The sequence below is a fragment of the Pinus tabuliformis genome, chromosome 5_1 (assembly GCF_031772625.1).
Source record: "Pinus tabuliformis cultivar Carrire ecotype Pingquan chromosome 5_1, CPIR1, whole genome shotgun sequence".
Taxonomy (NCBI): domain Eukaryota; kingdom Viridiplantae; phylum Streptophyta; class Pinopsida; order Pinales; family Pinaceae; genus Pinus; species Pinus tabuliformis.
Genome location: NC_142305.1, coordinates 131,493,786 through 131,565,874, shown reverse-complemented (window position 1 = coordinate 131,565,874; position 72,089 = coordinate 131,493,786). Strand labels below are relative to the sequence as shown.

At 37.6% G+C, this 72,089-nt stretch overlaps 1 pseudogene; it reads right to left on the bottom strand.

The window, feature by feature from the left end:
• Positions 1 to 35,203: 35,203 nt before the first annotated feature.
• On the bottom strand, positions 35,204 to 52,411 carry LOC149163780 (L-ascorbate oxidase-like; annotated as a pseudogene).
• Between the last annotated feature and the right edge of the window lie 19,678 nt (positions 52,412 to 72,089).

Genomic DNA, 72,089 nt, shown 5'->3' with positions numbered 1-72,089 from the left:
CATCATAACACCTCATCCAGTGGGAGGTCATTCATACTTTTTGTCACTCACTATGCAAAAGGGAAATGTTATGAACTTTTATTTTATCCTTTCAGCATCTAATTGATGCTTGAAAGTAGTTTTCCTATATCGACTATTGTGCAAGAGTGTTATAAGGCTCATCTATATTACCAATTCCATGTTTATAATTAAGGCCGCCATATTGAGAGCCATGTGGCACAGTGTACCTCTCATACCTCTCATTTTAATAATTTTAAAGAGGAAGAAGTTGATTTCCATATTACCAATTTCATGTTTGTAATTAATGCCACCATATTGACAACCATGTGGCACATTATACTTCTCATTTTAATCATTTTAAGGAGGAAGAAATAGCCTATTTCAATAACAATTCACTTTTGTTCTAATAATCTAATCATATTTCACCTTGTACTTAGATGATAAAACTTTATAATTGTTAAAAATCCCTCAACCAAATTGAAGTACTACAATACTCCCTAAAAGCAAATGCAACAATAAACATTTACCAACTTGCCTCCACAAAAGTGAGCAACTCCACCACAAACAATTTCATTTTAAGGCAATTATAAAACTCCAAAGTAGCATCATAAACATAAACATGTATTTCTTACATTCCTTAATATGATTAGGGTTAGGGTTCTTTTTGTGATTCTTAGTAGGCTTAGGCGCAATCTTAGCATCCAAGAGGCGAGTAATTGGTGTGAGTATGGTTTTCTTGTCACTTCTAATCCCATTTTCTCGAACCTGGTTATGTGTTTCTGTTCGGTAAGTTTAATGGTTATTTTTAAAATGTGGATTTTGGAAAGCCTTGAGGCATTATGGATTGGTTCCGAAAAAAATATCATGAAATGCGAAGCCGTTCCTTTACGGTCTGCTAGTCTCTCCATGCTTTACAAAAATTTTCTCTCTTATGTTTTTGTGTTTCTGTGTTTCTGCTTTACAATTTTTTTTATCTCTTATGTTTTTATATTTCTTAGTTATGTGACCTCTGTAGGTTGTTATCTCTGTAATTTCAAACTATCATGCATATCTCCATTATGAGATTTCATTCCATATTAATAATCTTACTATGAGATTTCATTTCGTATTAATAATCTCCTTAAGCATTCTTGGCAAGAAGCTTTGCTAATAGAGAAGTTGGGTTGGGCCGGCCAGTTGCTGGGTTTATTTGATAGTATCTTCCTTCACTTACTACATCTCATTTTGTGGCCTTGGGCCCGCAAGTCCCTTCCGGGTTTATTTGATAGTATCTTACCTCACTTTGGGCGGAATTTAAATTAATTATATTTTAAATTAGTAGATAAAATATATTTTAATTTATTAGTGAAAATGACTTATATTTTAATATTAACTTTATCAATCATGAATATTAAATTTTCTTTATCTATGGCTTTAAATTTTGACTTTTTCACTCAAATCTAATTATAGGTAAAATCATGATGGCATGATCTAATTGAACAAAAATTAAAATGGATCTGAACATATTTTAATAAAGCAAAAAGAAAATAGGAATGATATATATTTTTGTAACTTTGGCATGATTACATCTTCATCATGTCCAATATATCATCCCTATCAGGTACAAGGCCCCAAGGACTAAATACAACTAAAATATATTAAAAGAATTAAATAATATGAATAATTTAATTTAATGCAAAAAGTATATTCATATAATTATAAATTATATAATTATTTTTAATATTTTTTACATTTATATTTATTTTTTTGTGTTGAGAGGTACTCTTCACTCTAGTATGGAAGAGATATGTAACCATTTTACTTAGATAAATGGAAATAAAATAAAATGATATGTGTGTGTGAAAGAAACAAATCTAGATTCATCTTAAATTTTGATCTATCACGCACTGAAAGGAATCAACTCTCTCGAGGTGCAAAGCTTTTTTCAAGTTTTGCATTTAAAAAAAAAAGGTTTTCACCTTGAGAGATTTGATCCCTCTTGGTGCTTGATAGATCCAGAGTTAAAAATAGATCTAAATTGATAAATATGTTATTTAAATAAAGAGAAAAATAATTAAACACAAAAATAATTTTTAAAGTTTATCCATGTGATCTCCTACAAGGAAAGTCTTTTTAACAACTAGAATAAACCAATTGATCTAACTCTCAACCCTATTTTATTTTTTATATTAAATATTTAAACATTAAAAATAAATATAAACGTTTAATATATATATATATATATATATATATATATATATATATATATATGGTGGTGGTGGTGGTTAACCTCCATTTACACCAAACTTTGGTCTGTAGGACCTAAAGAAACGAATTATTTAGTTTGATTTAAGATTTTATTCTTATGCTCAAAAAGCTTGGAGAGAAGCCTCTCGAGCTCACTGTAATTTTGACATCCTAAAAGGCAAGGAAGGTCAGTATTGCAACAAAGATTTTATTATTTTATTCTTATGCTCAAAAAGCTTGGAGAGAAGCCTCTCGAGCTCACTGTAATTTTGACATCCTAAAAGGCAAGGAAGGTCAGTATTGCAACAAAGATTTTGAAACTGAGATCTAATGTGGTTGTACGCTGGGCAATCTAAGAGGAAGTGATTTTCATCCTCGATGTTCGTATTCTCACAGAGATGGCAGAACCTTTCCATCCATGGTGTTTTAGAGATGGCGGAACCTTTCCATCCATGGTGTTTTAGGAACTGCCCAACTACCCGTTTCACTATGGAACTCATGAGAGTTCGTTCTAATCTTGGCTATATTAGTTTTGTGCTTTGAGCTAGTTAAAATAGAGAGATACTTTTGATCTTCTAGGGTGGGCTTGATGACCTCCTTATAATATCTTAATTTTCTTTTAGTTGCTAAATCTTTCTCACACCACATTTTTTCTTTGAACTTATAAGTAATATATATAGATAGATTATCAAATCAATAATAATTAGTGAAATACAAATAATAGCTATTTCCTTAATTCTAAAATAAAGTCAATTAAACTAAGTATGGGGGATTTACGCAGTGCATTATATTAGATATCATTTTTGGGATTCAACTGCGTTAAGTAAGTCATTCAAACGTATGACCATTTCCATGAGAGGTAGTCGTAACTGACTTACTTAACGCAGTTGAATCCCAAAAATGATATCTAATATAATGCACTGCGTAAATCCCCCATACTTAAATTCAAAAAGAGTCAAGGGATCTCTACTTGAATGGTTCATGAGGCACAATACTTGCTAAGGTTTACAAATGGGGTAGCAAGCTAAGTGGGCTTGATTGTGGGGAAAAACTCCACAGTTAAGCGCGCTTGAGCCAGAGGAGTTCTGGGATGGGTGACCTCCTGGGAAGTCCTGGTTACCGGGTGCAAGCCCCGGAAGTGATGATTGATGCTATGTGATTCGTTCTCCACATTTCACTAGTTTCAATCCCACTTCTTCACCCCTGTGAGCATCACCCGATGCAATGAGTGCTAAGTGAACTATTCAAAAATCATGAGAAATTAGTCAGTTACGACTACCTCTCATGGAAATGGTCATACGTTTGAATGACTTACTTAACGCAGTTGAATCCCAAAAATGATATCTAATATAATGCACTGCGTAAATCCCCCATACTTAAATTCAAAAAGAGTCAAGGGATCTCTACTTGAATGGTTCATGAGGCACAATACTTGCTAAGGTTTTGCAAATGGGGTAGCAAGCTAAGTGGGCTTGATTGTGGGGAAAAACTCCACAGTTAAGCGCGCTTGAGCCAGAGGAGTTCTGGGATGGGTGACCTCCTGGGAAGTCCTGGTTACCGGGTGCAAGCCCCGGAAGTGATGATTGATGCTATGTGATTCGTTCTCCACATTTCACTAGTTTCAATCCCACTTCTTCACCCCTGTGAGCATCACCCGATGCAATGAGTGCTAAGTGAACTATTCAAAAATCATGAGAAATTAGTCAGTTACGACTACCTCTCATGGAAATGGTCATACGTTTGAATGACTTACTTAACGCAGTTGAATCCCAAAAATGATATCAATTAAACTATTTTTTTAATTGTGGGAGAAGTGTAATTGGAAAATATTAACCTAAATCATTGTAACTTAAAATGAGATTTGAAATTTTAAAGGCATTTTGATTGAAAATGATTTATATAAAAAAATTATTATGAATGATTTAATGTAATATTATGATAAGTTTGTATCAAAACATTGTTGTCAAATTATGAATATAGAAGTATAGTAGAAATAATCAAGAAACATAATTGGAAAAATCAAGTTGTGTCTACCCTACTTTACTTTTTTATTTTTTTACATGGATATAGTGTTTATCCTATTTTTTAGGTTGATTATATTATTATGACAATTAATTAATATATTTATAGAGAACTAGAAATTATCAATAATTCTTTGCTTTAGTTTGTATGTTTATGGTTATTAACCAAACAAAAATTATGATCATTAAATTTAAAAGACCATTTAAAGTAATTTCATATATAATCACAATTTTGAGAAAGTAATTTTATAGAAATATCTCATAGTCAATCTTTATCACAAAATCACAACAACTTTGAGAATGAATAGTCGAATTTTATCATAAACTCAAAAAAATTATAACATAAGGAAAAAAATTAAATAAAATTATAACATTGAAAAAGACTAAATGAAAAAAATAAATGAGATTGTTTTTTCAGCTTCAAAACAATTCGAACAATAGAAAAAAAAAATTGACTATAAAATAAAATCCTCTTTAAAATTTTCATGACTTTTATTATCTTTTGAAATTTTGACGACTCTTAATATCCTTTGAAATTTTCATGACTCTTATTATTATTATTATTATTATTATTATTATTATTATTATTTCCAAATCAAAATCACTTACACCCTAGTTAACAGGCCTCTCATATTTTCCTGATAATTTCCAAATCAAAATTACTTACACCCTAGTTAACACGCCTCCCATATTTTCCTGTTGTGCTTACCTGGTGTTCACCAACCCAGACGAAAGGTTTGGAAGCCAAGCCTGCGGGTTGCTCGAGATGCTTTTATGCCACGAGTCGTTTAATAAAATGCTCCGTTCTCCATCGTAGGAGAAGGGTTCTTTCACACCATCGGCGGCAACTGCCACATGAATGGATCCATACAAACCCGCAGACCTTTGCATTCCGTAGTGGCCATGGTAGAAATACGTCCCAGGCTGCCCAACATAATTACACCACACATCATGAATCCCATAACATAAATCAATTTGAATCAACTGTGACACTAGAGGTCATGAATCCCACTGTGATATGAGTAATGAAATTATAAAAGGCATGATGGGACACTGTGTAACTCCTCCCGTTCCATCACTCCATGGTGTTCCGCGCTGTCAACACAAAAAATTGTTAATAAATATGTTTTCATAAAATCATAGAGTAGGTCAATCGTTGATTTAGTATCCATTTTCTATAAAGAAAACACTAATCCAATTATTCACTTAGTATATGGTGCCCAGAAAATTGTGCAGAAAAATGAAAAATCATGGATACCATGCCAGTGAATAACAACATTCTCAGTTTCCATTTGATTAGTGAGTTGAACGTGGATGGTGTCCCCCACCTGGGCCTTGATGGTTGGGCCTGGAAATTGGCCATTGTTGGTAATCACCAATGTCTCATAACAATCAGCAGAGTTCTATTCATATCTCACATTCCATCTATAATCGTGAATTCTTGCTTCTGCGAATGACGGTACCAGCACTAGCGAAAGAAACAAGAGGCACCAAATACACATTCCATGTCGTCCCCAATTCATTTTCTAGTCCACTGCGCTGCAACGAATAATAGGATGATTTTCTAACCTTCATCCTATTATCCAGAAGTTGAAAGATGTCTAATATATAAAGTAGAGGAGAGAAATGATTTTCTAATGTGTAGAGGAGAGTATCAACGAAGAAATATCGCAGAAACTTGCTGGACAGGAAATTTCGTTGAAACATCTCGCAGAAAAGTACCTTTGAGTAAACCTAAGGACGCCAAAGTGATGAAGTGGTTGGGTTCGAAGTATTTTTGTTCATTTTTGGAGTGGAAAACGAATATCGACTTTGGGGAATGGGATAGGGATATCTTGGGAAACATAAAATATCAGTATTCAGAGGCAATCAAATACATCTTGTGATTATATATATATATATATATAATAATGTTGTAAATTTTATATGAGAGGTCTGTATATTGTAAATATTATCAATATTTGCTAACCTGAGTGGAAGGATTTCATTCTTTCGAGTAACTCGAATTGACAAACCCACATATATAACTTATCTCAAAAATCACACAAAATTCACAAGTCATAGTCTTCCACAGAATAACTCAAACAAGTTAGTTGCCATATACTAAGGCGAATAATGCATTAAAAGTACCTTGTTTTCAAACCTGCTTTTCTGTAAGGCGATTGCCGAGACTAGAAATTGAACATTTCATTCTTTTGACTTTACTCAAGACACCAGGCGCCATTTTTGAAAAACCTGTTTTTTCTCACAACACCATCGTCCCCACTATTTATTGTACACCGTTAAAAAATAATAACACCACGGTCCACACTATTTATTTAACATTGTTCCCAAAAAAAAATGTAAAGGTCATTCAACTTTTTATACCATCCGTTGATTGCACTGTGAAGACATGTCTGCGTTTTATTCTTTCAATTGATATATCTATTTATATAATTTTAACTCAATTTTATTTTTATATATATATTTTTTATATGCATTTCTTATTAGGAAAAAAGTTTTATAACTTCTGAAAAAAATTACATATAAATCATTAAATATAAATCATTAAATCGAGCAGATTTGTTGATTTCTATTTCTTATTATAATTAAAAATAAAATAATTTTGTATTCCATTTTTTCTAACAAAATTAAAAAACCATATTTTTAAATATTATTTTAAAATAAACTTACCACTTTTGCTCATATACAAAAGTTATTTTATTTTTTGAATTGTGGTTAAAACAAAAATATATAATAATTATTTGTTTCTTATATGACAAACTAAAAAGAGATAATAAAAACTAAAAGAGGTACTCCATGATTTCCATTTTCTAGCCTTCTCCATGTTCATATATATCAAAAGACCCAACTCACAACTGAAGAGCTTTTTGGAGAGCTCTAGGCTTTCTAATTCTATTCTTTACAAATGTGACTGAAGGAAAGCCATTGAAAAGAAGAGATCAAGGATTTTAATGTGAAAATTAAAACATTTATACAAATGCTTTTTGTCACGCACCTACATGCTTTAACATACACGTAATTTTTTTTTTATATATATATATCTAACGCATACATACTTTGGTTAGCATCTGCACATTATTTAAGTATGGGTTATGTTTTATGGCCACCACCGCTGTGTATACATGCCTAACCCGAGGCATCGTATATGTGACAGGCAATGAATATGTGGCCAGCCATGTTTGACATAACGTTAATTATTCGGCAATTAATACATACCTATGTTTATTTGCTAACTATATGGTATGACACTCTTATGTTTACTCCTCGAGTTTATCGAAGCTGTACTGAGCTCTTCTGTTGGCGCCTCCTGCGCTGGACATCTGGCGAGGGCATTGAATCTTGCCGGACAGACCACGTGAACAGGGCATGGTTACTGTGCTTGGGATCTTTCCGCGCCGGGCTTTTGGGTAAGGTCGCCTCCATCCACGGTGCACATTTGTTAGGTGAGATCAAGGGTTGGAAAGACTCCACGTTTCACCGCTGGCAGTCCTGGTTTATATATGGCGCTCTCCGGATTATTCGAGATTTTCCTCTTGTCATTCCATACTCTCTCGCTCTCTGTTCTTCGCTGCATGGACTTGTTTCACAGCTCCGCGCCACGACCTCCGCGATTCCAGTCACCGGCGCCATCCGGAAGATCTTCAACTTCACAGGCTTCATTATCGAAGCAACCAGGTGCCTTACTCCTCAGCTAAAGATCTGTAGTTATTATTTGATTTTAATGTTTTGCACAGAAGTCTAATTCCTATCGTTGGCATGACAGGTTGCGAGCAAATGGCTTCCGGCTTCTACAGTTTAGAGGAGAGTCAATCCCGTTGAAGCCCGCCGAGTTTTTCCCAGGTATTTATCTGGTTCGAAGGCTTACTTCTCGGTTGGTCCCCCTCTGTCTTGGTTTCAGTTTGCCAGAGGTTTCCTCTGTGCTAGAAAAGAGACCCCAACCTTATTGTTGCTCGGTTGGCCGCAGGTCTTGATGGACCAACGCTCTTAACTGATCAAGAGTTCTGGGACTGTTTTAAGAGTTGGGTCTTTCCTCATCTACGGTGATTTGGGTCCTTACCCGTATTTCTCCGAGGCTGGAGTTTTTATATACAGCTATCTGTATTTTTGTTTGGTTAATCTGTCGTGACTATAGCCATAATTTATGACTGTCTTCAAACCCTGGTTGGGACCAGCGGCTTATTTATTTTTGTACTCATATGGCTCGAGGGCTAATGGTTTACTGTATCTTTCTGTTACAGTTATATAATGACTTGATTTTCTCTTATGGATACGAATGACTTTACCATAATGCAGAGTAGGGTTTGTCTATTACCAGATGTGTAATGTTTTCCTCGTTCTCGGAATCATGCTGGTTAGATTATAGTATGCATGCCAATGGTAATAGTGTAATCTATAGTTCTCTTTCATTTCGCCAATGTTTTGAATGACTTATGTATAGAATCACTCTGCCGTGCCAACATCTGAATTCCATAGATGTATGGCCGACTGGTTAATGTTTTGAATGAATATGAATAGAGTCACTCTGTCGCGTCATCATCTGTTTCCATAGATGCATGGCCGACGGGTTAATGGCTCTTCGTGAATCGAACCCTGAGGTCTGTAATATATATATATGACCATATACATTCGGTTAATCATATAGTTGGAGTTCTGGTTCATTATTGGCAGTCTTTACATTCGCGGCCTCGGTGAATGCATGTTTCCATACTTTCCTTAATGCATACAAATGGTCTCACTGTGTTTTAAGAAATATCGTTTGGTTCTGTTGCATTGTTCTATGCTCGTCTCTGTATGGTTTTACACAGTTGATATTGTATTCTTCAGTTACCCACAGCATGGGTCTTTAATCTTGGACAATATCTCAGCTCTTCTTCGTCACTTGGATTTGCAAGAACCCCATTTGCTACGGCTATGCCGAGTTCGGGTTCAGCGCTGTTTATGCCTTTCTTTATTTGTTAATACCTCTGTTGGCATTTTATTTAGAAGTGTTATGGTTTCTATATGGCCGTCTGCGACCATTAGGGTCTTGATATCATATCGACCCAGGTTATTGGTTGCATGAAGATTTCAGTTTCCATGATTCGGTTTTCTCCAGACTATGTAATCATTTATTTGATAAAGACAGACTTATATTATTAATAGTCCGCTTCATTTGTTTCAAAGGTTCAGCTGTTCTCAGCTCTTGAAGTTTCAACTATTCTGTATACGTTTCTTTCTTCGCACAGAATGTTACAGCTATATTATCCTTTGGCCTTACGAATATACTGATGTTTTCAGTCTTCTGGTTTTTACATCGAGGTTGACTGTACTTTATACAGATACTTCTTAGTTACACAGATACAATGTCTTTAAATCTTGCAACTAAGCTGTCTATAGTTATGCATAGTCATGCTATCTCTTGATTTTACAGCTAGGTTGTCTATCAACATAGTTTACTCTATAAGCTATATATAATTATTGCTCAGATAATCACAGTTGTTCTATCAGTTACTCAGATAACCAGGCATGTGAGGGTTCCGTTACTTACCTGTTCCCCTCTGGTAAGATGAATCTGGAACACTTCTCCTGCCAAATCGCTGTGTATCGCTTGTTTTCCACCCAACCGGGAGACCAGTCCTTTCAGACCCGAGTCTCCCCCCAAGCTTACGCTTACCGGATCACTATCCTTAGTAAGCCAGCACTCTCTGTGCCTGACTATCTGGTCCTTACCAGACTTAGTCCATCCAGGGTTTTTCCTCCCCTTTTCTTCCTCTGCCTGTCACTACAGCCCAGAGTTTCTCAACCAACCTCCCTTTTCCCTGGAAACCCTTCCAGTTGGGAAAGGTGGTTATTTCTAGTTATATTAACTAACCTTTCTTTTCCAATTCCCTTTTTTGGGAAGTCAGATATCTTTATGATTAATTCCTTTAATCATCAATTTAGTGCACATGAAAAATTAACATAATATCCTCAAAAGAAAATAAATTCTTCATATTATTTCAATTCAGTGTTTTACTGCAGTAACTTTTAAATAATTACATTTTTACGGGGTCATCACACTTTTTTAGGGCATAGTCAATAATTAATTTTGAATCTGTGTTGTCTAATTATTATACATTTTGGAGTTTTTGGTTGCAATTTCGCTAATATGTTTTGGTCAAATCTTTGATCTTTGTTATTTAAAATCAATTTTTGACTACAACCCTGAAAACCACTTGACACTTGGATTGTGGAGAGTTCATAACTCAAACATGTGATTCTAACAAATCCGTGTCGGATTCTAATAAATTTGATTAGAATATACTCCCTAAAAACTCCAAAACTAGACTTTTAAATCACCCATTATCTTGGCTTTTTCAATTTCCATCTTCTTAGAGAAATGTAAAAGGGCTCATAGCCCAAGAAACTTTAATATTTGTCCCTCTACCAATATGAAAATAATAACTATGATTTATATAGAACACCATCCAAACCCAACATGCTAGGGATACCCAGACCACACACACATACAAATATATTACTCATTATTTTTAAGATAGTATCATGAACATATATACTTAATAGGAGTTTCTGTAGGAGATAAGAAGAACTTGTTTCAATTTCTTTTAATATAGACAATCTCATTAGTGTGGATTTCATTTAACAAAATGAAAATCACTTGTACAAGCCAAAGGTGAGGATGGATGGGATCTTAAACATATCCATGCCTCTTTCATTGTTTTGGTTGTCAAAAATATTTAGAACCTAAATATTAATGAAACTTTGTGGAAGTGAATAATTGTATAAAAGTATCTTTCTTTATGAACTTAGTTGAATTAATAATAGGGCATATAAAGTTTATTAGGAATGCCCCTAAACAATGGGAACCTCACTTTGGCCTTCCCCGTTATAGGTTTGTTTCTTGTTTGGAGGGTAGGTAGTGGTGGACTTCGTCGTACTGGGGCATATGCCATTGTAGGATGTGGGAATCTCATATTTCTTCATGAAGAGTTCATTCAACATCTTCAAGATATGGTATAGTTAAAATTGCCTCAAATTGTTGATATGGAGTCTACAAATATATGGCACTTGGTATGGAAGATAATGTCAAATGATTTAAGGTTGGAACATGAACACTCCAATTTGTGGGCCAATAGTTTTGAAGAATTAATGAAAGTTCATACGAGGATCACGAGGATGTGGATAATTAGTTTGGCCTATGAACGATACTAAGGGATGTTACATTGCCAAATAGTGTTACATTACTTTTGAGATTTGAAAAGCAACATGAGACTAATTGGTGGTGATATAAAATTTGGAAGGTCAAGGCCTCTAAAATATATATGATTCATATTTGGTTGTCCCTAAAAAACAGAGTATTGAAAAGAGACAAACACAAGTGCTAGTTATTGTGTTCTACGTAATAATAGTGATGTAAACATCACCCACATAACCATTTCCTCTTCTTTCATCCTGTAGGTTTGGAGGATATTAGTAAATGGGTAACACTTAATGATATCTAGAAGAACATTGAATATTGGTGAATTTGTTTTGGTCAAATCTTTATCTTTGTTATTTAAAATCAATTTTTGATTGCAGATATTGATTCAACACCCTGAAAAACCCTACTTGGATTGTGGAGAGTTCACAACTCAAACCTATGATTCCAAAAAATCCCCATCAAATTCTACACAATTTGACGAGAATATATGCTGAAAAAACCTCCAAAACATATAATAGATAGATTATGACTTTTAAATCACCCATTATTTGGGCTTTTTCAATTTCCATCTTCATAGAGAAATGTAAAAGGGCCCATAACACAACAAACTTTAGCATTTGTCCCTCTACCAAGTGAGTATCTTAAATGAAAACAATAACTATGATTTATATAGAACACCATCCAAGCCCATCATGCTAAGGGATCCCTCAGTCACACACATTTATTACTCATTATTTTTAAGATAGTATCATTAACATATATAGTTAATAGGAGTTTCTATAGGAGATAAGGAGAACTTGTTTCAATTTTCTTTAATAGGGAAAATCTCATTAGTGTGGATTTCATCTAACAAAATGAAAAACACTTCTACAAACCAAAGGTGACGATGGATGGGATATTACACATATTCATGCCTTTTTCACTACTTTGGTTGTCAAAATAATTTGGAACCTAACTATTAAGGAGACTTTGTGGAATTGAATCATTGTATAGAAGTATATTTCTTTAAGAACTTACTTGAACTAATAATAACGCATAAAAAGAGTATTATGAATGCCCCTAAATAGTGGGAAACTCACTTTGGCCTTCCCCATTATAGGTAAGTTTCTTGTTTGGAGTGTAGGTAGTGGTGGAATTCGTTGTATTGGGCCATATTCCACTATAGGATGTGGGAATCTCATATTTCTTCATGAAGAGTTCATTCAACATCTTAATGATATGGGATATTTAAAATTGCCTTAAATTGCTAATATGAAGTTTACAAATCTATGGCACTTGGTATGTAAGATAATGTCAAATGATTTGAGGTTGGAATGTGAACACTCCAATTTGTGGGCCAATTCTTTTAAAGAGCTAATGAAATTTCATACAAGGATCAAGAGGATGTGGAGAATTAGGTTGGTCTATGAGTGAGACTAAGGAATGTTACATTGCCACATAATGTTACATTATTTGAGATTTTAAAAGCAACTAAAACTAACTAGCGGAAATCCAAAATTTGGAAGGTCAAGGCCCCTAAAATATATATCATTCACTTTTTGTTGTCTCTAAACCACAGAGTATTGAAAAGAGACAAACGCAAGTGCTAGTTATTGTGTGGAATGTAAAAATAGAGCTGAAAACATCACCTACATATCCATTTCCTCTTCTTTCACCCTATAGGTTTGGAGGATATTAGAAAATGGGTAACTTAATGATATCTAGAACAACATTGAAGATTGTGTACAAATATGGATTCAAAGGAAAAACCTAAAGGAGATGAGGGAAATTCCTTTTGTTGTTCTTTAGGGCATTTGGTTAGCACATAAGTTTTTGCTATATTTTTTTATTTGCATATTTTTCAACCTTTTTTCAACTTCTGGAAAAGGACACTCAAATCAAATTCGTCACCAAGTGGGGGATCTTCATATCAACAATTCAACCCATTGGTGCGTTTATGATGGAGCATGTTGAGGGACTAATAATAATAGTACTTTTGGTTGATTATTATTTTTTGAGGATAACAATTTTTTTAGATTTAAATCTTGTTTAGGAAGTGGAACAATAATTTTATAGAAATTATGGCATTCAGATCTCTACTAATAGTGGCTTTATCAAAAGGTGTAGATATAAGTTTCAAATTTTTGGAGATTTTATGTTAGTGATCAAGTGGGGTGAAGTATGATCAATATATTCAAAATGTGAACCTATAGCCTTTGGAATTACAACATGAGGAAAATAATGGGAAGTTTAACATGATTACATCACTCATATATAGAGAGAACTAAACGTGATCACTCACACATTATCAAAATAGAGTTTATAAATACACCCTAGATATTAGTAGTTGTATATTTAAATGGAGTCTCATCTTATATTAGGCATGATTTATAATTGGGGCTTATTTGAGACTAGCCATTATTTATGATTTATGCCCTGGCTGGCAGTATTTTAGTGATATTTGATTATAGCTAGTTTTTGAAGTCCATTAATTTGAAATTAATGTTTCTATTGCTTGATGATTGTAACTACGACAGTACAAATTTTAGATCATTGGTTGTGTTAGCTTTGCTGAACAAAAAATCAAAAATGGATTCAAAATGCTCTCAAAGGCTGCAAAAATGTTTATAATCATGCCAAAGGATTCATTGATGTTGTTCAAGTTCTCAAATCATGGCTAAAGTCTTCCACCGATCGAAAAAATTGCAAGGGGAAAGCCCTTTGGAGGGCAGGAATACACTATCGAGAGGTAAAAAACACTCCAAGACAGTCAAAAATCAAAAGCGCAGGCATAAGGGACCGAATTAAGCTCAGCCGTTGGATCTGGCCGATCAACGGTCCAAATCGCGTCGGCATATCGCAAGTCGGGGAGGCAGAGGCAAAGACATGATGCATCGCCGATGAGCGATCGTCGATATCGCTATCGGCGTATCGCAATGGAGGACTTACTAAAGGGGCTTTATTATTCACCAATGAGCGATCGCCGATATCGCATCGGCGAGTTGCATTGGAGCATGGCCTTTTGCAAATATGAGCGTTTGCCGATGGGCCAGACCCGACAGCCATACAGCACTCCATTGCATAATATTTCAAATCCGCGCCCGTCGATTTTTCATTGTTTTTATGTATTTTCTTTGTATAAAGAAAATACAAAGGAGGCCTTTTCAATGGTTATGTTTGCGATCCGATAAGCCGGACCCGATGGGACTATAAATGATTTTTATTAAAATTTCAAGTCCACCAAAGCCATTTTTCATGGTTTTGCGGCAGTTTTGCCTGTATTTGCAAATATTAAAAATCAAAGGATGGGCTTGTTTTAATATGAATTGCGACCCAAAAGGCGGACCCGATAGATGAATGAACCATGCCCGAACCTTGTAAAGTCAAAATTGAAGCAATGATGGGCGGGAATGAACAGTTTGGGCAACATTTCACTGTTTTAAAACAGCACAGTCATAATGGAGCCATTTTTAATGGTCAGCTGCTGCAATTAATCTACAGTATGGCCGAGGAGGAAGCAGGACACCGCTTATCTGAGCAGAGCATTCAATGGTTATGGCTCCTTTGGTATTTCACGCCACCTGCTCCAAGGAGGATTGTAGAGCAGTCAGAGAGGTCAAATCCATTTACAGCACAGCCAGATTTGTATCAGCAGCCCCATTTCTGAATGTAAATGTGGTTGGTGGCCATTTATGGGCTCCTCCACGCATGGGTAGCAGAGATATTTTGTAATGTAACACCATATATACCCGGAAAAGAGATGTAATAGATTGATGAGTGTTTGATGAATGAGAGCTTATTGTAGCCTTTTAACTTCTGGAGACTGTTAATACTATGAGACCTGCAGCTTCTGGTCTTGATTTCCATTAATACAAGCTTCTTTTGCTATCACTTGCTCACTTTTCACTTCTTCTATGTTCTAGGCTCTGCCTGCTTTGCATTTTGTAATGTGCTGTGAATATTTGGCATCTGAGGGGCTGTCATCCCACCTCTATGTTAAAATTTAGTAGTTCATTGAAAATTGTTTGCAGGTTGTTGTTGTTCAAATAGCAGAGAGCTGTCATCCTCACTGTCTATTGAATAATAGTCGTGCAAATCCTCTAACTGATTGCAGCTGGCCATCACAGAGCTCTGTGCATCTGCTGGTGCAATCAGTCTTCTCCATCATCACTTTTAGCTTAAACTGTGAGTAGTTGGTGGTTGAAAGCCTTGTAGTTTGGTGATCTTCACCCATGTCCGGGGCAAATCATAATAGGAGTGGTTATCTGGCTTAAAAGTATTTCACATCTTCCATTTATCCATCATCTTATCCAACATAATTGTTGAATTTTTAATGTTCCTGAGCATCACTGATTTACAACCTAGGGGAGTTTCTTGGGGTGATAACAGGTTGTTGCTATGAATGCTTTCAAACTTGATCTATTTGATACTACTCAAACTTTATGTATTATGTGCCTGAACACCTAAAGAATGTATTTTGTATTCTTCTTTGAATGTAAAATGTGATTTAATGTGATTTTTTATGGGTGTATATATATATATATATATATATCCCATAGAAAAAAAAACACACGCACACACACAAATATTTCTAGATGAACTAATGATAATGATATTCTCTCATGAAATATGAGAGATGATGAAGATAATTTTGTAATGAAATTGAACAAGGTGTAATAATATGAAATGAAATTGAAAACTTATTTTTATTTATGAAATTTGTGTTTTTCTAATAATGCTATGTTTTTTTCCTACAAAATATAATCCATATGTTCATATTAGCATAGATGTGTATAAAACATATGTTATTATTATTTCAGTTGTTATGTATGCAAAAGATGAAATTCCCCTTACAAAATCTGCAAAATTTGAGAAAATGCATTGTTCTTGTGCACTATTTTCATCAGAAACTTTAATGTTAAAATTTTACATTTTTTAAACTTATGACAGCCATTGTAACCCTAAATTACAATGTCATGTATTATTTAAGGCTTTAATGACTACCTTGGATGGGGTAGAGAGGGATGTGCTAGGAGGTGGGGGTGGTGCATAGTCATCACTTTATGCAATAGATGAGGGACACATGGATACCACCCTCTCTCATGAAGGCAACATGGGGAGATGTAAGCATTAGTACAATTCACAATGAATGAGATTGCAATGCCTTAAATGTGATGGGATTGGTGGTAAGGAAGGTTATTAACTCAATTTGGTGGTGTGTTGTGATAAGATTGAATGTAGTTATTATACTGTTCAATATGGAATTTTTCTCCTTGGTGTGATTTCATTCCTTTACTTTTGGTTTTGGTGATCATTGCTTTGGTTGCACCTTCATCCTTCTGGAAATATTTTTAGTCAAGTTTTTAAATCATATTTTTACTGGGGGAATGACTAGGCCCTCCTAGCCTAACTCCCTCAAACATTCTCTCTAGAAAAAATTTCCTTCTCTTCCAAAAATGTTGCCATTTAGAAAATTTTCTTTATATATATATATATATATATATATATATAGAGAGAGAGAGAGAGAGAGACAGAGAGAGAGAGACAGAGAGACAGAGACAGAGAGACAGAGAGATAGAGAGAGATAAAAATAAACGTGAAGTTTTTTTATCTATTGGGTTTGATTTCAATAAATATTTTTCCTTCCTTTTAAAATAATGTAAATCTTGGATCAACTTATGACTTTGCAAGATGAAAATAGAGTGAAGATGGATATGTCATCAAAGAACATAGATAAATGTTAATTGAGTGATTCATTTTAAGGTACACATTCATTCATACATTTATGAGGAGATATATCTAAAACAAAACAATAGACAAAAAGTAATGTGATGGTCCATATTGTTAGAGAACTCTAAAATATTTTCATGCATTCTAAGATATTAAGAGAATTAGTGAAAAATCATGAGATTCCTACTACTTGTTTGGAAATTAAAGTTTTAGAACCACAAATGACATGCCCTTCTAGAAATATCTCTCTATGAGAGTCAAAATAATAGTGCATACATCCCTATGAACTAGAGCTAGACCCTTGTGGACCATATGATAAAACATATATGGAATAAATGAGAAAAACTAAAATCAAGGATTGAATTTACAAATATACAAGATAATTCATAAATGTTTATGAGAAATTACCTAGACTAAGTAAAGGGAAATGTTCATAACAAAATAAAGAACACCCATAAAATTGCAAAAGGACAATGTACAAAACAATATGTCACCATATAAATTCACAAATGCAAGATAAAATTCAAGTATTCTTTCAATAAAATCACAATGTGATATGGTTAATAATGTTTGAGATTATTAGATGAATTGTAATTAAACTACATTCAATTTTTACAAGCTAGGGATATTATTTCTTTGTCATGAAAGTTTTCATAAGAATTGAGAAAAAATAATGAATCCTAGATTAATCAAATTGCTCAACATACATAGAATAACCTATTAGAAAGAAATAAGAGTAGAAAATATGAAAGGGGAAGTCAAGCTGGCTGATTCACAAAACTACTTGAAAATCAAGTATCGACTTTAGCAAAAAGCTAGTAGAGAAAAACTTCTTCATTAAAACCAAGGAGCCAAAATATCATATCCTATTCGTCTCTTCTCTTTTGTCTTCTCACTTCAATGTGCTTGGAATCTTTATAATCTTCTCTTTATCTTCACACCTATTTTACAGCTAGTTTTTTCCCTTTTGTTTCAACTAGACAAAGATATATTTTTGGAAATATGTAGTTAAGAATTCATTCTCCATGATGGCTCTTGCTTCAGATATCTCGGAGTTCCATTTTTATAAACTATTTTAAAAAATAATTTGGTGAGAGTTCTAAAATTGGTCTCTTTTGTTACTTTATTTTTTCAAGCTAATATTTATAATTTTGGCCTTAGAGACCACTATCAACATGTTTTTCATTCTTTTACCTTTCCAAAGATCTCTCGTTTGCAAAAAAAAGCACCCATAACTCAAGTTATGACCTTTGAAATTTCAAGATTCAATCATCATTGATGTGCACGAAATGATTCAGCTACCATTAATCTTATCCACATAAATATTTTGTTTTTAATTTATAAATCTACCCTACTCATCCCACATGCATTATGGGAGAATACTATTTTATATGACAACCTGACTCATTTCAGTGGGGAGAAACTTGATGGATGGTCAATAGTAAGTATGATTGTGGGCATCGTAAGGTGTGTCTTTCATGTATTGGAAAAAATCAAAGGGCTCGATGACAATCCAAACTACATGAAGTTATGAAAAACCTCATCATGTATAAGGGTTAACAACATGTTGAAATATATAACTAGGTTCAGTATTCATAATGACATATGTAATCATGATTTTATGTAATTGATGTAAAGAGAAAAATAAAATTATTATTGTTATTCTTAAGGCATGGGTTTCATGCTCAAGGTTATTTGATTTATAGGTCAAGCACCCATTATGTGCTTCTAGGGCTTGTCATTGATTCCTCAATCTATAAGAGCCATTGTCATTGTTGAATTTAGGCTTCCGTGATCCATATCAAGTTTATTGAGAAGAGTTTTCAGCGAAAATCACATCATAATTCATGTGTCAACGCGTTTCGAACCAACAAGTGTGGTTCATCGTCATGAAAAGTTGAATAACCAGATCATGGCTGCAGGTTAAATAGAGATAGAAGATAATTCAATTGCTATATTTGTCCAGAAAACAACTATATTTGACTAGGTAACTGGACTGGACCAAGAAATAGGGACAAGGAAAATTAATTAGTTAATTAATTGATAAGTTAATTTGTTATATTTATTTCCATATTTGATTAAATGTAATCGTTTGTATTTAACTATAATGAGTATAAATCAATAGACCTTTTTTATTATTTAAAACTATATAAACTAAATAAAAAATTGTATTATTATTATTATTATATGAATTAATAAATGTTAAATGGATAACTTAATTAGTTAGTTAAATATTTGACCTAATATTAAATCTAAGGAATCTAATTATATTGAATATGTATCAATTTCTACTCATAAATTGAAGAATTATTGAGAAATTATAGCCCAACTTATGGAAATGAAACATGTACAACACATTGTAACACTAACAGCAGTAGCAATAGCAGTAGCAGCATTAGCAGTAGTACAAGCACGTCAAATGGTTCATGTATAGATGAGTTATGGACCATGTATTTTGACGGATCAAAGACACAGGATGGCTCTGGAGCCGAGTGTGTCTTGATTGACCCAAAGCACAGGAAACATTTGATCTCAAGCCACTTGGAGTTTGAGTGCACAAACAACATTGTTGAATACGAAGCACTCATGTTGGGCTTGCAAAAGGCCATTAGCCTTAATGTTGTTGCACTCAAAGTGGTAGGTGATTCAGAAATTGTGGTATGGAAGGTACGTAACACCATACATTTTTTATCACCTCATCTCAAAAGTTACCAGCAAGAGGTATGGTGACTAATCTCTAACTTCCAAGCATTCAATATCACTATTGTGCCAAGAACGCGTAATGTAGCTGCCAATTCTTTAACAAACACAACTTCTAGGATGTCACCACTTAGGGATAGATTTACTGTTGAAATTTTGTACAAGCCTTATGTCCCTGATAACATAAGTAATCTACGTGTTTTTGACAATGATCAATAGATACTGCACTTCATGACCAACGCTGATGTCTTCAAGGACACAACAATTGACGAAGATGAGAACGAGCAGTCTCTGCAAGTTGGGGCTAATGAGAAGAAAGGAAACCTCATCCCCAAGGGTGTGGTATCTCTAGAAAAGCTCTATGAATTGTAGAACCGCTTTCAGGGGCCAAGGAACAACAAAGCCCACAGTTCCACCATGATGCATGAACAAATAAACTTGGGAACAGAACAAGATCCAAAGTTCGTCAATCTCGGTACGTGTTGCACATAGCAAGAGCAACAAGCCTTTGTCTGCTTGTTCAAAAAGTACCGGGATGTGTTCGCCTAGACATATGATGATCTAAAAATGTACGACATGTGAATAATCCAACGTGTGATTCCAATAAAAGAAGTGGTCAATCCATTTCAGCCAATCTAAGGAAAGTACATCCATCACTTGAACTCCTCATACAGAAAGAGTTGACAAAGATGTTGGATGCACGGATCATATACAAAGTTTGCCATTCCACATGGGTTTCCAACCTTGTTCCTGTACGTAAGTAGTCTTGGGAGATCCTCTTGTGCATTGATTTCCAAAACTTTCACCGTGCCTTAGACAAAGACAATTACCCTGTGCCGTCTATGGAGCATATTTTACAGACAATATTTGGGGCAGAGATGTTTTCCTTACTTAATGGGTTTTAAGGATATAACGAGGTTCTAGTAGCAGAACCTAATCGACTTAAAACTACCTTCCGTACCAAGTGGGGTATGTTCGCATACAGACAAATGCAAATTGGGCTCATGAATGCAGGCGCAACCTTTCAGCAAGCGATGGACATCACCTTCCGTGGAATCATCGGACAAAGCGTAGTGGTGTACCTTGATGACGTGACTATCTTTTCAAGAAAATGGTGAGACCACATAAGCCATCTGAAGAAGATATTCGAGCAATCACGGAAATATGGGATTTACTTGAATCCCAAAAAGAGCATGTTTTTGGTGTCTGAGGGGAACCTCCTTGGGAACATCATTGCCAGAATTGGGATCAAGGTTGCTTCAGAACGGGTCCAGACCATTACACAGATTCCTCACCCAACCAAAAAGAAAGAAATGCAGTCCTTCTTGGGAAAGATAAACTTCCTTCAGAAGTTCATCTCAGTCTATCTACAGATAGTAAAAGCAATGCAATATATGATTAAGAAAGATGCAATCTGCAGCTGGGGCAAGAGGGAAAAGAACGCATTCACTCGTATCAAGCAGGATATAGAAGAAGCACCTGCAATTTATAGCCTATATTTTAACAAATATTTCCTGTTATACACCTTCACCTCCGACAACTCGCTTGCTGCAGTACTCACTTTGAAGGATGAGCTGAACAACGAATGTCCCATCTCCTTCATGAGCACAAGCATGCAGGGACCCGAACTCAACTACCCCACCATTGATAAACAAGCACACATAGTATACAAGACAGTGAAACACTTCAGACCCTACTTCCTGAAGAACCATTGCATAGTCTATGTGCCTCACCCAATAGTTCGCTCACTGCTTGTACAACAAGAGTTGGGTGAACGACGTGCGAACCAGATGACATGCATGCAAGAGTATGATCTTGAAATTAATTCAATTTACACTGTCAAGGGTCATGGTCTCTGCAAACTCACATTTGAGGCAGTTCACGCATAAGAGGAAGAATAAGAGCTCACTAGTTGGGAGCAAGAAATCGAGATGTATGATGTAGAGCGAGAACCACCCACTACATGCAGAAACTCTTGGTATGAATATGTGCGCCAGTACCTTGAGCAAGGCACCATACCCTCCCACTTCTCCATCAAACAGAAGAGGGCACTGTGCCTCAAAGCTTTATCCTATCAGTTGGTGCACGAAGTACTTTATAGAAAGCACAGTAATAGAATCTTGCTCAGGTGCCTGGAGTCACATGAATCAGAGAAGGTCTTGCATGATCTGCATGACAGACCAGCAGGGGTCCACTTCGCGGGAAATATCACCGCGCACAAAGTTATGTGAGCTTGTTTTTACTTGCCCACATTATTCAAGGAGGCACGTGCCTACGCCCGCAAGTTCTCGGTCTGTCTGTGATGCGCCGATAGAACGCGAAGGTTAGCAGCTGTGCTACACCCTGTTGCAGTTACCGAACCATTCCAACAATGGGGCTTGGACATCATTGGGGATATTTTTCCACATTCGTCAAAACAACACCGCTACATCCTAACAGCTACTGATTACTTCACGTGGTGGATAGAAGTAGTTCCGCTCAAGAAATTGAATGACCAGGAAGTCATCAACTGCCTCCAATAAAACATCATCTCATGCTTTGGCATTCCGGTATCACTTGTGTTTTACAATGCAATTTACTTTTCATCTTTAAAGCTTTATAATTTTGCATTGCAGTATGGTATTGTGCTGAAACACTCATCTAACTACTACCCACAGGGAAATAGTCTCGTAGAATCCACAAATAAGAACCTTATCTGCATCATCAAGAATACCATTTACTCTAAACAACGCAACTGGCACTCTGCTTTGACAAATGCCTTATGAGCTGACCGCGTAACACCCAAACCCTATCTGAACGCTTCGCCATACTTCCTGGTTTATGGGAAAGAAGTCATCCTACCATGAAACATATACTTGTGTGCGCTCCAACTGTCCCAAGAATCCGAAGGAAACCTTTATTTGCTAGCTCAGCATAAGATGGATACACTTCACAAGTTGTAGGAAGAAAGGATGAAAGCAAAAGAAAAATGTACACTCCACCAAAACCGTATTAAGAGATGGTTCAATAAGAAGTCTGTAGGGAACACTAACTTTGTTGTTGGTGACTTGGTCTTGAAATGGGACAAATACCATGAAGACAAAGGAAAACAAATGAAGTTCTAGTCCCTGTGGATTGTTCCATACATTGTCCATGATAAGATTTTCCCACACAAGTACCCTCTGCAATCACTTGACAAGAGGATTGACAACCTTCCTGTCAATGACCAAGATCTCAAACACTATTTTCAGTAGGTTGGGGCCGCACCTCATGCAATGTACATAGTTTTTTTACTTCTTATTATCTTTTCACTTTGCTAACTATTTTTGTTTTGTTTTGTTTTGTTTGTTTAGTATCATGCTATTTTTGGTTTTCTAAATAAGTGTTTCCCTCGACTGAGTTCTGGCTTTTGAATGAGTGTGGCTGAGATCCAAAGAGTCTTATGAGACTGCAACACTTGGCCAATCCTATGTTTGTCTTCTCTATGCTCGTTTGGCCGATGAATTCTTGACAAAAAATACGAGTTGTGTGCAAGGGAAGCTTGGGTCCAACCGTGAACATGTGCCCACACTGGGAAAGCCCATGCATGTACTCAACCTTTTTCTCTGTGTGTTCAAGCTCATCCAACTAGTAGAAATGGAGAAGGGAAAAATCGAAATGAGAAAACCTATGTCAGAGGTCTTACATGCTTCTCTGAAGGAACAACATCTTCTACTCTCGATAAGTCGGGATCCCTCTTTTGCCCCAAAAATGAATAAGTTCCTATGCATAGTCCTCTTAAAAAATACAAAGGCGAAAGAAGAGAAAGGCTTCCTGCATAGAGAGGTGAAGCATGCAACTCCACTAGGGTACTGACCAGGCTCGCTGGTAGTAGATCAATGCATGCATTCCTACGTGACTCCATCAGGGTAATGTCCAGGCCTACTGGCAGCGAAGCAACACCAGAGATGACAACTTATACTCTGAAATTTTTTGACTCGCGAGCCAAACTACCCTTCCAGATTTTGAAACATTGTGATTAAGATGAAACTTTTTGTTGTGTTTGAATGAGTTGGTGAAAGGTGAACCATGTATGTCCATAGGGTAAGTGGGGAAGCCAAGGTAACCCGCACAACGATTCAATACTCCCTGAAAGGCGAAGGCCTTGTGCTGTCAATGGACAAAAACAGAGAAGTTGGTATTCAACGAGTGTGTCGCAAAGTATTGTAGCGACTGCAACACCCTCCAAAATTTTGGCCAACACCCAATTTCATATCCTTCCTTTGGTTTTTCCTTGATATTTGCAAGTGCTCAGTCTCATCCCATGAGCTCGTGTTAATTCTTTGCACCCTACTCGCTTGACTATTTACCAAACATCTTTTAGGATGTTGGTCACAATGTCATGCTTGCACCCATGTTCTGGATATGCACAAAGTACGTCTTCATGTGTACAAGTTGTATTCGCTATGTAAGCATCTGTCGCACTCACACACGAAGTTGTATGTAATGTATTGCAAGTTTCGTCGCAGTCGTTCAACAATCTATCACAAGTTTTGCGCTTGTCACCCACACCCGTTGGTCAGTCACACTAAGTGTATGTTGCCTTGATTGTTTGAGGTGTCTTGTCATTGAGTCATGTTGAGCGTGTGTTCGCAAGGTCATGTATGCACAAGTCCACTCATTCACAAACTTAGTCATTTTACTGAAACTCTATCTACCGGGCTACACTCCAATGGTTGGACCTTCATTAAGCTACACTGTGTAGTCTCAACCCTCAGTGGTCATGTACTGCTCCCCAAAATTGCATAGAGCTTGAGGCTGCCCACCAAGCAGTTTGCACTACACAATTTTGGAATCGGCCCGACTCACTGCCACCCAGAACATCACAATTTTTTTTCAACAAGTCATCTCCATCTGCGCTGCCCACAAGCAACTCTATCAAGCCTCCAGCTGGTCAACCGGAGAGTTTGACCAAGCAGTGACCTTGGGATTCACTCCTCTAAGAATTGCATAGAATCTTCCAATCATGTCTGCTTCCACTGACTGAAGAAATTGTGCAGACATAAAGAATAGGCACTCGTTGTCTGTCACTGTACTGTCCTCAAAATTTTTGCAGTTCTGTCAGCCATCCTGCTCCTCCTCCTGAAAACTGCATAGTTTTAATGGTCTATCTCCAAGCTACCCGGCATCCCGCTCAGCCTAGAAACTGTGCAAGGACGTCTTGTAGGCTAGCCTCCCATCTCTGCGTAGTTTTGACCAGCAAGCTCTTGCATCCTGCTTCTAGCCTCCCCTGAGAATCTGTGCAGTTTTCACTTCTAGTGTCCTCCTTGTTGCCTGCACTGTCTCCCTTGAAAAATTACGCAAATATGCCCCCTAGCCGAGCCATATCCCGCAGACACTCACTGGTGATCCGATCTACCCATCTCAGCCTCCCAGTGACCTTTGCACAATTTTCCTTGACAATTCCCGGAGCCCGCATCCCGGCCTGAAATGTGCTCTGCGTAGTTTCAGAGCCTTGTCTCCTCTACCAGTCACCTGCACTCGAAAGCAAAAGATAATGCATCATGGTAGACTAGGATATTTTTGGGTTTAATGTCATCTCGTCATGAGTGATTGCAGATACATGTACATGCATGAGACATGGCGCGACGACGAACGCGATGAACAAGGAGTGCATGCTAGGAGACTTGTTCGCAAACGGATGAACACATGGGGCATTCCAAGTCCAAGTGAAAGAGAGACATGCACGTGCAACATCAAGCAAACACGAAGACCATCCAAGACTCCACACACATTTCCATGCAGAGGTGAATCTATGATACACCAAGATCACATTCATCACTCAGCAGCATTGCAACTTGACATGGACCCCACTAACAACAAGAACATACCATCACTATCGTGCCAAGTCATGTCATGAGTCATCTCGGTCACATCACTACTGTGGGCCATACTGTTGTAGTCAATGTAATGTAACTTGGAAGTCCAAGAGACCCACATGTAAAGTTGAAGAGTGATGTAAGTCAAACAGTCATGAGGGAAGTCGAACAATCACAAGGGTCAGTTTCACCCTTGGCTATATATACCCCTCATTTGTACATGGAAAGGGCTTTTCACCTTGGCTCCTCCCACATAGCCTTGAGAGTCTGTAGCCTTTTCTTTGAGGAGCGAGCAGTGGCTCCAACGCCCCACTATCGGGGTTAGTGATGTATGGTGTACTGATGTGTCTTGGAACTTTCACTTAATTCAGAAGCCTAATAATAGGCCATCATGTTTTCACACATGTATTGTATTCGTTTGTAAGACTATTCTTTGGATGCTTGTAATGCATGTTGCTTTAACTTGTATTAAGGCAGTTGAACTATTTTGGTTGTTCTAATACTTATGCTTTCAAAAATGTGTTGTATAAGTTGTTAACGTTGTCTTTCCCATGTGGACTATTCTGTTGGACACTCGACATAACCATTCTCATAAACTTGTTATAACGACCGTCACACTCATGTGGACTATTCCGCTAGACAGTCGACATAACCATTCTCATAAACTTGTTATAATGACCATCACACTCGTGTGGACTATTCCACTAGGTGTTTCACGTGTTATCCGTTCATTGTGTGTTTGTGATTACCGCATCCATGTGGACTACTCCGCTGGAATCTGCTCTTGTCCTGTTCTGTTGTGTGTCTCTAACATAGTTTAGACTATTCCCTTTCGACTTGAGGCTTACCTGCACCCTCTCCCTCTGCGGTGAAAGGAACCTTGACACAAGTAACACTAAGCACTCACCAAGCACGCGAACCTCGTTGTTCGAAGACAAAGCAAACCACTCTCATGCGGTGACAAGCAAGAGCTAAGGGAAATCTTTAAGACAGTGGAAATCGGGCCATCATACTGGATGGGACTCTCACACCAAACAGTCTGAGATCTAGTTGGAACTTCATTCAAGAGAGATCCCCTGAATGTTGGCGGGTCCAACACCATCAATAGTAGGCTATGATTATATTGTGACCCCTTAGAATCATATATATACAAAGGAGGTATTTTCATTTGTATCATCTAAGAAATACAAGCACGCAAAATAGGTAGAAAGAATATCAATAACAAGAGGAAGAATGTAAATCTAAGTAGCAAGAGGATAGGGAGATGATTTGAATTGAAATGATTTCTCTGAGAGCCGCAAGAGATTCACCACAACCAATGTGTTTGATGTTGAATGCCCATCAATGTAATTTTAATAAATAAATGATACATACATATGTCAGCTCTACGGTAAAAGGATTCTATTCTATAAATATGTTCACATTTCTTTTTTTGAACTATAACAATATGGGAAAAATGTGTTGACATTATTTTTTTAATTTTCATAATATAAAGAAAAATATTAATAAAAAATTATAACAATAACTACAAATATAACTTATTATAAAAAAAATCACCTTTCACTTATAAAAATCTAAAATAATTTTTATTTCAAATTTGAGAAATAATTTTTTATTTTAATTTTAATTTTCATTGAAAATAATTTCAAACCTTTTTGTAATGCCTTGAAATATAATAAATACTTCAAATTTTTAAACCGTAACTCTAAGATATTATGATTATTATTATATTATTAATAGTGTAATATTTTTAAGTAGAATCCTAACTTACAAAATTTTGAGCTTAGAGTTTCATTGTACAGTCCAGTATGAGGATAATGTGTAAGCTTGTCCCTCCATCAGTCCTCCTTTAAAATGAAAATAAAAAAATAAATTTTATGTTCTAAATGTTAGGATATTCTGACACATAGGAAATAGTTAAGTATAACTTGGTCTAGTGTAGAGTTAGGTAAAGTGTGTTTCTTTACTATGTACTTTTGTAACTTACAATCTGAAGGTCACGATATGTAGTGATCCGACAGTTCATTCTCTCCTCGATAATACTGACACTTGATCCATGGCTTAATACCCGATAAGTCCATGATCTCTATTTAAAGAGCATGGAGAGTCATTTGTAGGGTAACCGTTCATGAGAGAAGCTTATCTAAATTTTCAGTCTTTTATTAATAAATTTCCTGAAGTGGCTGCGTTGGCTCAGGCCATGCACTGTTTCCCTCGCTGAGGGTTTTAACCACGTCAAGAATACTGGTGTATTGATCTGTGATCTGTTTGTGAGCGGTGTCCTTTGGTGTTCTGTCTAAGGAACTTACCCTGTAAATTCCTACATGGTATCAGAGCTATTTGAGGGCCGCATGCATTGGTGATCCAAATCTTAAGCCGATACAACTGCATCTGACTGTCGTTTCCTAGATCTACATTTCTAACTGCTTTCGGGTCGAGAGGATTGCTCTATTGTGTTAGGAGCATGTGTTCCAGTGAGGAACCCCTTTCGTTTCATGCGAAAAGGTTTTCAGTAGCCCTAGCTACGTCATTTTTAAGATCTGGAGGTATACAATGTTTATTTGCAGTTCTAGCTATTCATCTCTCTGTTTATTTCGGTTTATTTCGCTCTACATTTTTTATTACCGGGTCTATACCTTTCATTTCTATGTATGCCCTACGACTCTGTGCGATATGGGAAAATCAGAAACAGAAAGGAAGGATTTTTCTCATGCATACGCTCTTTTCCACCGCGCCTTAGTGTGATCTAGGAAAATCAGAAACATTGAGGAAAATATATAGTTTCTAGCTAAAGCTAATTTCAAGCTGTAAGGTTTGTTTTTTTTGTATGTCCATGTTGGGTTTCATGGTTTTTGTTTTGTAGGCAAAAAAGAGCTTTTTCAAGTAAGCAAGCACCCCAAAGCTTCAGTGACTAAAAAAACAACCCCTTCCTCTTTTTCAAAAATTACTAACCTTTTAAACTAACTCACTTGGTCCAAAGTTACTTTATGAGAATAGAGGTCTTGAGTTCAAGTCTTTCTTTTTGTTGAGTTACTTTTTCAAAAAGCACATGTAACTTATGTTTTAAAGTTACTTTATGTAAAAGTGTTGTCACCCATTATAAAAAGTGAGTCACTTATAATTCTAAAGTCTCTTTATCTTTTATTTAAGTTATAATTTAGTGGGTAGCTCATAAAGTACCATTGTAAAAGTGACTTTCACTTATTTATAAAAGTGAGTCACATATTTTTTTTTTTTAAGTGAACTAATTAGATTAAGTTTGGAAAATGGGGGGATTTTTTTAAAAATATAACATTATCATTCATTTCCGCACATTCACGCACTTCGTCGACATCTTCAACAACTTTTCTTCAAAAAGCCATAACTTCTTCATTCGGAAGTCGTTTTTAGAGCCGTTTTTTTAATCAACCTAATTTTTCGAGATCTTTCCATTGGAACACTTAGTTTCAGCATCTACAACTTCAATTTCTATTAAAATGAAAAGTCCATGCCAAGTTATCCTTGACAACACCAACTACTTCCAATGGTGGTCCTACATTGTGGATTTGCTTAGAAGTAAAGGTATTTACAGAATAACCTCAAGCCAAGAAACCAAACCTCAAGATGAAGATAAGGCAGCCAAATGGGAAAATAGGAAATATCAAACATGTGGGTTGATAGGGTTGTCTATTTCTCCAGACCTTAGATTTCATATCGTAGAACTTGATACTCCTAATGAAGCAATGAAATGGCTCACTAAAGTTTTTGGAATTAAAAATGAAATTAGAGCCCATCAACTCAAAAATGAGTTGCTTACATTGGACCCCAATAATTTTTCTTCCATTGAAGATTTTTTGTCCAAGTTTAAGACCCTTAGACTTCTCTTGGAAGGTGTTAAGGTTAAGAAATAAGATGGTAGCCTTATCTATTCCATTCTTACTAAGTTGGTACCAGTCTACTCTGTGTTTGTTTCGACCTTCCATTCTACTAGAGAAGCCTTTATTTCTCAAGGACAAGACTAAAAGTCCCCCTCTTTTGATGCCTTCTATGATTCTTTAATAAGAGAACAATAAAATCTCTTATATCTTAGTCTTCTTAATCTTGGAAACTTTTCTAAAAAAGCCTTAGCCACCCAATAGCAACCAAATTCAAAGAATCCTAAGAAGCAGTATCCTAAAAAGAATGGTCCTAAACCAACAAGGGTCCTAAGAAATTTCAGTCTCAAAATGATAAGGCAAATAAAAACGAAGGGAAGAAGACTGATAGACATTGCCACTTTTGTAATCGAGATGGCCACTTAGAATCCAAATGCTTTAAGAAGATGGAAGCCTTGGAAGCAGCAATGAAGAAGCATAACATCCATTTGGAATACTCTTCAACTTCAACTTCATATTCAAGAATAACACTTTCTGCATGTGGTTGTCAAGCATCTCGGTCTAGTTATGCACTAAATGTATCTTCTTCTTCTCATTCTCATGAGTGGCTCATTGATTATGGAGCTTCTTATCACATGGCCAAAAACAAAGCCATGTTTTCTTCTTTAAATGATTGTAACGCCAAAAATATATATGTTGGTGATAATAGATCTCATAGTGTTGTAGGGACTGGAGCTGCTCATGTAGACAATGGTCAATTTAATGATGTATTATGTGTTCCAACCTTATCCTGCAACCTTCTATCTGTATATTAGATAACTCATTCAGGTGAAGGTAAAATCGTTGAATTTTCACCTCACAATGTTGTAATTAAGGACCTAAGAGATCCTAGACAGATTTTAGCTACTGTCATTGTTGATGATTCTACAAGGTTGTATAAGTTTAACAAATTTGGGTCATCACATCTTCCCTCAGTATTTGTTGCTCATAATGATGAAGTGAGCAAACTTTGGCATGAGCGATTTGGTCACTTAAACTATTGCTCCCTTCAAAATCTATGTAAAGAAAATATGGTAACAGGTCTTCCAATGGTATCTTCCAGATATGGTGTTTGTTCCGGATGTGTAATTGGAAAACATAATCGGGATAGTTTTGAAAGACATGCCTCTTGGCACGCCTCAGCCCTTTACAGCTTGTGCATAGTGATTTATGTGGTCCACTTCCAGTTGTTTCATTCTCTTGCTACAAGTATTTCTTAACTTTCATTGATGATTTCTCCAGACGCACTTGGGTATACTTCTTAAAACTCAAGAGTGAAGTTTTTAACATGTTCTTGGCCTTTAAGGCCTCTGTTGAAAAATAATCTGGACATCAAATTCTTAAGCTAAGATATGATAATGGCAGAAAATATGTTAACAACAAATTCATCAACTTTTGCACTGATAATGGAATTCAAATGCAACATATTGTTCCATATACTTCACAACAAAATGGTGTAACTGAAAGGAAGAATCGCACCTTAAAGGAAATGGCTAATTGTATACTTCAATCTAAAGGAATTAGTCTTAATTTTTGGGCAGAAGCAATTAACTGTGCAAATTACATAGTAAATCGCACTCCTACTAATGTTTTAAAGAATATCACTCTAGAAGAAGCATGGAGCTCAATTAAACCAAATGTAAGTCACTTTCGTGTTTTTGGAAGTCATGCATGGGACCATATTCCAAATGAGAAACATAAAGCTTTAGAACCTAAGAGTGATTCAAGATGTATTTTTGTTGGATATTTTGAAGATGTCAAAGGATATAGACTTATTCCACTTAAGTCCAGAAATGTTATCATTAGAAGAGATGTAAAGTTTGCTGAAAATATATCGGCCTACAAGCCTAGTTCGGCGGATGTGCCACCTCTCTCTATCCCTTCTACTTCTGAAAATATTTCTTCTTAGATGATGATAGCGAGGATTACAATCCTCCCCCACCTTCTCAGGATCCTCCTTCAACTCCTCAGCTTCCAAAATGGGTTTGTGCTACTCGGGATGCAACAGGTGCTCTTGCAGGTGACCCTACAAATCAATGACGTACACGTTCTCAGTTCGATAAAGCCTCTTCTTTATTGGCTCAAGCTTCAGCGAATTGCGAACTTGACACATTTGCAGAAGATTCAGGCCATCCATATTGGGACGCGGCTATGAATGAAGAATATCGTTCATTATTAGCAAATGATACATGGGATCTTGTTCCTCTTCCAAAGGGACGAAAACTTGTTGTATGCAAATGGGTTTACATAACCAAGTTTGGACCAGATGGAAAAGCTGATAAACATAAAGCTCGTCTTGTTGCTAATGGTTTCTCGCAGGTTGAAGTCATTGACTATACTGAAACCTTCTCCCCTGTTGCCAAAATGAACTCTATCTGCCTTGTTCTTTCCCTTGTTGCCTCTTTCAAATGGGAAGTCCATCAGATGGATGTTAAATCTACCTTCTTGCATGGGGACTTGCATGAAGAAATCTATATGGAACAACCCACTGGCTTTATACAAACAGACTCCAGCCTTGTATGTTGACTTAAGAAATCCCTTTATGGTCTCAAGCAAGCCCCTCAGGCTTGGTATGCCAAAATGGATAGCTTTCTTTTAGATACTAGCTTTTCTAGGTGTCATTCTCACAATACTGTCTACACCAAGAAAGTGGGTAAGTCTCTTATCATTCTTGTTCTTTATGTTGATGATCTTATCCTTACTGGTAGTGATCCCAACCTTATAAACCATGTGAAGTCTAGCCTTAAAAAGAAGTTTGAAATGACAGATTTATGACACTTGCATTATTTTCTTAGTCTTCAAGTCTTGCAATCCAAGGAAGGTATTTCCCTTTCCCAATCCAAGTATGCTTGTGATCTTCTATGCCATTTTCAAATGGAAGACTGTAAACCATCCCCTTCTCCCTTTCAGTATAGAGCCAAACTTTCAGTCACTTGTACTTCCCCTGAAGTTGATGCTACCTTATACCGTCAACTTGTAGGAAAACTTTTGTATCTAACCCATACTCATCCTGACCTTTCCTTTGTTGTTGGCCTTATTGCTCGATTTATGTAAAACCCACATGAAAGTCATTAGAAAGTAACTAGAAGAATACTTCGTTATGTTCGAGGTACAGTTCAGTTTTGGATTCATTATAGTGCAGAAGCATCTCCTCTATTGGTTGGTTTCACTGATTCAGATTGGGTTGGTGACCCTGATGATCGGAAGTTTACTGCAGGTTATGTGTTCACTCTTGGTTCAAGACCTATTACATGGGCTTGCAAGAAACAAAGTGCCATTTCTCTTTCTTCGGCAGAAGCAGAGTATCATGGTGTCGTAGAAGCTAGTAAGGAAGCCATGTGGCTTCATCAGATCCTGTTAGAGTTTAGCTTTTAGCACTAACATCTAACTACACTTTGGTGTGATAATCAAAGTTCCATTCAAATTTGCAAAGATCCAGTCCAACATCAGCGCAACAAACACATTGAACTGCACATGCACTTCATCAGAAAGCTCATTCATGGCCATGTTCTTGAAGTGCAATATTGTTCAACCGATGATCAAGTTGCAGACATCTTTACAAAGGCTCTCACAGAGGCGAGGTTTACCAAAATTCGATTTATGGTTGGAGTTCAAGAAGTTGTCACTAAGGGGGGGATAGGCTATAATGCCTCCTTCCTTCTCTTATTGTGTCATATTTTTACATCCTTCAATCCTATCCCAAGTTGTTCTTAAGGGGGGATGTTAGGATATTCCGACACATAGGAAATAGTTAAGTATAACTTGGTCTAGTGTAGAGTTAGGTAAAGTGTGTTTCTTTACTATGTACTTCTGTAACTTACAATCTGACGGTCACGATATGTAGTGATCCGATGGTTCATTCTCTCCTCGGTACTACCTACACTTGATCTGTGGCTTAACACCTAATTGGTCCATGATCTCTATTTAAAGAGCATGGAGGGTCATTTGTAGGGTAACTGTTCATGAAAGAAGCTTATGTAAATTTTCATTCTTTTATTAATAAATTGCTTGAAGTGGTTGTGTTGGCTCAGGCCGTGGATTGTTTCCCTCTTTGAGAGTTTTGACCACGTCAAGAATACTGGTGTATTGATTTCTGATCAATTTGTGAGTGGTGTCCTTTGGTGTTCTGTCTAAGGAACTTACCCTGTAAATTCCTACACTAAATAGAAAAATAATGTAAGCTATAATAAAAAAAAATGAATAGAAGTAAAAAAAAATTATGAGGAAGATGTTTAAATCTTATAATTTTCAAAAATATTTCAACAAGAGATTTAAAAAATTATTTCAAATGGAAAAATAATATGAGCTATAGTAAAAACAAATGAATAAAAGTAAAAGATGATTAAATCTATTTTATATTCATCCTTGTCGTGAGGATGAACCATATTAGCTGGTTCGAAATGTTACTGATGTGATTAATCCGAAGGACATTTATCTACAATATGGATCACAAAAGTCTGAGATCTAAAACTATTCCGAAGGACATTTATCTACAATATGGATCACAAAAGTCTGAGATCTAAAACTATTTGAAGATCAATGTTAACTAATTTATGTCGATATCAATTTCATCTATATATATATATATAGAAAAAATTGTTAAAATAAAACATTTTACTGTTATATATAAAAAAATATTTAATGTGGGTTTTCAATAAAATATTTTAATAAGAATTAATCTTGACATATACTTAAAACATATTATTAATAAAAAACAATTTTAATTTGTGTGATAAAATGTATGGATATCCATGTGATTTAAAATATTTTAATATAAATTACATATATATTATTGAATGTGGTTGCCCATTATATAATGCCCAATGGTTGCCATTGGTTAAGCCCGTAGTCTAAACAGACCTTTTTTTTTGCTCTGAAAATCATGAATTTCCAACAATAATTCGATAAATTACGGCATGGGTTTTGTAAATCTAAGTTACAGTTGTTAAATTTTAAGATTTTAGGTGTCACAGAGGTTTTTGATGGTGTTGAATCCATTTCTATATTCAAAAACATGATTTAAAGACTACTTGTACCAGATTTACTGAATCTTTTTTCCCATTTCCAATTAAAAATAACCATCAAAACAATTCATTGATACCGAGTCCTTGGTTAAATCACTTAAGGGGAGTCATTCATTGATACTGAGTCCTTGGTTAAATCACTTGAGGGGAGTCATTGATACCCGAGTCATGGGCTTGTGCGTGCTCACAAAACCAATTAGAGAGGCCAGGGCTAATTGGGAGAACCCATTTAAAGTTTCAAGGAAGACGAAGAGGAGCATGACGTGAAGTGACGTAGACATGTGCGAATTGACTTGACAGATCGTGACGAGGAACACAGGAATATGTTGAAAGATTATGCGAGTATTGTTTGATAAGCGCTGGGCAAAAGCCTCCAGCATAATAGAGAGTTTATATCTACTTTAATTTATTAATTTACACATATGAATATATATTTCTGAAAAAAATTTGGGTAAATGTTAAATTGAAAAAATTGTAGTTTGATTTTCATAATCAAGATATATTAAATTTTAAATTTTAATGTATTCTGTTTATTTATAATTTACCTATAAGATATATTAAAAAGAAAATTGAATGAAATTGAATACATGTGCTAGGAGAGATGACCATGTTAATGGCGGCCCAAAAGGGCCTTGCTTTTGCCGCAGCCCATAATCGAAGTCGGCAATTTTCCGATTCTCTGCGCTCCTTCTTCGAATACGACTCCCATTCCCATGGAGAAATGTGCTTCAACGTGACAATGAAAAGCCCACACGCCAGGATTGTTAGCTCTCAACCTCAATGCAGTCCAACCATTCGGAAACACAGGCACTGTATTTCTCAGTGGTGGATTTACCAGATTGAACTTCACTGTATCATTTTGCGCTTCGAATGCCCCGTCGCCATGAGCAAGAACCCAGAAATCTTGGCCAGGGAGATGCCATGGATGAATCTCGCTCGATTTGTTGGTCAACATGTTGGCATTCTGTAAAATTATGTCCACTGTGCTGTTGAATTCCCATCTGTAAATCGGATTCCCGTAGGTTGCGTTTTGATTGGATTGAGGACTCGATATGTTATACGCCTTGTAGTTCTCGTGAGCTGGGAATTGGTCGAAGGACTTCTTTAGCCCGAACTTCACGGCTACCAGAAATTGGGTATCGAGCGGCACATTGGAGATATTGTTGATTGCCCACCGCGTGTAGCCATTGATTTTGTTCTGCGTGTTCAGAAGCGCCACGCGCCTTTGGGATGTGAGGGGAGGACGGATCACGTGCCCTGCTCTTGCCTTGTACAGTTTTGCCTGGTTTTTGGTGTAAGAAGTATCGTTCCAGAGCGGGCCTTTTGGAGGCGTGGAGAGAGGCAGCGTCCAGGTAGGATTTGGAAGGTATCTTAAAATGGCACGCCCTGTTGGCGTCTTGGGTTCACGCCCTCGCACGTTGAGGGCTGCCCAGAAATTTCTGATGCATTCTGATTTGCCGTTATGAGTATTAAATATGTCTCCCCTGAGTATATATAGAGGTCTTTAACAACGAATGGTTCCACGTAGTGGCCGTCCGCCTCAACTACAGTCATGTTATGTCCCTTTCATGTCATCTCACATTTCAGTTTGATGTTTGATTTTGAGAATATTTTAAAATATTTCCAAAATATTTTAGAATTGGATAAAATAAATAATGAATTCAATAAAAGTTAATTTGAAATGGATAAACTGTTAAGTGTGAAGTCAAACTCATGTCGGATTCTAGATCCTTCTACACCCCTATTAGTTTTTAGATCTCCATCTAAATCACATGCAAGATTTTAGATCCTTCTACACTGCCCTTAGTTTGTAGATCTCCATCTAAATCACATGTAGGATTCTTGATCCTTCTTCAGCCTCTATAAATTTGTAATTTCTGTGGCCAAGGATAGCAAGCCAAGGTTCAGGCCTGTTATGTAATGTAAAGTGTTACGTAATGTAAAGTGATTTCTGTTCTCCAGTGATTGTTTTATCTATTCTGTTGTTTCTGATTAAGTAATCTTGTTGTTTCCCCATTTATCTGTCTATGAAATTATTCTTTGCTATTGTCGTTTAAGTCTCCGAGTATAAATTTGTTGTGTGTTATGTATGCTCTGAACTAACAACTGGTATTAGAGCTAGGGTCGAATATCCACTGTGCAAGCCGCTTAGTGCCATCGCCTTACTCTGGCAGCGTTCATTAAAGCGTTGGCTGTTACCTCTGGCGCTATTGAAAGATCTGTCCATCGCCTTACTTTGGCAGCGTTCATTAAAATGTTGGATGTTACCTCTGGAGCTATTGAAGGATCTGTCCAGGGAATCAGAAATCGCTGCAAAGAAGAGAGTCCAGGAAAATGATCTGTTCAGGAAATAACTGAGGAACTAGCTAAGGAACGTTAAGACAGTTGTTGCAAGAAATAAAAAGGCCATGGGCATATGGTGAAACGTGCCATGAAGCCTAAAACGTGGAGTGCGTAAGTGCTTTACGTGGAGTTTGTAATTTTTTTTTTCATCAAGCTTGCACCTATACAAACCAACTTATGTATGTGTGAAATGTGAAAAGGTTAAAACATTGTATATGTTTTTTATATTTATATAATTATATGTTGGAATTTTGAAAAGTATATTTTAAAATGGAGGAATTTTGAAAAGGGTATTTTAAAAGGAGGAAGGTCATTATTACTAAATTTTAAAGTGTCATAATTAAAGTTTTATTTTTAAGTGGAGTTTTTGTTTTTGGGCATCAATATATTGAAAATGGAGACAACAGTGACAGATATGGAGAAGTTGAGCGGGGCTAATTTTGCCCTATGGAAATTACATATGGAGGATATATTGATTTTGAAGGATTAGTATTTGCTGATTGAGGGCACAACAAAGAAACCCTCATCGATGACAAATGAAAAATGGAATAAGCTAGATAAAAAGGCGATTGCAATAATCCACCAATATCTAGCAAAGAATGTGTATTTCAATGTGTCCGGAGAAAAGACAGCTAAAGGATTATGGAAGAAGCTCCATGATCTATATGAGAAGAACACGGCATCAAACAAAGTGTTCTTGATGAAGAATATTTATAATCTCAAAATGAAGGAGGGTGCTTCAGTTGTTAAGCACTTGAATGCTTTTAATATTATTACTAATTAGCTTGTCTCTGTTAAAATCATTTTAGATGGTGAAATTAGAGCTATTTTGCTATTGTGTTCTATGCCAGACAACTGGGAAAATTTAATTGTAGCTATGAGCACTTCAACAACTGCAGGAACCCTGAAGCTTGATGATGTCAGCAGAAGTTTAATGAATGAGGAACTGCAACGCAAGTCAATTGCGGAAAACTAGGGAGGAGAAGCTCTAGCTCTAGCTGATCGTGGTAGGAGGATGGATCGAGGCCGGCAAGGGCGATCAAGATCGAGAGGCCAATCAAAATCAAGGAGAGGAAGGATCATCTACTTTCATTGTGGCAAACCCGAGCACATAAAGAAAGAATGTTGATTTTGGAAGAAAAGGCAAAAGGATTAGAGACCATCTAATACAAATCACAAGTCATCCAACACAAATGAAGGTGAGACTACTGGTGTAGCCACAGATGGTGATTTGTTGTTTACTGTTTCAGTAGAGGATGCATGTGTATATACATCTAGCAGTAGCTTTGATTGGATCCTTGACTCTAGGGCATCTCACCATGTAACCCCATGCAAAGATAGTTTTGTTTCATATAATCCTGGTGATTATGGTAGAGTGCATTTGGGATATAATCATTTTTGCAGTATTGTTGGAGTGGAAGATGTCCAAATCAAGATGAAAGATGGACAAGATATATTGTTGAAACAAGTTAGGCATGTACTAGAAATAAGCATGAGTTTAATCTCTTTGGGATGTCTGGATGATGAAGGCTATTCCACAAGCTTTGGAAAAGGAGGCTGAAAAATTAGCAAAGGAAAATTGGTCGTGGCCAAAGGACCCAAGATAGGAACATTATACACATTGAAGGCACTGATAGGAAAATCAGATTTTGCTGTTGTCATAAAAGAAGGAAATTCAGCAGATCTGTGGCATAAGCGTTTGGGTCACATGAGCAAGAAGGGCTTAAAAATCCTTGTTCGTAAAATTTTATTGCCAGGTTTTAAATCCTACAATCTTGATCTTTTTTAGCATTGTATATATGGTAGACAAAGAAGGGTTTCATTCCTTAGAGGTGGCCATGACAGAAACAAAAATGTGTTAGAATTGGTACACTCAGATGTGTTTGGGTCTGTTAACATCAAATCATTAGGAGGAGCATCATATTTTGTAACATTATAGATGATGCATCCAGAAATGTTTGGTCATATCTTATGAAAAGTAAAAGTGAAGTGTTTGGAATATTTCAAAAATTTCATGTTGTTGTTAAAAGAGAGACTAACAAATTGCTCAAATGTTTAAGAACAGATAATGGTGGAGAATATTGCTCAAATGCATTTAAGGAATATTGTAACAGGTTTGGCATAAAGCATGAGAAGACTGTGCCTGGTACTCCTCAACAGAATGGTGTCACAGAAAAGATGAATTGCACCATTATGGAAAAAGTGTGAAGTATGTTATCCAATTCTGGTTTGGAGAAGAATTTTTGGGCTGAAGCAGTCAAGACCGCTTGCTACCTCATAAATAGATCTCCAACTACAGCGTTGGATGGCAGTAACTCTGAAGAAGTTTGGATTGGTAAGAATTTGAATTATTCTCACTTGAAAATCTTTGGATGTGAAGCATTTGTACATATTCCCAAAGAAAACAGAACTAAGCTAGATGATAAATCTATGAAATGCATTTTTTTGGGATATGCGGATGAAGAATTTGGTTATCGTCTATGGGATCCAGTCAAACATAAAATTATTAGAAGCGGGAATGTTATATTTATTGAGTCAAAAATGTTCAAGAGGACTGTAGGTGAGTTGGAGGTCAAGAAGGTTATCGACAGGTTTGATGACTAGCAGGAAAACATACCACCAATACAAGAAAATGAATAGCAAATTCAAGAGCATGAAGAACAACAAGTGGAAAATGATGAACAAGAAGAAGAAGGAATCTTGCAGGAACCTTTACAGGAGATTCAACCTGATAATGCACCACCACAGTTGGTTCGCAAATCTTCTAGGCTTCGTAAGCCTTCACAAAGGTATCCTCCTTCAAACTATATTTTGTTGATTGATGAAGGTGAGCCTAATTGTTTTCAAGAAGCCTGTAAAGTTGAGCACAGTGAAGAATGGAAGAAAGCAATGGAAGAAGAAATGAACTCTTCGCTGAAAAATAAAACGTGGGAGTTGGTAAACCTCCTAAAAGGTAGAAAGGCTCTAAAAAAAATGGGTTTACAAGAGTAAGCATGAAGGCGACGAAAAGAAGGAGAGGTATAAAGCAAGGCTGGTGGTGAAAGGTTTTGCCCAAAAAGAAGGTATTGACTTCACTGAAATTTTCTCACCTGTTGTTAAAATGTCATCCATTAGAGTCATTCTTGGTCTAGTTTCTGCTTTAGACTTAGAATGTGAACAGTTAGATGTAAAAACTACTTTCCTTCATGGTGAATTGAAGGAAGAAATTTAAATGGAGCAGCGAGAAGGCTTCATAGAAAAAGGCAAAGAATGTCTTGGTTGTAGGTTGAAGAAGAGTCTCCATGGGTTGAAACAGGCACCTTGACAATGGTACAAGAAATTTGATTCATTCATGTTGAAACATGTTTTTCAGAGGTTGGAAGCTGACCATTATGTCTATATCAAGAGGTATGATCAAGGAAAGTATATCATATTATTGTTATATGTGGATGACATGTTGATTGTTGGACATGATAAGAATAAGATCAATAGATTGAAAAAATATTTGGGTAGCAAATTTGCAATGAATGATTTGGGACCAACACAACAGATATTGGGCATGCGGATTATGCGTGACAGGAAAAACAAAAGGTTGTGGCTATCACAAGAAAAATATATCAAGAAGGTGCTTGATAGGTTTAATATGAAGGATGCCCAGCCAGTTGGTACACCCCTTGCAGCCCACTTCAAGCTGAGTACTGAATTATGTCCTAGGGATGACAAGGAGAAAGAAGAGATGAACAAGATTCCTTATGCTTCAGCAGTTGGTAGCTTGATGTATGCCATGGTATGCACACGACCAGACATTGCATATTTAGTGGAAGTAGTGAGTAGGTTCCTTGCTAATCCAGGAAAACAACATTGGCAAGTAGTAAAATGGATTTTGAGGTATCTCAAGGGTACTATTCATTATTGTTTATGTTTTGGTCATGATGAGACTGTGCTTGAAGGATTTACAGATGCGGATATGGGTGGAGATATGGACACTCGAAAGTCCACTACAGGTTATTTGTATACATTTGCAGGTGCAGTAGTATCTTGGGTGTCAAGGCTACAAAGAATAGTAGCCCTCTCTACAACAGAAGCAGAGTACATAGCTGCAACAGAAGCTTGTAAAGAGATGTTGTGGATATAGCGATTCCTAGGAGAGATAGGAATAAATCAAGACAAGTATGTGCTATATTGTGATAGTCAGAGTGCCATTCACTTGGCGAAAAACCCAGCATTTCATTCAAAAACCAAGCACATTGACTTAAGGTACCATTGGATCCGACATGTGTTGGAGGAAGAACAGTTATCCTTGGAAAAGATCCATATATATAGGAACCCTGTTGATATGCTCACTAAGATTCTACCACGAAATAAACAAGAGTTATGTAGAGGCATGGTAGGACTCAGTGTGACTTGATTCATGACTCTTATTTGGCTTCAAGTGGGAGAATGTTAAGTGTGAAGCCAAATTCATGCAGGATTCTAGATCCTTCTACACTGCCATTAGTTTCTAGATCTCCATCTAAATCACATGCAGGATTCTAGATCCTTCTACACTGCCATTAGTTTCTAGATCTCCATCTAAATCACATGCAGGATTCTAGATCCTTCTTCAGCCTCTATAAATTTGTAATTTCTCTGGCCAAGGAAAGCAAGCCAAGGTCCAGGCATGTTACGTAATGCAAAGTGATTTATGTTCTCCAGTGATTGTTTTATCTATTCCACTATTTTTGATTGAGTAATCTTGTTGTTTCTCCATTTGTCTGTCTCTGAAATTATTCTTTGCTATTGTCGTCTAAGTCTCTGAGTATAAATCTGTTGTGTGTTATGTATGCTCTGAACTAACATATACCTCAAGTGGGAAATTGAATGACGATAAGGAAGCCACACTAGTAATCTGCAGGCGATATGTGTGTCCGACGAATACAGATAAAATGTAAGGAATAGAACATTCAGGATTTGTAGAGTTGCAGATACTGCCCATTCCTGCTGAATTGTTTGTAGATTTCACGAGCAAGCAATTATAGGATCCATGCCCCCCAATAAGCAACGACAACCCGCAACATAATCCACTAAATCAGTATTACTCCATAAGGGAGAAGGGGTGATACAAAATAAAAATTATATATATATATATATATATATATATATATATATATATATATATATGATCTATCAAATTTTGAAAGGATCAAATTTTTAAATGTGTAATTTTTTTCTCAAATTTTGTATTCAAAAAAGAAATTTGTACTTTAAGGGATTTGATCCCTCAAGATACTTGATAGATTCCTAGTTAAAATGGATGTGAGTTCATAAATACGATATTTAAATAAAGCAAAATAAAAGAATTAAATACAAATAATATATATTTTTGTAAGCTTGGGAGGATTACATCTTCATCATGTCCAATATATCAAACCTATCGGGTAGGGAATTGAAATGGTAACTTCACATCAAGGGGTAGGGAATTGAAATGGTGACTTCACATCAAGGAGTGTCTTAAGAGACTCACTCACCCTCTATCCATGACCCCATGGACTAAAGACAAATAATATTAAAAGAATTAATGAAAGTAATTTTTAAAGTTCATTTTTTATTTTAAAATTTTGAGGTTTTGGAAATGATGTTAAATAATGTGAATAATTTTATGATGCAAACAAATATATTCATATAATTATAGATTATATATTTATTTTTAATAATTTTTACCTTTATATTTTTATTTAATTGTATTGAGAGGTATTTTATTTAAACATTTCACTTCGATAAATAGAGATAAAATGACAACGATAAAAATAAAATGATATGTGTGTGAAAGAAACTAGTCTAGATTCATGATTCATCTTAAATTTGGATTTATCAATCACGAAAGAGATCAAATTTATGCAGGTGCAAATCTTTCTTTAAATTTTGCACTAAAAAAAAAATTAACCTTGAAAGATTTGATGCCTTTTGTTGCTTGATAAATCCAGAATTAAAATATATCTAAATTAATAAATATGATATTTAAATAAAATGAAAAAAATTAAATACAATTAATATGAAAAGAACTAATCAAAATAATTTTTAAAATTTATCCCTCTCATCTCTTAGAAAGGTGGTCTTTTTAGCCAATAAAATAAACCAATTATACTAACTCTCAACCCTACTTTGTTTTTGTTTTTTTTTTTTTTTATTAAATATTTAAATGTTAAAAATAAATATAAAATTTTGACATATATATAATCTCAAATCAGTAATAATTAGTGAAATACAAATAATATTTACAGTAATGAATTAAAAGCTATTTCCTTAATTTTTAAATAAAGTCTATTAAGTTGTAATTGGAAAATATTAACCTAAATCATTGAAATTGAAAATGAGATTTGAAATTTTAAAGGCATTTTTAATTAAAATGATTTATATAAAGAAATTATTATAAATTATTTAAAGTAATACTATGATAAGTTTGTATCAAAACATTGTTGTCAAATTATGAATATGGCAGGATAGTAGAAATAGTCCAGAGATATAATCTATTGTTTTTGTTGTTGGAAAGAATCAAGTTGTGTCTATCTTACTTTATTTTTTTTATATAGATATAATTTTTATTTTTTTTACATTGATTATATTATTATGACAATTAATTACTATGATATTTATCGATAACTAGACATTTTCAACCATTCTTTGCTTTAGTATATATATATATATATGTCTATTTACATTAACAAAACAAAAATTATGATCATTAAATGTAAAAATATCATTTACAATAATTTTATATATGATCACAATTTTGAGAAAATAACTTCATAGAAATATTTTGTAGTCAATTTTGAGAAAGTGACCATGGTAGAAATACTTCCCAGGCTGCACCATATAATTACACTACACATCATGAATCCCACTGTGATATGAGTGATGAAAATATAAACCCTACTCTGTCCACTACAAATTTGTAGACGAAAGTCTCTCCTGGCATGATGGGACACTGTGTAACTCCACCCGTTCCATCACTCCATGGTGTTGGGCGCTGTCAATAGAAAAAATGTTAATAAATATATTTTCATAAAATCATGCATTAAGTCAATCATGGGTGCAGTACACTATACACTAGTCCAATTATTCACGTAGCTGTCAATAAAAAAAATGTTAATAAATATATTTTCATAAAATCATGCATTAAGTCAATCATGGGTTCAGTACACTATACACTAGTCCAATTATTCACGTAGTATATGTACTTAATATTTGCGGCCCAAAAAATTATGCAGAGAGATGAAAGATCATGGATACCTGCCGGATACCGTGCCAGTGAAAAACAACGTTCTCAGTTTCCATTTGATTAGTGAGTTGAACGTGGATGGTGTCCCCCACCTGCGCCTTGATGGTTGGGCCTGGAAATTGGCCATTGATGGTAATCACCAATTTCTCATAACAATCAGGGGATTTATATTCATATCTCGCATTCCATCTATAACGGTGAATTCTTGCTTTTGCAAATGACGGTACCAGCACTAGCGAAAGAAATAAGAGGCACCAAATACACATTCCATGTCGTCCCCAATTCATTTTCTAGTCCACTGAGCTGCAACGAATATTAGGATGACTTTCTAACCATTGCAGTACGTCTGCAACCCTAAAAAATGATTTTCGAGAAGTTGAAAGATGTGTAATATATAGAGTCACTATGTGAACGAGAGAAATGATTTTCTAATGTGTAGAGGAGAGTAACAACGAAGAAAATATCGCATGAGAAACTTGCAGGGCACTCAATTCAATTCAGAAGCCTCTGCAAAAATACAACCACACAAAGTCATTGGAAGTCTCTGTCGAGGATTGCTACGTGTAAGATCGTAGCATTAACACAAAAATCCAAAAATGTGTGATAAATGTCGAGACTCGAAGAATATTTCAACCACCTGCTCTTTGAAGACCAAAATCTGTGATGAAATTGAAGGCTGGAAATTTCGTTGAAACATCTCGCAGAAAAGTACCTTTGAGTAAACCTAAGGACGCCAAAGTGATGAAGTGGTTGGGTTGGAAGTATCTTTGTTCTTTTTTGGAGTGGTCCAAAAAAACGAATATCGACTTTGGGGAATGGGATAGGGATATCTTGGGAAACATAAAATATCAGTATTCATTAGGCAATCAAATACATCTTGTGATTATCTATATATATACAATAATGTTGTAAATTTTATATGAGAGATATGTATATTGTAAATATATTATCCATATTTGCTAACCTGAGTGGAAGGATTTCATTCTTTCGAGTAACTTGAATTGACCAACACATATATAACTTATCTCAAAAATGACACAAAATTCACACGTCATGGTCTTCCAGAATAATTCAAACAAGTTAGTTGCTATATACTAAGAACGAATAACGCATTAAAAGTAACTTGTTTTCAAACCTGCTTTTCTGTAACGCCATTGTCGAGAGTAGATATTGAACATTTCATTCTTTTGGCTTTACTCCAGACACCAGGCACCATTTTTGAAAAACCAGTTACTCCAGACACCAGGCACCATTTTTGAAAAACCAGTTTTTCACAACACCATATTCCACACTATTTATTTTACACTGTTAAAAAATAATAACACCATGGTCCACACTATTTATTAACATTGTTCAAAAAAAATGTTAAAGGTCATTCCACTTTTTATACCCTCCGTTGATTGCACTGTGAAGACATGTTTGCGTTTTATTCTTTCAATTGATATATCTATATATATAATTTTAACTCAATTTTTTTTATTTTTTATTTTTTTAAATATTTATTTATATGCATTGATTTTAACTAAGTTTTATTTTTTTTATATATTTATTTATATGTATTTTATTTTTTATATATTTATTTATATGCATTTTTTATTAGGAAAAAAGTTTTATAACTTTTGAACAAAAATACATATAAAGTATTAAACCTAATAAATTTGTTCGTTTCTTTTTCTTATTATAATTAAAAATAAAATAAATTTTGTATTCCATCTTTTCTAACAAAATTAAAAAACCATATTTCTAAATATTATTTTAAAAATAAACTTACCTTTTTTTGTTCATTACATATACAAAAGGTTAGAAAGTATTTATTTTTTAGTTGTGGTTAAAACAAAAATATATAATAATTATTTGTTTCTTATATGACAAACTAAAAGAGAGAATAAAAGCTAAAAGAGGTACTCCATGACTTCCATTTTCTAGCCTTCTCCATGTTCATATATATCAAAGGACCCAACTCACAATTGGAGAGCTTTTTGGAAAGATCTTAGCTTTCTAATTCTTTTCTTTACAAATGTGACTGAAGGAAAGCCATTGAAAAGAAGAGATCAAGGCTCTTAATGTGAAAATTAAAACATTTAAACAAATTCTTTTTCGAGGGCACAGTCAATAATTAATTTTGAATAGGTGTTGTCTAATTATTATACATTTTGGAGTTTTTGGTTGCAATTTGTTTTGGTCAAAATATTTGATCTTTGTTATTTAAAATCAATTTTTTATTGCAGATATGGATTCAGAACCCTGAAAACCGATTGATACTTGGATTTTGTAGAGTTTACAACTCAAACTTGTGATTCTAACAAATCTCTGTCGGATTCTATACAAATTTGACTAGAATATATACCTTAAAAACTCCAAAACTAGACTTTTAAATCACCCATTATCTTGGATTTTCTAATTTCCATCTTCCTAGAGAAATGTAAAAGGGCCCATAGCCCAACAAACTTTATCATTTGTCTCTCTACCAATATGAAAATAATAAGTATGATTTATATAGAACACCATCCAAACCCAGATTTGATGGTATGAGATTTCACGTTCAGGGCTGTGAGGTGAGAAATTACCAAATTTAGAATTGTGAGTAGGGGAGAGGGAGTGAATGTTACTTCCTTGACCAAAAAATGGATGAGTGGGATCTGTGGGACAATCAGCCATAAACTACTGGCGGCCCTCCTTCTAGCACCAGAAATGTTAACAATGTTGGATCCACTAACATTCCAGTGCTCTCCCCAATATGAGGTCCCAATTACACCTCACACCATTTGGTGTAGGATTCCCATCTGGTATCATGGCCCAATTGCCATATACTTAGAGATTTGTCTCAGCTCTTGTTGTTCAACATGAGAGTGTTACACCAGTACCTTCAAAAAGTAAGGTGAGTATGCCTCGTGAGTGTGCAACATAACTTTGTGTAGGTTATCTTACTACAAAAGGGGGAAAGAGTGAGCCTCTAAGTGAGAGGTAATAGTACCACCCAGGAAGAGACATACACGAACCAAGAAGGTTTGTCCACATCCAGCGGAATAGTCCATAATGGATGTGGCAGTCATTAAAACCAAAGTACATGGAAAGATCTGTCCACCATCCAGCTGAATAGTCCACAACGGATGTGACGGTCACTACAAGCAGTAAGCGAGAAAGGTATTTCTAGTATTTTGTGGAGTAGTCCACAAGGATGAGACAATCATGCTAACTAATACATCACATTTCCAACAAGGCAAGCACTAAAACAACTGAAATAGTTCAACTATCTTAGTACATGTGAAACAAATATGAATTACAAATGCTCAAAGAATAATCTTACAAACATCCACAAGGCATGCATGGAAACGTGCTGGCCTAAACAAGCTTCTATATTAAGAACAATTTCCAAGACACATATTTACATCATACATCACTAGGCCCAGTAGTGGGACATTGGAGCCATTCCTTTCTTCTCAAAGAACTGACTGAAACTATCTATGCTTTGTGGGAGGAGCCAAGGTGAAAAGTCCTTTCTCATACAATTGGGGGGGGCGAATGCTTGGCCCTTGTGGCTCTTGGACTACCCTCATGACTGTTCAACTTCCTATGAATTTTCAACTAACATGACTCTTCATCTTCATGTGTGTCCATTGGACTTCCACTTTACATTACATTCAATTTACAATAGATATGTCCCATAATAGTGATGTGGCCTTTGACAACTCATGACACGACTTGACATGAAAATACTGACATGGACTAGCTTGTTGAGGTGGCAATGTCAAGCCGATTCTGCTGAGTGATAGATATGTTCTTGGATGTGCTTTCTCTTATCCTCCACATAACTTGATGATCCAGGGACTTCAATGATCTTTCGTCTTGAGAGGTGGTTGCATGCATGTGTTCCCTTTTCTTGTTCTTGATAAATTTCTTTATCCATCCAGCTGTAAGAGATTCTTCTAACATGTTTGCTCCTTCCTCATCTTCTTCATTGTCTACCATGATTTAGTAGTGTACTTGTTCCTACAATTCACTCATGACGAGACGGCATGAAATCCAAAAACCTCCTAGTCTAATATGATGCATTCTTATCCATGGGTTGGGCCCGAGACAAGTAATAAGTTATGAAATAGGGCCCAATAACCTCACATTGTGCAACTCCAGGTGGTAGGGAGGGAGACTGGTTACTGAGACTGTGCATATCGTAGCTCAAGCTTGGCTGAGGAATGCTTGGCCACAATCTTCATTGCCGAAAAAAATTGCGCAGAGGCCATTGGGAGACAGGATTGTGTAGTTGAGACCATCAATGGCTACTGCAAGGTGGAATCCTGGGAGACAGGTCTACGCAGTTTTCAAAGGCAAGGAAGGACTGGGCAACAGAGGGACCTGGGAGGACAGATCTGTGCAATCCTTGGGATCAGTGAGTCCCGACTAAGGGAGGACACTAGGAGACATTTTTGCACAGTTCTGGGAGGCAAGGCTAGCTAGGGTATATGCGCATTGCAAGGTTCCAGTAAGTAGAGAGGAATCTTGATGATTGATCTTACGAAATACACAGTTTAGGTCACGCTGGGAGAAGTTACTGCGCAATTCTAGGGAGGAAGGTAATCTACTCAGCTCTGGAATTCTGTAGTGCAACTATCTCGAGGGATAGTGACAGTGCACTATGCAGTTTCTGGTAGCAGGATTGCATCATTGAGGGCTAAGACTACACATTTCGCAGTTCAATCAGGGTCCGGGGAAAGAGAGTTTCCGAGGCGGGAGAATTTTCAGAAAAATGGTTAAGTGTTGGAGGAATGAAAACTTGTGAGGAACTTGTAATTGTGATCACACACTTAGAATAATTTGATGACATGACAACATAGACCACCAAAATAACAAGACAAAGAATTACCCTCTGTGAGATTGTCTAGAGCAAAAAGTGACAAGTGCGACACTTGAGATAGACCCTAAGACGACCATGAAGACACTTGTTCGACAGTTCTTAAAACTTTGTGTATGAGTGTGATTAATGTTTACATAGCTAGGACAACTCGAAAACACAAAGAAAAACCTTCAAAAATCCCAGAAAAGAACCGTACGCATAGTACAACAATCAAACATGCCAAAATGTGAGAGTTGACCAAACAATAAAAAGGGCTGAAAAGACTCTAAGAGAGCTCATGAAATGAAATCAAGTGTTCACAACCATAAAGGGAAAGATCAAGGAAGGATCCATAATTTGAGTGCAAGATAAAATTTTGGAGGGTGTTGCAGTCGCTACAACAGTACTCTATGATACCATGATAGGATGATGAACAAGGAGATGGAGAAGTAGAGCATGTGAGAAGACACCTTTGTAGCTGAATATGCAAGCATGTCAATCAAAAGAAAGCAAAGGGACTCCAGTTTGTGACCACTGCTCAAGATCAGATATCACTGAAAACTCCTCATCTCTAATCCATATGGAGGTGGAGAAAAGAGCATTCCCAAGAAGAAACATAGAAATAAGCAGCAAGAATGACTTGACATTGCAATGTCATCATGCAATCCATGTCATCAGTCTCATGTCACATCATGAGTCGCCATGGGCCACATAACTTTTGTGGAATATGTAAATTCTTATTCAAAATGTATTGTAAAGTGGAAGTCCAAAGGGCATGTACAAAATATGAAGAGTCATATAAAGTCGAAAATTCATAGGAAGTAAAATAGTAATGAGGGTAGTCAAAGAGTCACAAGGGCGGTGAAGCATCACCCCATTGGTTATATATACACCCCCACTGTATGAGCAAAGGAATTTTCACCTTGGCTTCTCCTATAGGGCATCAGAGAGACAAGCTACTTCTTTTAGGGAGCAAGTAGTGGCTCCAACTCTCCACTATTAGAGTTTGTGGTGTTCGTTGTATACATGTGTCTTGGGACTTTTATTTAATATCTAAATCCTGATGGCCAACACATTCTTCATGCATGGATTATTAATGTTTGTAAGAATATTCTGTGAATGTTTATGATTCATGTTTGTTTTCACCTGAGTTAACATAGTTGAACTATTTCGGTTATTTTATTGCTTATCATATTGAGAATTTGTTGTAATAGTTGTAATATCCGTCGCTTGTTTGTAGACTATTCCACTGGATGTTAGACATATATCTCTTGTTTGTGTGTGTTTCTACTAGAGTGGTACTATTACCTCTCTCTTAGAGGCTCACTTTATTTTCCCTCTGTAGTAGAAGAACCTTACTACGCCTAAAATAGAAAACTCACTAGACACACTTACTTTATTTTCAAAGGCACACATGTGTTCCTCTCTCTTGCTGACAATTAGAGCCAAGACAAATATTTAAGAAAATAGTAATTGGTCTGTATTCTGAATCGGGCTCCTATCACAAACCGCATGATGTCTAATGGGGACCACATATCAGGGAGACCCCTTGAATGTTGGCAGGTCTCGCACTATCAATTTTTCTGGCGCTAGAAGTAGGGTAGCCTAATTTTTATGGTTGATAAACTCACCCACCTTCATCATACTTCTTTCGTTCAAGTAAACACTATTCTGAGCAACTCCCCTATTCATATTCTTGAATTTGGTGAATATTCTCAGCCCGATCTTGAACAAATTTGTGAAATCCCTTATGAGCACATCTAGGCCATATGGCCTATAAACCATACGTTTGCAAAGGCTATCAGGCTTACTCTTGGAGAACACAATCTACCTTATTTTCCAAAGAAGAACACAACCAATCCTACCAGGATAGTGGTCTAGACAGTTGAAGATCAGGTTCTCACTAGCCTTGAAGAGTTATAAGAGATTGTAGAAAGCACGAAGAAACTAGAGAAACCTCTATCTTTTAATGAAGATGATGCAGAAAATTTTGTACTGTTAGGTCCCTATAATACGTGTAGTCCCCTTATTGTAATTGTTAGTATATCCCCTTTATTGTTATTGTTGTGTCCCCCCCATATTACTATTGTTGTGCCCCATAGAAGCCCACTATTGTAATTCTTGTGCCCTTACATTATTATTGTTATATAGGTGTTGTAGCGATTGCAACACCCTCCAAAATTTTGGGCTACATCCAAATTTGAAGCCTTCCTTGGGTTTTTCCTTGATGTTTTCAAGTGCTCGAGCTCATCCCATGAGATCATGTTAAGTCATTTCATCCTCCTCGCTTGACCGTTCATCAGACACATTTTTACATGTTCGTTACAATGTCATGCTTGTAGACATGTTCTGGCTATGCACAAAGTCTGGATTCATGTGTACAAGTTATATTCGTTATGTAAGAAATTGTCGCACTCACACACAAAGTAATATGCAATGTTGTGTAAGTGTTGTTGCAGTCGTTCAATGATATATCACGAGTGTCGTGCTTGTCACCCACAGCCATTGGTCATTCACGTTGAATGTATGTTGTCTTGATGGTTCAAGGTGTCTTGTTGTCGAGTCATGTTGAGTGTGTGTTCGCAAGGTCATGTATGCACAAGTCCACTCGCTCACACACTTAGTCATTTTGTTGAACCATTGTCAACCGGACCTCCATTGAGATGCATTGCGCAGTCTTAGCCATTAGTGATCATGTATTGCTACCCAGAATTGTGCATAGGTTGAGGCTTCCTCCTAAGCAGTCTGCACTACGCAATCCTAGAATCGACCCGACTGACTGCCACCCAGAACAACACAAAAGTTGCTCAGCAAGTCATCTCAATCTGCACTGCCCACAAGAAAATATATCAAGCCTCCAACTGGTCAACTAGAGAGTTTGACTGCGTAGTGACCCCTTGCTTCACTCCTCCAAGAAATTGTGAAGAAGTTACCAAACATTCCCGCTTCCACTGACTAAATAAATTGCATAGACTTGAAGGATAGGAACCCATTGCCTGTCACTGTACTGTCCTCGAAATTTACACAATTTTGTAATCCAATCACCCTGTCAGTTGGCCTACTTCTCCTCCTAAAAACTACATACTTTTGATGCGTTGTCTCCTAGCTACCCAGCATCCCGCTCAACCCAGAAACTATGCAGGGATGTCCTGCAGGCCATCCTCCCACCTCTGTACATTTTTGGCCAGTAATCTCCCGCAACCCGCTGGCAGCTTCCCCAGAGAATTGACATAGTTTTCACTATCAGTGTCCTCCCTGCTGCCTGCACTACCTCCCCTTGAAAAATTGGCAGATCTATCCTCTAGCCGAGCCAAATCCCGCAGAAAGTCACTGCTAATCCGGACTGCCCATCTCATCCTCCGAGTGACCTTTGTGCAATTTTCCTTGATAGTTCCCGAAGCTCGCATCCTAGCCTGAAATGTACTCTGCGCAGTTTCAAAGCCTTGCCTCCTCTCTCAGTCACTTGCACCTGAAAGTGAATGATAATGAATCATGGTATACTAGGATATTTCTAGATTTGATGTTGTCTCATCATGAGTTATTGCAGGGACATGTACATGGATGAGACATGACGCGACGACGAATGGGATGAATAAGGAGCACATGCTAGGAGAGTTCTTCGGGAATGGATGAACACATGGATCATGCCAAGTACAAGCAAAGGAGAGACATGCACGTTCAACATCAAGTGAACACCAAGACCATCGAAGACTCTACACACCTTTCCATGCGGAGATGAAGGTATGATACACCAACGTCACATTCATCACTCAACAACACTGTAGCTCAACATGGACACCACCAACAACATGAACATACAAGCACTGTTGTGTCAAGTCATGTCATGAGTCAACTCATCCACATCAGTACTATGGGCCATACTGTTGTAATCAATGTAATGTAACTTAGAAGTCCAAGTAACCCACATGTAAATTTGAAGAGTCATGTAAGTCAAATAGTCACGATGGAACTCGAACAGTCACAAGTGTCATATTCATCCTTGGCTATATATACCCCTCATTTGTACATGCAAAGGACATTTCACCTTTTCTCCTCCCACATAGCCTTGAGTGTCTGTAGTCTTTTCTTTGAGGAGCAAGCAATGGCTCCAATGCCCCGCTATCGGGGTTAGTGATGTATGGTGTACTAATGTGTCTTGGAACTTTTTCTTAATTCAGAAGCTTGATAATAGGCCAGCACGTTTTCACACATGTATTGTATTCGTTTGTAAGACTATTCTTTGGATGCTTGTAATGCATGTTTCTTTAACTTGTATTAAGACAGTTGAAAAATTTTAGTTGTTCTAATACATATGCTTTCGAAAATGTGTTTTATAATTTGTAAACAATGTCTCGCCCGTGTGGACTATTCCACCGGACACTCGACATAACCATTCTCATAAAATTGTTATAATGACCATCACACTCGTGTGGACTATTCCGTTGGGTGGTGTACATGCTATCCATTCACTGTGTGTTTGTGACTGCCGCATCCGTGTGGACTACTCCGCCGGAAGCTGCACACGTCATGTTGTGTTGTGTGTCTCTAATAGAGTTGGGACTATTCCCTTTCGACTTTAGGCTCACCTACATCCTCTCCCTTTGCGGTGAAAGAACCTTGACATAAGTAACACTAAGAACTCACCATGCACGTGAACCTCGTTGTTCGAAGACAAAGCAACCCACTCTCATGTGCTAACAAGCAAGAGCTAAGGAAAACCTTTAAGACAATGGAAACTGGGCCACCATACTAGATGGGACTCCCACACCAAACAATGTGCGGTCTAGTTGGGACTTCATAGCGGGGAGATACCCTAAATGTTGGCGGGTCCAGCACCGTCAAAATTTCTGGCTCTAGAAGGAGGGACACCAGTTGTTTATGGTTGAATTTCCTCTCACCCCCACTCATTAATCATTTGGTCAAGGAAGTAACTCGCACTCCCTCTCACCTACGCGCAACTATGAAGTCGGTTACTCCTCACCTCCTAGACGTGAACATGAAATTTCGTATCAACACCTCCGCTTTGTCCGTCCCATCACTCGTCAATTTTACAAAGTAGTTGGACTAATCCCAGGAATACAATATCTTCCATACTCATCAAGGAAGCCAAAGACCACTCCCACAGGAGTTGTTGTATCATCTATGGTTGAAGGTCTGGCAGAAGATATTGGGAATGGAGAGGAACCTCTAGCCTTCCAACATGGAGAATGAGACACCCTCGTGATATTGGGCTCAGGTTCTAGTACAGGAGGCAGAGGGGAAGGAAGCAGAGGAGGCAAAGGTGGAGATGAACCAACATACTCAAAGCCGAAACGAAAGATTCCGAAGAAGAGGAGGAGGATGAAGAAGAAGAAGACATGGCTGACCAAAACTTGGAATGGATGACTCAAGGACCATGGGCTCTCTCAGGTGCTTTGCATAGGATGCCAAAGCATTTGGAGGGAATTCTCACAAATTATGACCTTGACAGAGCAGTGAATGTAGAAGATCACTTGGACAACGTCTACTTACAGCTACAAATACTCGAGGTACGGTACGACGACATTGCATGAAGATTCTTTCTGTGTACCTTGGATGGCCACACAAAATTCTGGTTTCACAACCTTCTTGTCAACTCCATCCATAATTGGGGTATGTTCAAACGGGTGTTTTTGGAAAAATTCATTGATGACAAGACCTTGACCATGTTTCTCAAAGAGTTGGGCAGTTTTAAGAGGGAGTTGAAAGAAAAGGTAAAAGATTTCAATCAGAGGTTTTTGTGCATATTGAACAAGTTTTCAACAGACACGAAACCTCATGACTCCATCATTGTCGACTATTCTACATCTGCACTGCCAACTAGTATTACGCAATTTGTCAAGCGAGCTGTGAAACCAACATTATTAGAAAACTGCGATAAGGAAATCACTGTGGAGAAAGACCAGTGCATGATTGGAATCATCAAGGATGATGAACCAACAAAGTACTCTAGAGATGCGAGCAGGAAGCACTAGGATGTAGCGAGTAAGGGTAAAGACAAGGAAGAAAGTGACTTTGAAACCCTTACTCATCTTGTCAAGAACTTGACAATAGAGGTGTCTGAGCTGATACAACGAACAATCGACACATATGCGAGCAGCTAGCCTCCCATACAAAATAAAGGAAGCATGTCATTCAATCACTTCCCGGCTAAAACTGTGCAGAGCTCTAGCTTAGTGTCTAGATATAACAATGTGTGAACGATTACTTTTTCTCTTTCCATAAAGATGATCACCAGAAAGGGTCCTATTCATATTTGAAATGAGTTGCAGACTCATTATGAAACCACACACAAAACGTAGCAATAAGTACACAGTGAAAACTAAGAGACACAGATGATGACAAAGATGTTGCACCTGAGGAGGCACCCAGCACTGGGTAGGTGCTCAACATGTATTACTACTCACAAGAAGCGAGAAAAATGAACATCGAGAAGGAGCCCCAAAAGAAAAATGGTCAATACAATCTCAAAAGTCAAGGGGCTCCCCCTACATTTGGGGAAATGCGAGAAAACCTTGAACTATTGAGGAAGTTTGACCCATCAGTCATCTAAACACAAAGCAAGCCCAGGAAGACAACAATAGATAAGGGTACATCCACAAGTAGTAAACTGCAAAACACTCTGTTGGACAGTACAAACACGGGTCTGACCCCGAACATCTCGATGAGTCTACCCGTTCTTGAATACAACATTATGGAAGACATGAAGAAAACTCGCGCAAATATCTCTTTGTTTGAGTTAGCTAAGATTCAAAGTCAACGGGATATTCTACTACATGCGGTGGGGAAAACATCTTCAGACAATGCAACCTCTACTAGCAAGGGAACAAGCACATCTCCTGGTTCACTCACAACTGTGCTTAACACACTCTGGATGGAAGAAGCAAACTCCATTTGCCCTTAATTCTTGCTTTCGTTCAAAATATTTAACTCCAATGTTCACAATTGTTCGGTTGATTCTGGAGCATCAACCAACGTTATGCCACTCTCCATCGTTAAGAAGATCAATGCGCAATGGAACAAGACATCTGCGCAGATCATCCAACTTGATTGGACATGTGTATCAACCATTGGTGAACTTCGAGATGTGATCATCCGATTATCTCATGACGACCGAATTCACCAGTGCATTAACATTGTTGTTGTGGACATACCGAAAGCATATGGCTGACTACTCAGTAGAGACTAGTCTAGCAAGTTGAATGGGTACTTTGCTATAGAATGGTCACACTTGTGGCTTCTGTACCAGGGCAAAAGCAATCAAATCCGGGTGTTATCTAAGAGATACATGAGACACAACATCACTCCCATCAATGGTGAGAACGAAACATTGGCTTTCGCAGAGCTCATGTTCGACAACTGCCTCTTGGAAACAACGTTGGGGTGTTATCTCGCACAACTAGCTAAAATCCCACAAGACATGCAGTTGGGTCTCCTTCCTTCCCCAACTGATGGAAATTAAAACTATACAACACATTGTAACACTAGTAGTAGTAGAAGTAGCAGTAGCAGTAGTACAAGCCCGTCAAACGGTCAATGTACAGATGAGTTATGGACCATGTATTTTGACAAATCAAAGACATAGGATGGCTCTAGAGTCGAGTGTGTCTTGATTGACCCAAATCACTGGAAATATTTGATCTCAAGCCGCTTGGAGTTTGAGTGCACGAACATTGTTGAATACGAAGCACTCGTGTTGGGCTTGCAAAAGGCCATCAGCCTCAATGTTGTTGTGCTCAAAGTGGTAGGTGATTTAGAAATCATGGTACAACATGCACATAACACCATACAATGTTTATCACCTCATCTCAAAAGTTACCAGTAAGAGGTATGGTGACTAATCTCTAACTTCTAAGCATTGAATATCACTGTTGTGCCAAGAATGCGTAATGCAGTTGTCAATTCTTTAGCAAACTCAGCTTCTAGGATGTCACCACGTAGGGATAGATTTATTGTTGAAATTTTGTACAAGCCTTCTATCCATGATAACATAACTAATCTATGTGTTTTTTACGATGATCAACGGATACTACACTTCATGACCAACACTGATGTCTTCAAAGATGTAGCAATTGACGAAGACAAGCATGAGCAGTATCTACAAGCTGGGGCTGATGACAAGAAATGAAACCTCATCCCCAAGGATGTCGTATCTCTAGAAAATCTCTATGACTTGCAGAATCTCTTTCAAGGGCCAAGGAACAGCAAAACCCATAGTTCCACCATGATGCACGAACAGATAAACTTGGGAACAGAACAAGATCCTCATTTTGTTAAGCTCGGTATGTGTTGCACACAGCAGGAGCGACAAACCTTTGTCCGCTTGTTCAAACAGTACTAGGATGTGTTCATGTGGACATATGATGATCTGAAAACGTACGAAATGCGAATAATCCAACATTTGATTCCAGTCAAAGAAGGGGTCACACCATTTCAGAAGATCTGAGGAAAGTACATCCATCACTTGAACCCCTCATATAGAAAGAGTTGACCAAGATTTTGGATGCACAGATCATATATAGAGTTCGTCATTCCACATGGGTTTCCAACCTTATTCCTGTACGTAAGAATTTTTTGGATATCTGCTTGTTCATTGATTTCCGAAACTTGAATTGTGCCTCGGACAAAGAAAATTACCTCGTGTTGTCTATGGAACATATTTTACAGACAATATTTGGGGCAGAGATATTTTCCTTACTTTACGGGTTTTCAAGATATAACAAGGTTCTGGTAACAGAACCTGATCGACTTAAAACTACCTTCTGTACCAAGTGGGGTATGTTCACATATAGACGAATGCCATTTGGACTCGTCAATGCAGGTGCAACCTTTTAGCGTTCCATGGACATCACCTTCTGTGGAATCATCAGACAGAGCGTAGTGGTGTACCTTGATGACGTGACTATCTTTTCAAGAAAACAGTGAGACCACATACGCCATCTAAAGAAGATATCTGAGCGATGCCAGAAATACAGGATTTCCTTGAATCCCAAAAAGAGCATGTTTGCAGTGTCTGAGGGAAATCTCCTTGGGAACATAATTGCCATTAGTGGGATCAAGGTTGATCTGGACCAGGTCCGGACCATTATACAGATCCCTCACCCAACCAAGAAGAAAGCAATGCAGTCCTTCTTGAGAAAGATAAACTTCCTTCGAAAGTTCATCTCGGACTATGTGCAGATAGTAAAACCAATGGAATATATGATCAAGAAGGATGCAATATATAACTGGGGCAAGAGGGAAAAGAACGCATTCACCTGTATCAAGCAGGCTATAGCAGAAGCGCCTACACTTTATAGCCTATATTTTAACAAAGATTTATTTCTATACACTTGCCTCTGAAAACTCACTTGTTGCAGTACTCGCTCAGAAGGATGAGCTGAACGACGAATGTCCCATCTCCTTCATGAGCACAAGCATGTAGGGACCCAAACTCAACTACCCCACCATTGATAAACAAGCATAAGTAGTGTATAAGGTGGTGAAACACTTCAGACCCTACTTACTAAAGAACCATTGCATAGTCTATGTCCCTCACCTAGAAATTCGCTCACTGCTTGTACAACAAGATCTGGGTGAATGATGTGCGAACTATATGGCAGGCTTGCAAGAGTATTATCTTGAAATCTGGTCAGTTCACACCATCAAGGGTCATGGTATCTATAGACTTGCAATTAAGGAAATTCATGCACAGGATGAAGAAGAAGAACTCAATGGTTGGGAGCAAGAAATCGAGATGTATGATGTAGAGCTAGCACCACCCACTGCATGCAGAAAGTCTTGGTACAAAGATGTGTGCTAGTACCTTGAGCAAGGAACCATACCCTCCCACTTCTCCATTAGACATAAGAGGGAACTATGCCTCAAAGCTTTATCCTATCAGTTGGTGCACAAAGTGCTTTACAAAATGCATAGTAAAAAAATCTTGCTCAGGTGCCTGGAGACACATGACTTAGAGAAGGTCTTGCATGATCTGCATGACGAACCGGCACGAGGCCACTTCACGGAAAATACCACTGCACATAAATTTATGCGAGTTGGTTTTTACTGGCCCACATTGTTCAAGGATGCACATGAATATGCCCGCAAGTGCCTGGTCAGTCAGTGATGTGCCGACAGAACACGAAGGTCAGTAGCCCTTCTGCATCCCATTGCAGTGACCAACATGTTCCAACAATGGGGCTTGGACATCATTGGGGAAATTTTCCCGCATTCATCAAAAAAACACCACTACATCCTAACAGCTACTGATTACTTCACGCGATGGACAAAAGTAGTTACACTCAAGTAAGTGAATGACTAGGAAGTCATCAGCTTCCTCCAACAAAACATCATCTCACGCTTTGGCATTCCAGTATCACTTGTGTTTGGAAATGTAATTTACTTTTAATCTTTAAAGCTTTATGATTTTGCATTGCAGTATGGTATTGTCCTTAAGCACTCATCTAACTACTACCTGCAAAGAAATGGTCTCGCAGAATCCACAAATAAGAACCTTATTTGAATCATCAAGAAGACCATTTACTTTTAACAACGAAACTAGCACTCCGATTTGACGAATGCCTTATGGGCTGACCTTGTAACACCCAAACCCTCTCTGAACACTTTGCCATACTTCCTGATTTATGGGAAATAATTCATCCTACCACCAAACATCTACTTGTTTGCACTCCAACTGTCCCAAGAATCCCAAGGCAAGCTTTGGCTGCTAGTTCAGCGTAGGATGGATACACTTCACAAGTTGCAGGAAGAAAGGATGAGAGCAAAAGAAAAATGTACACTCCACCAAAACCGTATCAAGAGATGGTTCAATAAGAAGTCTACAGGGAACACTAACTTCAATATTGGTGACTTGGTCTTGAAATGGGACAGACCCCATGAAGACAAAGGAAAACATACGAAGTTCCAGTCCCTGTGGATTGGTCTATACACTATCCATGAGAAGCTTTACCCACACACGTATCATCTGCAATCACTTGACGGGAGGATTGACAACCTTCCTGTCAACAACCAAAATCTCAAACACTATTTTCAGTAGGTCGAGGCTCCGCCTCGCGCCATGTACATAGTTTGTTTGCTGCTTATTGTTTTTTCACTTTTCTTACTATTTTTGTTTCGTTTTGTTTTGTTTTCTTAGTAACATGCTATTTTTGGTTTTGTAAATAAGTGCTGCCCTCCACTGAGTTCTAAATTTTGAATGAGTATGTGGCTGATATCCAAAGAGTCTTGTGACACTGCAACACTTGGCCGGTCCTATGTTTGTCTTCTCTATGCTTGATTATAACCTTTGGCCGATGAAATCTTGACAGAAAATACAAGTTGTCTGCAAGGGAAGCTTGTGTCCAATCGTGAACCTGTGTCCACACTAGGAAATCCCATGCATGTACTCAACCTTCTGCTCTGTGTGTTCAAGCTCATCCAAATAGTAGAAATGGAGAAGGGACAAATCTGAACAAGCAAACGTATGTAAGAGGTCTTACATGATTCTCTGAAGGAACAACCTCTTCTACTCTCAATAAGTCGGGATCCCTCTTCTTCCCTAAAAATAAATAAGTGCCTATGCACAATCCTCTTAAAAAATAAAAAGGCGAAAGAAGAGAAAGGCTCACTCGTAGTGGAGGAATGTGTGTGTTCCTACGTGACTCCATCGGGGTACTATCTAGGCTTCCTGGCAGCGAAGCAACACTAGAGATGAAAAGTTATACTCTGAAATTTTTTGACTCACAAGCCAAACTACCCTTCCCGATTTCAAAACAGTGTGATCAAGATGAAACTTGTTGTTGTGTTTGACTGATTTGTCGAAAGGTGAATCTTGTCTGTCCATGGGGTAAGTGGGGAAGCCGAATTAACCCGCACAATGATTCAATACTCCATGAAATATGAAGGCACTGTGCTGTCAATGGACCAAAACAAAGAAGCTGGTATTCAACCAGTGCATCGCCAAGTATTTTAGTGGCGGCAACACCCTCCAAAATTTTTGCCTACATCCAATTTCAGAGCCTTCCTTTGGTTTTTCCTTGATGTTTGCAAGCGCTCGGGCTCATCCCATGAGCTCGTGTTAAGTCTTTACACCCTCCTCGCTTGACCGTTCACAGGACATATTTTAGCGTGTTGGTCATAATGTCATGCTTACAGCCATGTTCTGGCTATGCACAAAGTCCGTCTTCATGTGTACAAGTTGTAATCACTATGTAAGCATCTGTCGCACTCACACATGAAGTTGTATGGAATGTCGCGCAAGTGTCGTCGTGGTCATTCAACGATCTCTCACAAGTGTCGCGCTTGTCACCCACACCCGTTGGTCGCTCACACTGAGTGTATGTTGTCTTGATGGTTTGAGGTGTCTTGTCATTGAGTCATGTTGAGTGCGTGTTCGCAAGGTCATGTATGCACAAGTCCACTCATTCACACACTTAGTCATTTTGCTGAAACTCTATCTACTAGACCACCCTCCAATAGTCGAACCTCCATTGAGCTACACTGCCCAGTCTCAGCCCTTAGTGATCATGTACTACTACCTAGAATTGCGCAGAGCTTGAAGTTGCTTCCCAAGCAGTCTGCATTGCAAAATCCTGGAATCGACCCAACCGACTACCACCCAAAATAGTGCAGAAGTTGCTCAACAAGTCATCTCAATCTGTGCTTCCTGCAAGCAACTCTATCAAGCCTCCATCTGGCCCACAGGAGAGTTTGACTGGGTAGTGACCCCAGGAATCACTCCTCCAAGAAATTGCGCAGAAGCTGCCAAACATGCCCACTTCCGCTGACTGAAGAAATTGCGAATACATGAAGGACAGGCACCCATTGTCTGTCACTGTATTGTCCTCGAAATTTGTGTGGTTTTGTCATCCTGTCACCCTATTAGTCAACCTACTGCTCATCTTGAAAACTGTGCAGTTTTCATGGGTTGTCTCCCAGTTTCCCAGCATCCCGCTCAACCTAGAAATTACGCAAGGATGTCCTGTAGGCCAGCCTCCCAACTCTACGTAGTTTTGGCCAGCAAGCTCCCGCAGCCCCTGCTAGCCTCCCTGGAGAATCTACGTAGTTTTCATTGCCAGTGTCCTCCCTGCTGCCTGCACTCCCTCCCTTGAAAAATTACGCAGATCTACCCTCTAGCCGAGCCAGATTCCACAGACAGTCACTGTTGATCCAGACTGCCCATCTCAGCCTCCGAGTGACCTCTTTGTAATTCTCCTTGATAGTACCCAGAGCCCGCATCCTAGCCTGAAATGTGCTCTACGCAGTTTCAGAGCCTTATCTCCTCTACCAGTCACCTGCACCCGAAAGCGAAAGATAATGCATCATGGTAGACTAGTTTATTTCTGGATTTGATGTCATCTCGTCATGACAGATTGCAGATATATGTACATGGATGATACATGGCGCAATGACGAGCGAGATGAACAAGGAGTGCACGCTAGGAGACTTGTTCGCGAACGGATGAACACATGGGGCATGCTATGTACAAGCGAAGGAGAGGCATGCACGTGCAACATCAAGCGAACACCAATTCCATCAAAGACTCCACACACCATTCCATTCAGAGGTGAAGCTATGATACACCAAGATCATATTCATCACTCAGCAATATTGCAACTCGACATAGACACCACCGCAACATGAACATACCAGCACTGTCGTGTCGAGTCATGTCATGAGTCATATCGGCCACATCACTATTGTGGGCCATATTGTTGTAATCACTGTAATGTAATGTGGAAGTCCAAGAGACCCACATGTAAAGTTGAAGATTCATGTAAGTCAAACAGCCATGAGGGAAGTCAAACAATCACAAGGGTCAGTTTCACCCTTGGCTATATATACCCCTAATTTGTACATACAAAGGGTTTTTCACCTTGGCTCCTCCCACATAACCTTGAGAGTTTGTAGTCTTTTCTTTGAGGAGCGAGCAGTGGCTCCAATGCCTCGCTATCGGGGTTAGTGATGTATGGTGTACTGATGTGTCTTGGAACTTTTGCTTAATTCAGAAGCCTGATAATAGACCAACACATTTTCACACATGTATTGTATTCATTTGTAAGACTATTCTTTGGATGCTTGTAATGCATGTTGCTTTAACCTGTATTAAGACAGTTGAACTATTTTGGTTGTTCTAATACATATGCTTTCGAAAATGTGTTGTATAAGTTGTTAACGTTGTCTCGCCCATGTGGACTATTCCGCTAGACACTCGACAGAACCATTCTCATAAACTTGTTATAACGACCGTCACACTCATGTGGACTATTCCGTTGGGTGTTGTATGTGCTATCTGTTCACTGTGTGTTCGTGACTGCCGCATCCATGTGGACTACTCTGTCGGACGCTGCATACGTCGTGTTGTATTGTGTGTCTCTAACAGATTTGGGACTATTCCCTTTTGACTTGAGGCTCACCTACACCTTCTCCCTCTGCAGTGAAAGAACCTTGACACAAGTAACACTAATAACTCACCAGACACGCGAACATCGTTGTTCGAAGACAAAGCAGGCCACTCTCATGCATTGACAAGCAAGAGCTAAGGGAAACCTTTAAGACAATGGAAACTGGGCCATCATACCAGATGGGATTCCCACACTAAACGGTGTGAGGTCTAGTTGAGACTTCATACCATGGAGATCCCCTAAATGTCGGCGGGTCCAACACCGTCAACAGTAGACTCTAATTATATTGTGACCCCTTAGAATCCTATATATACAAAGGGGGTCTTTTCATTTGTATTATCCAAGAAATACAAGCATGCAAAATAAGTAGAAAGAATATCAATAACAAGAGGAAGAATGTAAATCTAAGTAGCAAGAGGATAGAGAGATGATTTGAATTGAAATGAATTCTCTGTGAACTGCAAGAGATTCACCACAACCAATGTTTTTGATTTTCAATGCCCATTAATTTTCCTTGATAGTTCCTTTAGCCCGCATCCCAACCTGAAATGTGCACTGCACAGTTTCAAAGCCTTGCCTCCTCTCTCGATCACTTGCACCTGAAAGTGAAAGATAATGAATCATGGTATACTAGGATATTTCTCGATTTGATGTTGTCTCGTCATGAGTTATTGCAGGGACATGTACATGGATGAGACATGACGCGACGACAAATGGGATGAATAAGGAGCGCATGCTAGAAGAGTTGTTCGGGAATGGATGAACACATGGATCATTCCAAGTACAAGCGAAGGAGAGACATGCGCGTTCAACATCAAGCAAACACCAAGACCATCGAAGACTCTACACACCTTTCCATGCGGAGGTGAAGGTATGATACACCAACATCACATTCATCACTCAACAACACTGTAGCTCGACATGGACACCACCAACAACATGAACATACCAGCGCTATTGTGTCAAGTCATGTCATGAGTCATCTCGTCCACATCACTATTGTGGGCCATACTATTGTAATCAATGTAATGTAACTTGGAAGTCCAAGTAACCCACATGTAAAGTTGAAGAGTCATGTAAGTCAAATAGAAACAATGGAACTCAAACAGTCACAAGGGTCATATTCATCCTTGGCTATATATACCCCTCATTTGTACATGCAAAGGACATTTCACCTTTTCTCCTCCCACATAGCCTTGAGATTCTGTAGTCTTTTCTTTGAAGAGTGAGCAATGGCTCCAATGCCCTGCTATCGGGGTTAGTGATGTATGGTGTACCGATCTGTCTTGGAACTTTTTCTTAATTCAAAAGCTTGATAATAGGCTAGCACGTTTTCACACATGTATTGTATTCGTTTGTAATACTATTCTTTGGATGCTTGTAATGCATGTTTCTTTAACTTGTATTAAGACAGTTGAAAAATTTTGGTTGTTCTAATACATATGCTTTCGAAAATGTGTTTTATAAGTTGTAAACGATGTCTCGCCCGTGTGGACTATTCCACCGGACACTCGACATAACCATTCTCATAAAATTGTTATAATGACCATCGCACTCATGTGGAATATTTCGCTGGGTGTTGTACATGCTATCCGTTCACTATGTGTTTGTGACTACCGCATCCTTGTGGACTACTCCGACGGAAGCTGCACACATTGTGTTGTGTTGTGTGTCTCTAATAGAGCTGGGACTATGCCCTTTGGACTTGAGGCTCACCTACATCCTCTCCCTCTGCGGTGAAAGAACCTTGACACAAGTAACACTAAGAACTCACCATCCACGTGAACCTCGTTGTTCGAAGACAAAACAACCCACTCTAATGTGCTGACAAGCAAGAGCTAAGGAAAACCTTTAAGACAATGGCAACTGGGCCATCATACTAGATGGAAGTCCCACACCAAACGATGTGCGGTCTAGTTGGGAATTCATAGTGGGGAGATACCCTAAATGTTGGCGGGTCCAACACCGTCAAAATTTTTGGCGCTAGAAGAAGGGACACCAGTTGTTTATGGTTGAATGTCCTCTCACCCCCACTCATTAATCATTTGGTCAAGGAAGTAACTCTGTTGGGTCCCTATAATACTAGTGATTACCCCATTACTATTGTAGTTATACCCCTTATTTATATTGTTGTGCCCCTATTACCCCCATATTATTATTTCTGTGCCCCATAGAATCCCTCTATTGTTATTTTTGTGGCTTTATATTATTATTGTTAGGTCGGCTGGATTATATTGTGACTCCTTAGACTCCTATATATAGAAAGGAGGTTTTGTCATTTGTATCATCCAAGAATTGTTCATTTATGTAATGTAAAGGAGGTTTCCCCCTCGAAGAGGCTGAATTCTAAGGCGTTGATCTATCTTTTCTATCTTTTCTTGAGCTGGTTTCATAACATTTGGTATCAGAGCTTTGGATTCTAGGGTTTCGCTGCTCCAAACAGGTCATCGTGGCATTTTCGCTATAACTTTTTTTCTGTGACGTTTCAGAAGTCGCAAAAAAAACCCATTTGAGAAGAAATCGCGCTGAACCTTGGGTCCGAATTTCAGAGCTTTTCGCACGACATTTTCAGAGATATGATCTGAGGAAGTTGGTCTTTTTGCAGACTCCTGAATTACATTCAAAACAGGTGACCTGGGGAAAATCGTCATAACTTTCTCTCTGGGGATCGGATTGAAATTTCGTAAGAAGGTACAGAAAGAGGACGGACTGTAGTTTCTTGTGGGTGTTTTGTAGATCCAAAGGTTGAAACAGTGACTCGTGGCACGTCGTACAAGTTAGCTCTACTGAACTAGTCTATAATCAAGTCACTGTGGGAGATTTCGCATAACTCTTCCTTGGAGAATCCAATTTGGGCCAGACTTGTGGCATTGGAAAGAGGACACAGAGAGATACTACAGGTCACAATTTCAGAACTAGATGACTGGAAAGTACAGAGATACATCAGAGGCAATATCGAGCTCCTACAAAGTGAAAAAAGGTGTGTAGATTTTTTTAAATTTTTGCTTAAGCTTGGTTTGAAAATTTATTTTGAAAGAATTCAAAGGGCATAGTATAGCATTATTATCGGTAACTGATGCCCCAAGGAAAGAAAATGCAAACACCTAGTAAGGAACCTGAAAGCTCTAGCATGACTCATGAAGAAGAGGAAGAAATGCTACATGATATATCAAAATTACAAGAACAAGTGCAACAAATGTCACGCTCACAAAAGTTAACAGATGCTAAGATAAATGGCGTGGAAGCTAAGATAAATGGCGTGGAAGCTAAGATGAATGGCATGGAAGCTAAGATGGACAATTTGAAGATAGATTTGAACACAAATTTGAAGACAGGCATGGCAGATTTGAAGACAGATTTGACTAATTTTCTACAAGAAATACTTACTAATGGTGAAAAGGTAGTAAAGGAAACTCATGATGAGAACAAAAGAAATGTTAATCATGATTCCATAGATGCTAATGTTGGATCGAAGAATCACCATATTCCAAAAATCGATATGAGGAAGTTTGATGGCAAGGATCCCGCCACATGGATATTACAGATGGAGCAATTCTTCGATCTCAATAATGTGCAAAACACACAAAAGGTACGTATGGCAACTTTATATTTGGAACCAAATCAGTTTGTATGGTATCAATGGCTTTGTTCTCGTAAACAATTTATCACTTGGGCAATTTTTACGGAAGAATTGATAGCACATTATGAGGATACAAAAAGCAACACTTTTTTTAGCCAATTGATAAGTCTCAAACAAAAGGGTTCAATAATGGAGCACATTGAGGAGTTCCAAAAATTGAACATAAGGGTAAAAGATATTCCAGAGGAGCATAGGATTGATGTGTTCATAGGGTCTTTAAAGGATAATATCCAACATGATGTGCGCCTTTGGGAACCTGATTCATTAGAGAAGGCATTCAGGTTAGCAAGAAAAATGGAAAGCAAAATTATGGCAACTAGGAAGCATACCATTCACAACTATAAAGACGGAAGTGTTGTTGCCCATAGTCTTCCACAACCTACAAGGTTGACACCACAACAATTGGAAGAAAAAAGAGCAAAAGGGCTTTGTTACAATTGTGATAGCAAATACACAAAAGGTCATAAGTGTGCTGAGAAGAAATTATTCTACATAGATTGTGAAGAGGAAGAAGAAAAGGAGCAAGAAAGGTCAAAAGAAGAGGATATATTCCAGGAACAAAGCCTAGATGAAGAACAAATAAATCCGACCATATCTTGTAATGCATTGGCGGGAATTACCACTCCTCAAACCATCAAGATAGAAGGACAAATCAAGAAGAAAAAGGTAATAGTGTTGATTGATTCAGGAAGCACCCACAATTTTATTCATTGTAGGGTAGCAAAAGAATTGAATTGCTTCCTATATCCAGCACCAGAGTGTCAAGTGATGATTGCAAATGGAGGAACAATAAATTGTTCTGGAAAGTGCCATAATATCAAGCTATCCATGGGAGAATATGTATTGACTAGCCCAATGCTTTCCATTCCAATGGGAGGTGTTGATGTTGTACTAGGAGTCCAATGGCTACAATCCTTGGGTACAATAGCTTTTAATTTTCAAGAACTTTTCATGAAATTTTCTGTGGAAGGAAAGGAAGTTGAATTAAGGGGTATTGCAGGGAAACCAGGAAAGATAATCAGCTCTAATGGCATGACAAAGCTTCTAAAAAAGGAGCAAAGAGGTGTAATTGCACAATTATGTTCGCTAGATGTTTCCACATTGGAATCATCTATTTCTCCAGATCTCCAAAAAGTCCTGGACAATCATTCCAAGGTATTTGAGACTCCCAAAGGTCTCCCACCTATGCGTGATCATGATCATGCTATTCATCTGATTCCAGGAAGTGTTCCTCCAAACATCAGGCCGTACAGATATCCATATGTCCAAAAAAGTGAAATTGAACGTATGGTTGCAGAAATGCTAGAGGCTGGTATAATTCAACCGAGTCAAAGTTCTTTCTCAGCTCCAGTAGTATTGGTGCACAAGAAGGATGGATCATGGCGCATGTGTCCAGATTATAGGGAGCTCAACAAGCTCACTATTAAAGATAAGTTCCCCATTCCTGTCATTGATGAATTACTGGATGAATTGCATGGATCAATTTACTTCACCAAGTTGGATCTTCGTTCGGGATATCATCAAATCAGAATGAAGATTGAAGACATTCCGAAAACGGCATTTAGAACTCATGAGGGTCATTATGAATTTTTGGTCATGCCTTTTGGCCTTACCAATGCACCTTCAACATTTCAAGGTTTGATGAATTCAATTTTCAAACCATTCCTTAGAAAATTTGTGTTAGTATTTTTTGATGATATACTAATCTACAGCAAGTCTTGGAAGGATCATGTTGAACATGTTGACAAGGTGCTACAACTATTGGAGGAGAAACAATTATATGCAAAAAGATCCAAATGTTTCTTTGGAGTCCAGGAGGTGGAATATTTGGGTCATATTGTATCTCATGAAGGAGTTAAGGTAGACCCTAGCAAAATTAAAGCCATTAAGGAATGGAAAATCCCCACATCCATAAAGCATCTGCGAGGATTTCTTGGGTTGACAGGGTATTATCGCAAGTTTGTTAAGAATTATGGGAGAATAGCAGCACCTCTAACAACATTATTGAAGAAAGATTCATTTTCATGGACTCCGGAAGCAACAAAGGCCTTTGAACATCTTAAAGAGGCAATGTGCCAAGCACCGGTCTTAGCTACACCGGACTTCACAAAAACCTTTATTGTGGAATGTGATGCTTCAGGAAATGGAATTGGTGCTGTTCTAATGCAAGATGAAAGACCCATTGCTTTTGAAAGTCGTCCAATCAAGGGAAAGTTTTTAAGCAAAGCTATTTATGAGAAGGAAATGTTGGCAATACTCCATGCACTTAAGAAATGGCGACCCTACCTAATGGGAAGACACTTCAAGGTAAAAACGGATCATGATAGCCTTAAATACTTTTTAGAACAAAGATTATCCTCTGAAGAGCAACAAAAGTGGGTCACAAAGATGTTGGGTTATGACTTTGAAATCATCTACAAAAAAGGGAAGCAAAATGTGGTGGCAGATGCACTCTCAAGAAAGGATGAGGATGTGGAAGCATTGTTGTGTGCCATTTCTATTATCCAACCAGATTGGATAAACGAAGCAAAGGAGGAATGGAAGAATGACGAAGAAGTGTGGGCACTTATTCGAAAGCTACAACAAGATTCCAGTACTTCTGATACATTTAGCTGGAAAAATGATTCGTTATGGTACAAAGATCGCTTATACCTCTGTAAGAATTCCCAGCTAAAACAAAAGATTCTTATGGAATTGCACACTTCTCCCTTAGGAGGGCACTCAGGATTTTTAAAAACTTACCACAGGGTTAAGAAGGAATTTTTTTGGGATGGCCTTAAATCAGATATTCAAAAGTTTGTGGCGGAATGTTTGGTTTGCCAACAAAATAAAGTTGAAACAATTAAGACACCGGGTCTATTACAACCTTTATCCATTCCAAGCCAACGTTGGGAGGAGGTTTCAATGGATTTTATCACAGGTTTACCCAAGTCTGAGGGAAAGAGTGTCATCATGGTGGTAGTTGACAGACTTACCAAGTATGCACACTTTTGTGCATTATCACATCCATTTAAAGCCAGTACAGTTTCTACTGCATTTATGGAAACAGTTCAAAAGCTACATGGAAACCCAAAGATTATTGTAAGTGACAGAGATCCCATTTTCACTGGAAATTTTTGGACAGAATTATTTTCTTGTCTTGGTACTCAGTTAGCTCATAGCTCATCTTATCATCCTCAATCTGATGGGCAAACTGAGATAGTAAACAAATGTTTGGAAGGATATCTTCGTTGCTTTGTATCTGATAAACAGACACAATGGGTCAAATGGTTGCCTCTGGCTGAATGGTGGTATAACACTTCCTTCCATACAGCAACAAAAATGACCCCATTTATGGCACTTTATGGGTATCAACCACCATCAATCACATCATATTTAAGAGAAAATTCTAAGGTTCAAGCAGTGGAACATCACATCGAACATCAACAACAAGTCCTCCAACTCTTAAAGGATAACCTCGTGTTGGCACAAAATAGAATGAAACAACAGGCAGATCAACATCGCAGTGAAAGAAGTTTTGATGTAGGTGATTGGGTATTCCTACGGCTACAACCATATAAGCAAATGTCCCTAAAGCAAGCTAAGAAGGATAATAAATTATCACCAAAGTATTATGGTCCGTACAAGGTGTTGGAAAAGATTGGTACTATGGCATACAAATTGGAGCTTCCTGCAGCTTCTCGATTGCACCCAGTTTTCCATGTTTCATGTTTAAAGAAGGTTATAGGCGACAAGCTCCCAGTTCAAACAATATTGCCAGAACTTGACGAGGAAGGAAAAATTATATTGGAACCGGAAGCAGTCACAGAAACAAGAACTCGACAGCTACGAAATCGATCAATTTCAGAGTATCTTATCAAGTGGAAGAACTTATACGCTGAAGATTCCACATGGGAGGATGAGAATTTTATGCAGAAGTATCCAGAACTACTCAAGCGTTGAGGACAACACTTTTTTGAAGGAGAGGGGCATGTTGGGTCCCTATAATACTAGTGATTACCCCATTACTATTCTAGTTATACCCCTTATTTATATTGTTGTGCCCCTATTACCCCCATATTATTATTTCTGTGCCCGATAGAATCCCTCTATTGTTATTTTTGTGGCTTTATATTATTATTGTTAGGTCGGCTGGATTATATTGTGACTCCTTAGACTCCTATATATAGAAAGGAGGTTTTGTCATTTGTATCATCCAAGAATTGATCATTTATGTAATGTAAAGGAGGTTGCCCCCTCGAAGAGGCTGAATTCTAAGGCGTTGATCTATCTTTTCTATCTTTTCTTGAGCTGGTTTCATAACAAACTCGCACTCCCTCTCACCTACGCGCAACTCTGAAGTTGGTTACTCCTCACCTCCTAGACGTGAACATGAAATTTCGTATCGACACCTCCGCTCTGTCTGTCCCATCACTTGTCAGTTTTACAAAGTAGTTGGACTAATCCCAGGAATACAATATCTTCCATACTCATCAAGGAATCCAAAGACCACTCCCACAGGAGTTGTTGTACCATCTATGGTTGAAGGTCTGGCAGAAGATGTTGGGAATGGAGAGGAACCTCTAGCCTTCCATCATGGACAATGAGACACCCTCATGATATTGGGCTTAGGTTCTAATACAGGAGGTGGAGGGGAAGGAAGCGGAGGAGGTGAAGGTGGAGATGAACCAACATACTCAAAGCCGAAACGACAGATTCCAAAGAAGAGGAGGAGGACGAAGAAGAAGAAGACATGGCTGACCAAAACTTGGAATGGATGACTCAAGGACAATGGGCTCCCTCAGGTGCTTTGCATAGAACGCCAAAGCATTTGGAGGGAATGCTCACAAATTATGACCATGACAGAGCAGTGAATGTAGAAGATCACTTGGACAACGTCTACTTACAGCTGCAAATACTCGAGGTACGGTACGACGACATTGCATAAAGATTGTTTATGTGTACCTTGGATGGCCACAAAAAAGTCTAGTATCACAACCTTCTTGTCAACTCCACCCATAATTGGGGTATGTTCAAACGGGTGTTTTTGGAAAAATTTATTGA